Genomic DNA, 72089 nt, shown 5'->3' with positions numbered 1-72089 from the left:
GATAATCATTCAAACTTTCTATAATGGGTTGAATTCGAGTACAAGGAAATTGCTAGATGATGCCGCAGGAGGTATAATAAAGAGTAAAACCCCGAAAAAAGCCCGATAATTAGTAGAAGGTATGGCCATGAATAGTTATCAGTGGAATGTGTGGGAAAGAAAAAAGGTCAGCAGACTTCACAGAATAGATGCAGTCACTTCCTTAGTGGCCCATGTGGAATCATTAAATAAGAAGTTAGATCTTCTAACTTCTAATAGATTGGCGGGCGTTACTACTTGTACAGGTTATGGGGGAGGACATGCTCCAACCGATTGGCCTATTTCTATTGGAGATGCATCTTAAATTGAGTAAGTTGATTGTGTAGGTAATGCCATGAGGAACCAAGGTAACCCATATAGAAATAGTTATAATCCGGGTTGGAAGAACCACCCCAACTTTTCATAGAGTAACAACCAAGGGCAGTAGAAGGCCATAGCACCCCTGAGTTTCCAACAATAATAAGCCCCAACCATAGAGAATTGTGTTTCCAGTTTGGAGACCCGGATGAGCGATTTAGAGAAACCTTTGACAAGATTTGTGCAAACATCAAATAATCAGTTTCAGTGAGTCGAAGCTACACTTCGCAACCACACTGCTTCATTGCACAATCTAGAGAACCAAGTGGGGCAAATTTCGAAGTCTCTATCTGAGAGACCTCAAGGGAGTCTACCTTGCAACACTGAGACTAATCCAAGAGAACAAGTGAAGGCAATGACTTAGAGAAGTGGTCATGAAGTTTAACGTAGACCCTCCTAGTGAGAAGACCAATGTTGAAGTACCCGAGGTTGTAGAGGTTGAGGAGAGAACGAATAAGGAGAAGGAGGTGGCATCTCCACCTTACAAGCCGAGAATTCCTTACTCGAACGGTGAGACATCCGAGGGGCATTATTAAAGACGTGCCTGTCAAAGCCGACAAATATATATTTCCTGTTGACTTAGTGGTGTTGGACATTGATGAGGATGTAGATGTTCCTGTAATACTTGGGAAGCCATTCTTGCGTACTTCCAAGGCATTGATTGACATGGACGGCGGGGAGTTGAGACTGAGGGTTGGAGAGGATAAGCTCACATACCGCATGTCCAAAGCCATGCGGCATTCTCTAGCCTTTGATGATACTCTCTATTTTCTCGACAGTATTGATGAGATAATTGATGAATATGTGCAGGAAATGTTCAATCCAAAGTCGTACGAAGGGTTGCTAGACCAAGATGTGGTTAATAAAGAAGAAATGGCACTTGGTATAGAGGAGAAGGTACCATCTACCCCAGGGATCATGAAGAAGGTGCTTCGGAAGATGAAGCAGGCGAGGAGATGCCACAGGAAATGCCCCAAGGCTGTTGGGGATGTGCGCAAACTGAACAAGTTGGATAAACCTTTGCTAGGTGGTACCAAGCCCGATGACTCCCCCTCTGGCTTCAAGAGGCTTTGCTCATCATGCTTTCATGTTATGGGTAAGAGGGCAACCTTCATCTATGGGCCCCCATGAGGTAAGACAAGGTACATCAAGCTCAGTGACGTTAAACAAGCCCTTCTTGGGAGGCAACCAAAGTTTTTACTGTTTTCCTAGTTCTTAGATTAGAGTTTGCATAAATAAGCATAAGTGTTGGTTTCTTGATTTTTAAAGGCTTTTGCTGTGAATTTTCTTGTGAATTTTTTATGTCATCGTGTGCTTTATTGTGTTTTGGTGAGAATTTTGGTCGTTTGAGCTTATTTTCAGTGTTTTCTCTGTGTAAAGTTGCTTTGTAAGGCAGGCTTTGAGTTTATTTATATGGTCAGAAATTTTCTGTAGAGCCTGCAGTGTTTTCAAAGTGTCTAAAGAAAACACACGCCATTGTAGAATTTCTGCACGGGTGTGCATTCTCGTTCACAGTTCAACCAGAGAGGGCACAGGGGCTTGGACTCACCCCTGTGAATGCCCTTGTAATGGTCCACGCCCATGTGGAATTTCCGTACGGGCGTGCATTTTCCTACAGAGACTTACAAATTTATCCCAAGAAGACACAGGGGCATTGACTTGCCCCTGTGGATGACTCTCCTATAAATGCACTGGCGTGGGTAATTTCCGCAGCCCGTGTAGATCTCTGCAGAGAGTTTCTCCTCTATCCCGAGAAGACATAAGGGCATGAGTCTCCTCCTGTGAACTACCTAGCAAGAATCCACGCCCATGCGTAATTTCCGCACAGGCGTGTGAACCACTTAGAGATTTTTCTCGGTTGGACAGAGAAGCCATAGAGGCGTTTGTCTGCCCCTGTGGGTTAGGCGCACTGGCGTGGGTAATTTTCGCTCACCCGTGCGGTTGTATTGAACGTCAAGAGGTGCGAGTTACTTTGAAAATCTCGTCATTTCTCTTTATTCTCACACTCCTAATTCGTCTGAGAGCACATTTGCACTCTTTCCGGACCTCGTACTGCCATTTTAGAGGAATTTTCACTAGGTTTTCTTGTCGATTCAATGTTTTACAGTTCAACTCATCGATAAGCCCTATTTCCTTCTTTTCTTCATCAATTCTCGATTTTAATCGATGAAACTCCTTAATGTTGATTTGTTTCTGCAATTAGAAGGGTTATGCATTCTTAGAATGAAGTTAGAACCTATTAAACGGTGTATTTTTGCCTTTGTGAGGCGCGATCGTGCGGATTTTAGGCCCCGTGGATCCACACGGGCGTGTGGAAATTCCACACGACTGTGCGGATTTCTGCAGTAATACTTTATGAGATGTTTGATCGATTTTCATTCAAATTTTGTAGTTATGACATCTCGGTTGAAGAAGCAAGCTGATAAACAGCCACGTGAGTCATCCCCTGAGCCAGAAAGCATGAGATTTCCTATTCCCGAGCATCAAGTGCTTTTTGAGCAGTTATCGAGGTTGAGATTTGGACAATCTCACCTCCTAGATACTAGTATACTACGGGATATACTGCAACGCTATGAACTAGCAGATGAGGTCGAGGATCTCGTTTCAGTTGGTTGATGGAGGCAGCTACTATTGATTAAGGAGCCAGCCATTCATGCACTTACTCTTGAGGTTTTATCATCATTTGCGTTAGACAGATCTTATGTGAGATTCGACAGCCTTGACGCCATTCAGTTTAGAGCATTTGGACATCACCATAGGATGAGCATTTCTCAGTTTTTAGTTCGGCTTGGCTTGTACGAGGAGGCATTGACAGACACTGAGGAGTATGCCCAGTTACCTATAGATTATCCTGGAGCATTTCTCACCATAGCATTATGTGGTCAGACCCAGTATGAGCTGGGGGTGTCCAAGGCCACGTGCCTTCCTCGACCTGCTTATCGATATTTGCACGCTATTCTAAGTAGGTCAGTGAATGGCCGTGGTGATAGCACTTGCGTTTTGAGCCAGCAATGGCTATTATACCTGTACTCAATAGTCTAGAGCACACCGATTCATCTAGGGCACATCGTCACAGAGTATATACGACATCAGGGATAGTATGCTAGATTAGGAGTGATTTTCTCGGGCCCCTACATTACGAGACTAGTTATGGGTATGGGTCTCCTGGACGCGACTTGTGGGGTCGAGAAGATGAGTATACTTACCCCCCAGAGCTTGGAGATGATGAGATTGATGGGTATGGTCTGTAGAGTCCAGTCAGGAGTACAAGCTCTGATTACTCCTACCCCAGAGGTAGTAGAGGGAGAGGATGATCTAGCCGAGGATTCCCAGCCTGCCCCCGAGCCTCAGCCGACGGCGATGGAGACTAAGGCACCTCCTGCAGCAGAGGAGCCACCCCCAGTTCACATGTTTTCCCTATCTCGAGCCTATGATCATTTTGAGAGGCTCGAGAGTGTGGTGGGGGTGCTACGGACTGAGATCGCCGACGTTAGGCCGACACAGGCCGCATAGTATACCGAGTTTATGGCGCATTTTGACATTCTCCAGCAGATTTTAGAGCGAGACATTGCCTCATCATATGTTCTGCGGCCGAGGACCCCTCTGGCCCCACCAGCCTCACCATCACCCGATCCAGCAGCATCTTTCGATTATCCTGCAGCAGTAGCAGCAAAGCCGACAACTGGCGACACCGACATTTGATGCATTCTTTATTTTCTTGTTACCTTACTTTATTTTGTATTGTTGTTAGACTTGCACTACTTAGAAATGATTTTCCTTCTGAGTATGTCTTTTATTTTTGTATTTTGTTGTTTCGAATTATATTCATTTCTCTATCTTTTATATACTTGAGCTGTTTATGTTTATTGAGCTTCACTGAACCCCCTTGTGTATGCATTTAGATAGTCTTGTCAGTATGGGAATTGAGAACTAGTCATGGACACGATAATGTGCTTTTGCACTTGGTCATGTGTGCTTCACAACCCGTTGGAACATCACTCCCAAGGATTTAGCTCGATCAAATGCCACACTAGGAGTCAGGGGAGTATTGTTTGATTGCTTCTCTCACATATATTCTTGATTGATATACATTATTAGTGAACTTGCATGGTACATTGGAGGGGGAGTTTCATAGTGCACATGTCTTTTATATTAGTTTTGATTGATATACATGCTCACATAGCCAATGGAGGTTCACCTTAGTTGTAATGATGTATTCTTGTGTTTTAGGAGAATTTTTAACATTGAATGGTCTCATGCTCTAGTTTTTACTTGTATTTCTAGGAATTTTTGCCCGATTGACACTTGTTGCACTACTCGCTTAATAAACTCTTTTGGAAACTCAAGATTGATGTTAAAGGATTAATTATAGTTGTTTCTTTTGTTAATTGTGCAAAAATAAATAAAAAAATAAAAATAAAAAATAAAAAAATGGAAAAAGGAAAAGAAATAAAAATTATTTTTATTGTTTAGTTGTGCTTGTTCGGTGGAAAGAGCTACCACCTATGAAGTATGAAGCTACTCTCATAAGTCGGATACTAGTTATGCCCTAATGAGAGAAAGAGCTATCTCATAGGATGAGCGAAAGCTAACACCGCGGTAGAAAGAGCTACCACCTCAAAAGTGTGAAAGCAACCTTAGCGGCCGCTTTGGAAAGGGCTACCTTAGAGGATGTGTGAAGCTACTACCGTCTTTTTTTAATTTTTGTTACTTTGTGTAGATAAATAAGTCTCTTATACTTAGAACTTTAAGGAGTATACTTTGGGTTGACTTGAGTGAGTTTACACACACTTACACGATTTTGGGTTTACTAACCTTTTTTATTCAAATTTTTAGCTAGAGCATTGATTTTTTCATATTTAGTGTTGGAATTTCCCTTACTTGTAGAATGCTCTATTTGCATGCTTTGGTGCCATGCACTTCCAATATTTCCTTCGTCTATGCTTCAATGTTTTATTTTTCCTTGAGGACAAGCAAAAGCTTAAGTGTGGGGGAGTTTGATAAGTGCTTGTGTGATAAGAATGCAAAGTATTCTTTCCTTGTGAAGCCGAATGTTAAAGAAAGAATCCAATGTAGATCGTGAACGCACCATTTGGAGGAAATCTTGAGAAAGATCAAACGCGAAGACATAAGTTGGGTTCAAGATGCGGGAATGTGTGCCAACCTCCTTGTATTCAAGTTAGCAAAATGATTTGAAGGGGCACAAAGATAGTCACATTCGAGTATCCCAATTTGTGTATTGATAGCAAGAGGTTCACCAATGAGTCCGTTTATTGAAGAAGCAAAATGATCTACGACGTAAACGTGTGCCCGTTAATGTTACGTTGATGAAAACATGGATTCGGGAGTGTTTCTGGCCATACTGTAGCAGGGTGATGTAGCAAAACACTGTAGCAAATTTATGTTGCAAGTTCTGTTCAGTGCCGGCCGAGAAATTGAATTTCAGAGAATCCATACGAGCGTGTGGAAATTACCAACGCCTATGCGAAAAAAATACACAAGGGCGCCCACAGGGCCATGTCGATGCCCGATTCCAGCCCTTTAAAAGCCGATTTTCTGCCCGATTTCAGTAATCTTTTGTCCATAATTTCCCCAACTTTCAAGAGGGAGCGGCTAGGGTTTTGAGAGATATTTACAAGGGTTTTGGAGAAGTTTCACGGCTTCAATATCGTGCTACACTTGGAAGAAGGTTATTGTAGAAGCTTTCGTCGGCACCAATCCAGCGAGATTGTCCTAGGCGGGACAAGGGGACCTTTGGAGGAGACGAGGCCACTCCACAAGACCATCGACATGACTACCGATGGGGTTTTTCTATGGATTACTTGTTTTTACATTCGATTTCATCGTTGATATTAACTATCTCCATGGAGGGCTAACTACCCTACTGGGTACTTGCATTTGTGAACCCTAGGATGTATTTGTTTCATTAAACCTTTTATTATGCTTTCCTTCATTATTGTTTTAATTGAGTTCCAATCTTAAATGTTTATTTGATTGAATGTTCCCTTAGAGTGACACTAGGGTTGAGAATTCACCTTGGTAACCCTTGTAAGTGAGTGAGACACCATGAGAGTTAGACAAAGCTAGATTGGAGAGGGTTGAGAGGGTGAGTCGAGAGGTAGCGAAGCGTCCCCTTTCCCCTTTGACGTGATTTATCCTACCTATATTTCCTTGAGTTATTTGTGTTCATAGTAGAGTGAACGGGCTAAGGGATGACCTTACGCTGGGGCTTAGTTGCAAAGGCAATGGAGTGAAGCGTTGAAGTGATTTTAGCACCTAGGGCTTAAATGTGACTAGGGACCCCTCACATGGACCAAAGGGTTACGTCTACATCTACAAAGAGGGTTTATCACTTGAAATCCCTAGAACTCCATGCAATTCTATACAAGTGTGAGGTGTTGAGATTGTTCGATTTCTTCAAGGAGACATTGTATAGAGTTAGTCATGGTCGACCTCAGATTTGGGACCGTGTATTGAAGGATTTCCATGACTCATTAATGCATTAATTAGGAAGCATAATAGTTTATTCTACACTTGAAACGATTGTCCTAGATGGAACAATATCCAAGTACCCCATTTATATCGATTGCCTTATCTCTCATTTACTTGTACTTCTCTTTCTTGTTTCTTTTATTCTTGTTTATACTACATCTTATCAACACAATCATTGTTCATTTTCACTTGGTTAAGTAGCAATTTAAGTATTCTTATTCCCTACTCCCTCTGGATATGATACCCTACTCACCTGGGATTATTACTTCGATAAACCCGTGCACTTATGGGGGTCCTTGTTAGAAACAACATCATTATAGGGTTTACAAGTCCAAGTAGCTACGGGAGGGGTTTAGCTCTCCATGGAGCAAAATACAATCAATAACAAAATCAAAAGTTAAAATATGCAATCCATGAATAAAATCCCCTTGGTGCTCATGTCAAGCCTAGGGCACACCTCGTCGGATAGGTGCCAACGAAAGCTCCCCCAATAACTCTCTTTTGAAGGAAACACGATGTCAAAGGCCGTAAACCTCTCCAAAAGCCTAGTCAAAGCCTCTCCAAACCCTAGCCGCGGGCGCCTCCAAAGGTGGAGAAAAGATAGCCAAACAATGGAAAAAGGGATTCTGAAATCGGGCTGAAATCACGACATAAATAGGGATGGAATCAGGCATCCACACGGGTGTGTAGAATTTTGACACGCTCGTGTGAATATCTGGAAATCGATTTTCTACGGCCTGTGAACAGTAGCTGCTACAGTGAATTGCTATAGTGATTATTTCCACAACCCTACATGCACAAAAGAACACAAATACACATGTATTAGCGATAAAATCAGAAAAAATTAATGTTCATCTTAACAAAAGAACACTTCGTATTAGTTATACACAAGCACTTATCAATTTTCCAAATTTGGGGCTCATTGTTGTTGTTGGAATCTGGGCGGTGCCATTATCTTGTGTTGTCCTTGATTACTCCATGAAAGATTTGGATGGCTCCTCCAACCCGGATTATAGGTGTTGCTATAAGGATTGCCTTGGTTTCTTATTGTATTACCCACAAAGTCTACTTGTTCCACCAAGGATGTACTACCAATAGACATAGGGCAATCAGATAGAGCATGTCCTCCCCCATACCCAGTACAACTAGTCAAGGCCGCCACTCTAGGAGAAGTTAGAGTATCTAACTTCTTGCTAAATGATTCCACTTGGGGCGCCAATGAAGTAACTGCGTCAACCTCATGAAGTTCGACTACCTTCTTTCTATCCCTTGTGTTCCACTGATAACTGTTTATAACCATTTCCTCAATGAGAAGCCAGGCTTCTTCTGGAGTCTTGCTCCCTAAGGTACCTCCTACTGCAGCATCAAGTAACTGTCATATGCTTCGGTTCAACCCATTATAGAAAGACTGAAGGATCATCCACTCGGGGAACCTATGTTGAGGACATTTCCGCAGGAGCTCCTTGAACCATCCCATGTCTCAAATCGAGACTCCAATTCCATTTGAACAAAAGAAGATATTTCATTCCTAAGCCTTATTGATTTTCCGGGAGGGAAATATCGAGCAAGGAAGGCTTCTACCATCTCCTCCCAAGTAGTGATTGATGCTCTAGGTAATGAATGTAGCCATTGCTTTGCTCTCTCTTTCAAGGAAAATGGGAAAGCCCTCAACTTGATAGCATCATCCATAACTCGATTAATCTTGAGCATGTGGCATACTTCCAAGAAGTTGTCTATGTGATTGTTTGGATCCTCATCGGCCAAACCATTAAATTGTGCAGACTGCTGTAACATTTTGATAAATGTTTGTTTGAGCTCAAAATTCTGAGCTATAGTTGGTGGCCGCACAATGCTAAACTGTATGCCCAAAATTGAGGGTCTAGTATAATCTGAAAGTGTCCTCTCCTGCTCATTCCATTTTGTCATATCTAACCCTTCACCTTCTACCTCAGCTTGATTTGTCTGTACTTGCACAGATTTTTTACCCCTTGTACGATGTGTTCGTTCAAGTTTAGGGTCACCTTCAACCAATGTTGAAGGATTCCCTGGGTCATAACCTAGAGCTGCAACCAAAGAAAGAAAAACAAATCAGAACGATGAAAGAATAAGAAAGTGTGAAATAGAATAAATGATGAATAGCTAAAATAGCAAAGTACAAAGTGTATCAAAAATGCCTATTCCCTTGCAAAGGTGCCGAAAACTTGACAACACCCTTTTGCGTGTGATCTGCAAGTGCACGTGTTTGTCCAAGTAATAATACCCCGGTGAGTGGCCAGTCAAATCGTCAGGTAATAGTGGTCAGAAACACAGAGATTACTATTTAACTAGAGTAAAGATAAATTGATAGTGATGTGAAAACAAATCAATGCAAATAGAAATAAGAAAAGAAGAAAGAGGCGCAAATAAAAGATATGATAGGCAATCGATAATAAATGGTACACCCAGACATTGCTCACCCTAGGACTGTTGCTTCAAGTACAAGACCAATCATTATGTCTCTTAACTGAAGTCTAATGAGTCATAGAAATCCTTAAACAAACGGTCCCAAAACTTAAGATCAACTGTGACTAACCAATACTATGCCCCGGTGGAAAAATCACTAAGTCTCAGCACCTCATACTGTGCTAGGTTGCTTAAAGCTCTAAAGATTCGAAGTGATATACCCTATTCTGTAAAATAGATCTAACCCTTTGGTCCAGACAAAAGGCCCCTAGTTACAATTAAGCCCCAGATACTAAGGATTACTTCAACGCTTTACTCTATTGCTTGCTTAACTAAGCCCTAGTAGAGTTCGTCTCTTAGCACTTCACTCTATTGTGACCGCGAGGAACTCTTGGAACATGGAGATAGAATAAATCACACCTAAGGGGAAAGGGGACATTCTGCTACCTCTTGACTCACCCTCTCAACCCTCCCTAATCTAGCATTGTTTAACCCTCATGGTGTGTCACTCATCCACAAGGATTACTAAAATTGATTCTCAACCCTAGTGGCACTCTAAGGGAAAATCAACTGAACAAGCATTCATGATTGGAACTCAATTAAAACATCAATTAAAGTAAGCGTAATAAAAAGGTCAAAGAAACAATATCATCCTAGGGTTTACAAGTCAAGTAGCCACTATGGGTTTAGCTTTCCATGGAGGACAATACAATCAATAATAAAATCAAAAGTAAAAATATACAATCCATGAATAAAACCACCTTGGTGTTCGTGTCGATGGTCTTGTATAGTGGTCGCGTTTTCTCCAAAGGTCCCGTCGTCAAGCCTAGGGCACACCTCGCTAGATTGGTGCCGATGAAAGCCCCCCTATAACTCTCTTCTGAAGGAAACATGATGTTGAAGGCCGTAAACCTCTCCAAAAGACTAGTTAAAGGCTTTCCAAACCCTAGCCGCGGGCGCCTCCAAAGAGGGAGAAAAGATAGCCAAATGATGGAAAAAAGGATTATAAAATCCGGCTTAAATTGTGACTTAAATAGGGCTGGAATCAGGCATCGACATGGGTGTGTGAAATTTCGACACACCCGTGTGAATCTGCAAAATTTCAATTTCAGTTGCCTATAAACAGTAACTGCTACAGTATATTGCTACAGTGATTTTGCTATAATACATGCTATAATGCTTAGCCAAAATACTCCTGAATCCACACTTTTCATCTAGGAAACATAAACGGGCACACGTCTATGCTGTAGATTGCGTTGCATCTTCAAATAAAAGCACATTTGACGACAATCTTGATAGCTTTGTACAAGTCGGAACACATGAGTATGACTGCCTTTGTGCCCCTCCAATTTTCATATTTCCTTGAACACAACGGAGGTTGGCACACACTCACATGTCTTTGAGCACAACTTGTATCTTCACATTTGTTTACTCCAAGATTCCATCAACCAAAGTACAAATGCAATCTACTTTGGCTTCTTTTTCTATACTTGTCTCCACAACCCTACATACACAAAAGAACACAAATACACATATATTAGCAATAAAATCTGAGAATAGTAATACTCATCGTAAGAAAAGAATACTTTGTATTTATAATAAACAAGCACTTATCAATCAACATTGGTGGGTTCAAGGATGGCCTTAGCTTCCTACCCACATCTTTAAATACAATTCCCAGAATTTTCTAATATACTTAACCAAAATTGATAGATTGATGAAATGATAAATGTTGAGATTAGGAGCTTTATAAATTGTGGTCCACCTCTACTTGTTTCCCACTCCTGAGAGTGATGTCCTTCAAGTGCTAACTCGAGTTATTTTCAATATCACTCGATAGGGGACCCAATGAATGCTCAGAATTTGCCCTAGCAAGCTACCCGACTTTGTCCTCAAGTACATAGATGGAAGGTGACACGTTCGAATATGCGTGTAAACCGCAAGTGCACAGGTGTCGAAGTAATAATACCCCGGTGAGAGGGTAGTCGAATCCACAGGGAATAATGCTTAGAACCACCAAGATTGCTATTTAACTAGAATGAAAATATGTTAAAAGTGATGTGACAACAAACTTATTGCAAATGAAAATAAGAAAAGATATAGGAGGCGCAATTAAAAGATAGGGGAGGCAATCGATGATAAATGGGGTACCCGGATATTGTTTAACCTAGGACAATCATTTCAAGTACAAGAAACCTCTATTATGCTTCCTAATTAATGCAATAGTGAGTCGTGGAAATCCTTAATTGCATAGTCCCAAATCTAAGGTTAACCATGCCTAACTCTATACATGTACGGGAGTAGAAATTGAACAATCTCAACACCTCGCACTCGTATAGAATTGCAATGAGCTCTAGGTATTCCAAGTGATAAACCCTATTCCTATGTATAGACCTAACCCTTTGGTCCAAGTGAAAGATCCCTAGCCACAATTAAGCCCTAGATGCTAAAATCACTTCCACCCTTCACTCCATTGTACTCGTAACTAAGCCCCAGCGGAAAGTCATCCCTTAGCCCATTCACTCTACTATGGCCGCAAAGAACTCTTGGAATGTAGAGGTAGGATAGATCACACCGGAGGGGAAAGGGGACGCTCCACTACCTCTCGACTCACCCTCTCAACCCTCTCAAATCTAGCTTTGTCTAACTCTCATTGTGTGTCACTCACTCACAAGAGTTACCAAGAAGAACTCTCAACCTTAGTGTCACTCAACGGGAGTATTCATACAATCAAGCATACAAGATTGGAACTCACAATAAACATCAATTAATTGAAAGTATAATAAAGAGATTCAATGAAACGAACACATCCTAGGGTTCACAAATACCCAAGTACCCACGAGGGATTTAGCTCTCCATGGAGCAAAATACAATAGATAATGAAATCAAAAGTAAAGAGATGCAATCCATGAATGAAAACCCCCTTGTGTTCGTGTCAAAAGTCTTGTGGATCGGCCGCGTCTTCTTCAAAGGTCCCCTCATTAAACCTAGGGCACACCTCGCCGGATTGGTGCCGATGAAAGCTTCATCAATAGCTCTCTTCCGAAGGAAATGTGGTGTCGAAGGCCGTCAAACATCTCCAAAGCCTTGCCAAAGGCTCTCCAAATCGGGGCTGAATAGCGACTTTTAAAGGGTTGGAATCAAGTATCCACACGGGCATGTGCAATTTCCACACACCGTGTGAATTCTCTGGAATTCTGATTTTCGACCAGTTGTGAACAGTAACTACTATAGCAAATTTCTATAGTAATCTTCTACAGTACTCCACCAAAAACACTCCCGAATCCACTTTTCATCGAGGCAACATAAACGGGCACCCGTTTATGCCATAGATCGTATCGTTTTTTCAATAAACAGGTTCATTGGTGAAGATCTTGTTATCAATACACAAGTCGGGATACACAAATATGACTGCCCTTGTGCCCCTCCAAATCATTGTAATTTCTTGAATACATGGAGGTTGGTACACATTCATGTATCTTTGAGACCAACTTACGTCTTCATGTTTGTTCCTTCCATGATTTCATCAAATAGTGCATTCACGATCTACTTTTGGCTTCTTTTCTTAAAACATAGCTTCACAACCCTACCTGCGCAAAAGAACACAACTACACATGTATTAGCACTTAAACCTGATAAAAGAAATGCTCATTGTAAGGAAAGAACACTTCACATTCTTAACACACAAACACTTATCCGAAGGTTAGACACTCCTTAGTATTGTACCAAGTTCGTCAAACCTGGTGTTTATGTTTTGAAATCTTGCCTCTGTGTTGAGCATAAACTTTGCTAGAACATCTTCAGTAGTGTATTTCTTAACTTGTTGCTAATGGGGTTGAAATTTTGGGGCTTGGGGTTGTGGTGTTCTTGGTTGTTATGAATTGCCTTGGCTTGCTTTCATGGCAATAAAGTTTTCCATCTTTTTCTCAAGTGCATCGATTTTTGCAGCCAATAATCTTTATTGAAAATCCATGGCCTTGTGTAAATAAACAAAACAAAATCAATAAGCTACCAAGAAAAACAAGAAAGAAGGAAAATAAATAAATATCAACAAAATGGTTAAAACACATACACAGACAAATATTTATATAAGGAAAAATAAAAGGTTAGAGCAACAGATTAAAGGTTTTCCTAGTATCCCTTGTGTCCCTGGAAATAATGCCAAAAACTTGATGTGAACACCCACAAGTGCACGGGGTCATCAAGTAATACCATGCTTATGATACAGGGGTCGTATTCCACGGAGCCAAGGATCTACTATTACTTCCATTTTGTCTATTTCCTATCATAACATTTCAAAAGATGAATAGCACTTACAAAAAGAAAAAGAACTAACTAGAATAAAATCTGGACTACTACTACGTACAATTCGCATTCAAGGGAGAATCAAACATAGGAAGGGATGATTTAAAGAACGAATCACCCTGAGTTGTTATAAGGTCCTGAACTTAAGATGAAATGTTGAGATGGTAGTCAAGAGATTCCTAAAGTCGGTAATCCCGAATCCCTCAGTGATTACCCCTAATCCCATACAAGTATTGGCTCAGAATCTCTTCTAATCAAATCCTCCTATGATTGCATTAAGTGTGAGGAAATCTCTAATTAGGATCGATACTCAACAACTAGGTCCAATCCTAATGGTTGGAAGTGGTACCAAATACTTGAGTCCCTTGGTGTATTAGTACATATATCCCTTTCAAACTATGTGAGTCTAATACAAGGGCGCATCCTGCACATCCAAGTACAATCTAGAATCTAAAACATCAAAGAACACATAGCAAGAACCATAAACTACAAGATTGCATAAAAGAAATACAACATCCAACAACACATTAACAAGATGATTATCTAAATTACAAACAAGAAACCCTAGAGATCATCATGTCCAAAACACCAATAAGTTAGTTTCTCATGAAAAAGGAATACTCATACAACTCCAAGCAACATACAAACAAAAAAAGAAGCAAGAACTTCTCCCTTTAGCTTTAGATCCCTTTGGATGATGAAGATCTAGAAAGTTTGTAGAGATCTCCCCTCAAATGATGCTTTGATGCCTTAGATCTTCTCCCAATATTGTCCTATGATGGTTGGCTCCCTTTTGGTAAATCTTTTCATAATAGAACGGCCCCCAAATTCACCAAAGTCCTCCTATCAAAAACCTAGCTACTTTGCCTTTCAAATGCCATCAAAAAGTCTCAAAGAATAGGGGAAAATGACTCTTTATAGTGAAAAATCGCATTTGTCACATGCCTTCACATAACCGTGTGAGCCTCCGACATGCCTGTGTGGCCTGAAAAACTGCCCACGTGACCGCATGGAAATTTTACAAAGTCATGTAAATAGTGCTCTTCATAACAAGGTTGCAATACTCTTCTCTTAACGCTGACAAGGTCCCCTTGCGTATATCCCTCAAGTGCACAGGTTTGTCGAAGTAATAATCTCGGATGAGCGGGTATCGAATCCACAGGGAGTAGGGAATAAAAACACTTAATCCGCTTCTTAGCTATGTGAAAGATCAGTAGTGATAAGTGTGACAATGATTCAATTCTTAAAAGTAAAAATAATAAGTAAGAGAGCACGAGTGAAAGAGGAGGTAACGCAATCAATAAAGATGGGGTACTCGGATAATGCTCCGCCTAGGACAATCATTTCAAGTGCAAGAATCCTCTATTATGCTTCCTAATCAATGCAATGGTGAGTCGTGGAAATCCTTGAATACATAGTCCCAAATCGAAGGTCAACTATGCCTAACTCTATATATGTCCCGGAGGAGAGATTAGATAACCTCTCAATCCCGCGCTCGAATAGAGTTGCAATGAGCTCTAGGGATTCCAAGTGATAAATCTCTTCCTAATGATAGACCTAACCCTTTGGTCCAGGTGGAAGGTCCCTAACCATGATTAAGCCCTAGATACTAAGATCACCTCAACGTTTCACTCCGTTGCACGCAGAACTAAGCCCCAGCGGAGGGTCGTCCCTTAGACCATTCACTCTATTATGGCCGTAAAGAACTCAAGGAACCGAGGTAGAATTTATCACGCTGGAGGGGAAAGGAGACACTCTTGTACCTCTCGACTGACCCTCTTAACCCTCTCCAACCTAGCTTTGTCTAACGCTCGTGGTGTGTCACTCAATCACGAGGTTACCAACAAAAACTCTCAACCCTAGTGTCACTCTAGGGGAAATGTTCATATAATCAAGCATTCAAGGTTGGAACTCACAACAAACATCAATTAATTGAAAGCATAATAAAGAAATTCAATGAAACAAATACATCCTAGGTTCACAAATACCCAAGAACCCACTAGGGGTTTAGCTCTCCATGGAGCTAAGTACAATCAAAGAAATAGAATGTAAAAGCAATGAATCCATAGAGAAACCCCCTCGATAGTCATGTCGATGGTCTTGTGGAAAGCCCTCTACTCGTCATCCAAGGATTCCCTTGTCCGGTATAGGATACGCCTCGACGGAAGCTCCCCTACCAACCTTCTTCCTCAGGAATCACGATGTCAGAGCCGTAGAACCTCTCCAAAACCTTATCCAATACCTCTCCAAACCCTAGCTGAAACCCTCTCTCAAGTTGGGGAAAAGATGGAGAAAAGAATGCTGAAATCGGGGCTGAAATCGGCTTTAAATAGGGCATCCTCACGGTCCTGTGGATTTTTCACACGCCCATGTGGAATTTCCACACGGGCGTGGGTAATTTCCACATGCACATGTAGATTCCCTGTAAATGTGATTTTCGGCCGGCTGTGAACAGTACTGCTTTAGTACTCTTGCTATAGTACTCTGCTATAGTACCTTGCCTAAAATACTTCCCGAGTCCATACTTTCATCGAGGTGACGCAAACGGGCACACGTTCACGTTGTCAATCGCTTTGCTTCTTTAAATGACGAACAAGTTGGTGGAGATCTTGTTCTATGTGCATAAGTCAGAATGCTTGAGTGTGACTACCCTTGTGCCCATCCAAATGGTTGTGCTAACTCAAATACGAGGAGGGTGGCACACACTCTAGTGTCTCACACGCGACCTATGCCTTCGCGTTTGAACCTTAGCAAGATTTTCTCCAAAATCGGTGCATTATGATCCACATTGGTTTCTTTCCTTCGTACTCGGCCTCACAACCCTACCTCCACGAAAGTAACATAAAAACACACATATTAGTGTAAAAAAACTAGAGAAAGGTAATGCTTAACATAAGGAAAGAATGATTCCCATTCATATCGCACAAGCACTTATCAAACTCCCCCACACTCAAGCAAAAATTAAACATTCTGTGTATCAATGAAGAAAATATTGAAAGTGCTTGGCCTTTGGTTCACCAAAGTATACAAAGAGAGCATTCTACAAGTAAGGGAAATTTCAACACTAAATATGAAAGATCGAAGCTCTAGTTAAAAACTTGAATAAAAAAGGACAACAAATCCGAAATCGTGAAAGTGTGTGGATTCACTCAAGTCAACCCAAGGTATACTCCTCAAAGCTCTAAGTATAAGGGACTTATTTATCTACAACAAGAAAGTAACAAAAATTTAAAGATGGTAGTAGCTTCACACATTCTCTAAGGTAGCCTTTTCCCAAGCGGCCGCTAAGGTCCCTTTCACACTTTCGAGGTGGTAGCTCTTTCTACCGGAGTGGTATCTTTCACTCATACTATGAGATAGCTCTTTCTCTCATTAGGGCATAACTAGTATCCGACTTATGAGAGTAGCTTCATACTACATAGGTGGTAGCTCTTTCCACCCAAAATGCAAAACAAACAAGAAAACTATTTTGTTCCTTCTTTTCATCATTCATTTTATTTTATTTTTTTCAGAATTTAACACAAGATACAACTATAACTAGTCCTTTTAACATCAAACATGAGTTTCCAATAGAGTTTAAAGAGTGAGTAGTGCACTGAGTGTAATTCGGGCAAACATTCCTAAGAATTCAAATAAAACTAGACCATGAAGATATTCAATGTTAAAAATTCTCCTAAACTCAAGAATACAATCATTGCAACTAAGGTGAACCGCCATTAGCTATGTGAGTATGTATATCAATCAAGAAGAATAAAAAGGATGTGTGCACTATGAAACTCCCCCACACACTTAAGTTGTACATTGTCCCCAATGTACACATGCAAGCTCACTCATAATGTATATCAATGAAGAATATATGTGGGAGAAGCAATCAAAACAATACTCCCCTGACTCCTAGTGTCGCGTTTGATGGAGCTAAGTCCTTGGGAGTAATGTTCCGACGGGTTGTGAAGCTCACACGGTCAAGTGCTAAAGCACTTTGGCCGTGCCCATGACAAAGTCTCAATTCCCATGATGACAAGACCATCTGCACGCATACATGAGGGGGTTCAGTGAAGCTCAAGAAAACAAAAAAATAACTCGAGTATATATAAAAGATAGACAATGAATAAAACCCGAGATGCAAAATGAAAATAAACTCAGAAGGAGAATCCTTTCTGAGTGAACAATTCTAAAATAAAATGCAAAATAAATAAAATGCAGAAAAATAAAGTCAAATGTCGGTGTCAAGCTCTGTCGGCTCCTCTGCTACTGCTGGTAATGGGGAAACATAAGGTGGATCCACCGGTGCTGGTATAGGAGATGGGGTGAAGGAGATGCCGAGGGAGGCTGAGGAGTCCTCGGTCGCAAGACAAATGAGGAGGCGACGTCTCGCTCTAAGATCTGCTATAATACGTTGAAACATGCCATGAACTCTGTGTATTGAGCGGCTTGCGTGGCCCTGATCTTGGCAATCTCTACTCGAGCCTCAGCCATCTCTGTCCGTATCACTCCCACCGTACTCTTGAGCCTCTCGAAACGATCATGGGCTCAAGATGGTGAAAACATACTTACGGGGGGAGCGTCCTCTGCCGCCGAAGGTGGCTCGGTCTCCATCGGTGCTGACTAAGGCTGTGGAGCAGGCTGGGAAGCCTCGGCATGATCACCCTTACCCTCAGCTATCTCTGGAGCTGGTAGCACCAATGCATAAACCCCTATCAAAACTCTACGGACCATGTCCATCAATCTCAGTTTCTCTAAACTCAGGGGTGCAGGTATACTCATCTTCTCAGCCCCATGAATCGAATCCAAGAGACCCTGTCCAGCACTAATCTCGTAATGTAGGGGCCCGAGAAGATCGCTCCCAGTCTTGCATAATGCCCCTGATGTCTGATGTAATCTGCCATGATGTGTCCTAAGTGAATCGGTACGCGTTGCACCATCAAGTACAAGTATAGAAGCTCCTGCCGGCTCAGAACGCCAGTGCTATCACCACGGTCATTCACCGACCTACTCATGATGGCATGTAAATATCTGTATGCAGGTTGGGAAAGGCACGTAGGCTTGGACACCCCCGTCTCGTACTAACCCTGACCACATAGCACTCTGTAAGCTCTCGCGGGGTCAAGGCTCTAGGACAATCAGTCGGTAACTGAGAGTACTCCTCAGTGTCTGTGAATGCCTCCTCATACAAGCCAAGTAGAATTGAAAACTGAGTGATGCTCAAGCTATGGTGGTGTCCAAGTGCTCTAAACTGAATGGTGTCCAAACTGTCGAAGCTCACGTATGATCTATCAAACTCGAATGATGATAGTACCTCTAGTGCAAATTCTCAGATGGCTGGCTCTCTAATCGTCAATAAATGCCGCCAACCACCTGCTGAAATGAGATCCTCGACCTCATCAGCGAACTCATCTCCCTGCCATAGATCTCTCAGTATACTCGTGTCCAGGAATCGAGTCTGTCTAAACCGGAGTCTCGACAAGCGCTCATAGCGAACCTAATGCTCAGGAATCGTGAAACTCATACCCTCAGGCTCAGGGGATAACTCACACGGCCTCTTATCAGCTTACTTCTTCGACCAAGGTGCCATAATCTGCAAAATTTGAAACGAAATCAATCGAACAAGTTGATAAACTAACGCTGCAAAAATTCACATGGTTGTGTGGAATTTCCGCACGCCCGTGTGGATCCACGGGGCATGAAAACCGCACGGCTGCGCCACAAGAATCCAAAAATACAACTTAAAAATACTTCTAACTTCGTTCTAAACATAAATCACCTTTCTAATTGAAGAAATGAAGCATTATTAACCAGATTCATCTATGAGAAATCATGAATTGATGAAGGAAATCATAAATAGGGCTTACCGACGAGTTAAAATGAAAAAACTACGAATCGGCCGAAAAACCTTGCAACAATCATACCAAATCAGCACTAGGAGGTCGGGGGTTGATGTGAAAGTGCTTCCAAACGAATGGAGGGTATAAAGGGAGAAGAGAAATGACTATTCTTTAAAAAGAACTCGCATCTCTTGGCGTTCTGTACATCCACACGGGCGTGCGGAAATTACCCACGCCCGTGCGTCCCCACAGGGACAAGTGCATGCCCCTGGGCGCTCTCGGGAAAAACTCTCACTGACTCTGAACGCTCTCGCACGGGCGTGCGGAAAATACCCACGCCCGTGCGGCCCGACCAACAGGGGCAGCCACACGCCCCTGTAGCTTCTCTGATAATCTGAGAAAAATCACTAAGTGTTCCACACGCCCTGCGGAAATTCCGCACGGCCGTGGGCATTCACAGGCCCATCTCACAGGGGTGATCGCATGCCCTTGTGGCTTCTCGGGATGGAGAGAACTCCTCTGCAGAGTTACGCACGAGCGTGTGGAAATTACCCACGCCCATACAAGTTTTGCAAGGTCGCCCACAGGGGCGAGTTCACGCCCCTGTGCGCTCTGGGGATAATTTGACAAACTCTGCATGAAATCACACACCCGTGCGGAAATTACCTATGGGCGTGCAATATTCGCATGGTCGTTCACAGGGGTAGGCGCATGCCCCTGTGCCTTCTCTGGATGAGCTCACAATACAAAAACAAGGGCTTGCGGAAATTCCACACACCCGTGCGTTTTCACTGGATTCCTTAGAAAAACCTGCAGGCTCTGCAGAACGTTTCTGAACATGTTTACAAACTCAAAGCCTGCCCTAGTATGCAAGTTTTACCAATGAAAAACATGGAATAAAGCTCAAATGACATAAGTTCACCAATTCCACATGAACACACACGATGAATACTCAAAGCGCACAAGAAAATCTCAGCACAAGCATATAAAAATCAAGACACCAAGACTTAACAAATTATTCATGCAAACGAACTAAACTAAAAGATAAGAAAATAGTAAACACTTGGGTTGCCTCCCAAACACGCTTGTTTAACGTCACTAAGCTTGACGTACCTTGTCTTACCTCACGGGGGTTCATAGATGAAGGTTGCCCTCTTACCCATTACTTGAAAGCATGATGTGCAATGTCTCTTGAGGATAAAGGGTGAATTATCAGGCTTCGGACCACCTAGCGATGGTTCATCCAACTCCTTCGGTTTACGGGCGTCTCCAATAGCCTTGGAGTGTTTCCGGTGGCGTCTCCTAGCCCTCTTCATTTTCCGGAGCACCTTCTTCAAGATCCACGGGGTAGATGGTACTTCTTCTGTCGAACCAAGCATCATTACTTCTTCATAATCCTCCTCTTGGTCGAACAAACCTTCATATGGGTCCGGATTGAACATTTCCTGCATGTATTCATCAACAATCTCATTAGTAGTGTCTAGAAAGTATAAAGTATCATCGAAATCAAGAGAATGCCGCATGGCTTCAGCAAGTCGGTATGTGAGCTTGTCATCTCCAACCCTCAAAGTTAGCTCTCCGCCGTCCATGTCAATCAATGCCTTGGAAATCCGCAAGAACGGTCTCCCAAGTATCAAAGGTATATCCACATCCTCATCGACGTCTAGCACTACAAAGTCAACTGAAAAAATGTACTTGTCCCCCTTAACAAGCACGTCTTCAATGATGCCTCTCGGATGTCTCATTGTTCGGTGCGCTAGTTGCAAAGTCATCCGAGTAGGCCTAGGCTCGCCCAAGCCTAGCTTTTGAAAGAAGGTGTATGCCATAACGTTGATACTGGCCCCTGAGTCCACCAATGCCATTTCCTCACCAAGATTCCCAATATTACACGGAATGATGAAGCTTCCAGGGTCTTTCTTCTTGTTCGGCATGTTCTTTTGCAATACCGCTGAGCATGAAGCATCTAAAATCACTGAAGCACTTTCCTCCAACTCCCTCTTGTTAGTCAACAAGTCTTTCAAGAACTTCGCATACTTAGGCATTTGGGCCAATGCCTCAACAAAAGGAATATTGATGTGGAGTTGCTTGACCAAACTCAGGAACTTCTTGTACTGTTCATCCCCTTGGTCATTTTTCAATCTAGAGGGATAAGGGATTCTTGGCTTGAAAGGTGGGGGTGCCACCTCTTTCTCTTTGCTTGTTCCCTCTTCTATCTCTATAACCTCGGGTGCGTGTTCTTTTGGCTTCTCACTCGAAAGCCTACCTTCAATCTCACGACCAGTTATCAAAGTGATCGCCTTCACGTGCTCTCTAGGGTTGGTCTCTGTATTGCTCGGTAAGCTTCCATGTGGCCTTTCAGAGAGAGACTTCGCAATTTGCCCCACCTGATTTTCAAGGTTATGCAAAGAGGCTGTGTGGTTGGAAAGTGTAGCCTTGACTGATTCAAACCTTGTATCTGCAGATTGCATAAATCTAGTCAAGTGCTTCTCTAAGTCTTTCATTCGGGTTTCCAAACCTGAGACTCTGTTTTCCACCTGAGGGGCTTATTGTTGTTGTTGGAAACCCGGTGGCCCCATGGCCTTTTGTGGACCCTGATTACTCCATGAGAAATTGGGATGATTCTTCCAACCCGGATTGTAGGTATTGCTATATGGGTTTCCTTGAGGTCTCATCCCATTACCTACAAAATCAATGTTCTCCACCGAAGAAACATTACCGATAGAGATCGGGCAATCAGAGGGAGCATGTCCTCCACCACACCCGGTGCAATTAGTCATGGCCGCCACTCTGTTTGAAATTAGAAGATCTAACTTCTTACTCAAATATTCCACTTGAGCCGCCAATGAAGTTACCACATCTATTTCATGGAGACCGGCCACTTTTTTCTTCTCCCTAGCAATCCATTGGTAGCTGTTTAACCCCATTTCTTCAATTAACTGACGGGCCTCATCGGCGGTCTTGCTACCTAAGGTACCTCCTGCTGTCGCATCCAAGAGTTGCCTTGTACTCGGGTTCAAACCATTATAAAATGTCTGAACAATCATCCACTCCGGGAATCCGTTTTGCGGGCACTTTCTCAGGAGCTCCTTGAACCTTTCCCATGTCTCGAATAGAGACTCCAATTCCAACTGAACAAAGGATGAGATCTCATTCCTAAGCTTTGCTGATTTTCTGGAGGGAAATAACGGGCCAGAAAAGCTTCTACCATCTCCTCCCACGTGGTAATTGACGCTCTAGGTAATGAGTGTAGCCACTGCTTCGCTCTCCCCTTTAGGGAAAATGGGAAGGCTCGCAACTTGATTGCATCATCCGTCACCCCGTTTATCTTCAGCATATCACACACCTCAAGAAAGCTCTCTATATGACTGTTTTGATCTTCATCAGCCAAACCATTGAATTGTGCGGATTGCTGCAACATGTGGATGAATATAGGCTTTAGTTCGAAGTTCTGAGCTGTAATCAGGGGACGCATAATACTCGACTGTGTCCCCAACACTGAAGGTCTGTCATAATCGGATAATGTTCACTGTTACTCATTCTGTTATGATATGTTTTCAGATTCTTCCACTTCCAAATCAGCTAAATTAGACTGTTCTTGCACAGGCTCTTTCCCTTTTCTTCTAAGTGTATGTTCAAGCTCAGGATCTCCTTCAATCAATATTGAGGGATTCCCTCGGGTCATAACCTGGAGCTACACCCAAAAAGAAAGAAAAATAAATCAGAACGATGATAGAATAAGAAAATATGAAATAGAATGTATGGTGAAATAGCTAAGAAGACAAAGTGCAAAGTATCTCTAAACGCCTACTCCCCGGCAGCGGCACCAAAAACTTGACAAGGTCCCCTTGCGTATATCCCGTAAGTGCACGGGTTTGTCGAAGTAATAATCCCGGATGAGTGGGTATCGAATCCACAGTGAGTAGGGAATAAAAACACTTAATCCGCTTCTTAGTTATGTGAAAGATCAGTAGTGATAAGCGTGACAATGATTCAATTCTCAAAAGTAAAAACAACAAGTAAGAGCGCACGAGTGAAAGAGGAGGTAAGGCAATCGATAAAGATGGGGTACTCGGATAATGCTCCGCCTAGGACAATCGTTTCAAGTGCAAGAACCCTCTATTATGCTTCCTAATAAAAGCAATGGTGAGTCGTGGAAATCCTTGAATACATAGTCCCAAATCTAAGGTCAACTATGCCTAACTCTATATATGTCCCGGAGGAGAGATTAGATAACCTCTCAATCCCGCGCTCGAATAGAGTTGCAATGAGCTCTAGGGATTCCAAGTGATAAATCTCTTCCTAATTATATACCTAACCCTTTGGTCCAGGTGAATGGTCCCTAACCACGATTAAACCCTAGATACTAAGATCACCTCAACGCTTCACTCCGTTAGACCATTCACTCTATTATGGCAGCAAAGAACTCAAGGAACGGAGGTAGAATCTATCACGCCGGAGGGGAAAGGGGACACTTCTGTACCCCTCAACTCACCCTCTCAACCCTCTCCAACCTAGTTTGTTTAACATTCGTGGTGTGTCACTCACTCACAAGGTTAAAAAAAGAACTCTCAACCGTAATGTCACTCTAGGGAAAATGTTCATACAATCAAGCATTCAAGGTTGGAACTCACAACAAACATCAATTAATTGAAAGCATAATAAAGAGATTCAATGAAACAAATACATCCTAGGTTCACAAATACCCAAGTACCCACTAGGGGTTTAGCTCTCTATGGAGATATGTACAATCAAAAAAATAGAATGTAAAACCAATGAATCCATAGAGAAACACCCTCGATAGTCGTGTCGATGATCTTGTGGAAAGTCCTCTACTCGTCGTGCAAGGATTCCCTGGTCCAGTATAGGATACGCCTCGACGGAAGCTCCCCTACCAACATTCTTCCTCAGGAATCACGATGTCGGAGCCGTAGAACCTCTGTAAAACCTTAGCCAATACCTCTCAAAATCCTAGTCGAAATCCTCTCTCAAGTTGGGGAAAAGATGGAGAAAAGAATGCTGAAATCGGGGCTGAAATCATCTTTAAATTGGGCTGGAATCGGGCATCCACACGGTCTTGTGGATTTTTCACACGCCCATGTGGAATTTCCACACGGGCGTGGGTAATTTCCACACACCCGTGTGGATTCTCTGGAATTTTGATTTTCAGCCGGCTATGAACAGTGCTTCTTCAGTAGTCTTACTACAATACTCTGCTACAGTACCTGGTCTAAAATACTTCCCGAGTCCATACTTTCATCGAGGTGACGCAAACAGACACACGTTCACGTCGTGGATCGCTTTGCTTCTTTAAATGATGAACAAGTTGGTGGAGATCTTGTTCTATGTGCATAAGTCAGATTGCTTGAGTGTGACTGCCCTTGTGCCCCTCCAAATGGTTGTGCTAACTCAAATACGAGACATGTCTTGTGCCCTTGACTCACACACGTTCTTGTGCCCTTGACTCACCCACTCTAGCATCCCACACCCGACCTATGTCTTCGTGTTTGAACCTTAGCAAGATTTCCTCCAAAATCAGTGCATTATGATCCACATTGTTTTCTTTCCTTCATACTCGGCCTCACAACCCTACCGGCACGAAAGTAACATAAAAACACACATATTAGTGTAAAAACCTGAGAAATGTAATGCTCAACATAAGGAAAGAATGCTTCGCATTCATATCGCACAAGCACTTATCGGACGCCACATAGACTGGCACACATCCACATGGTGGGTTATAAGGCTTCTTGTCATCTGACCATTTTGGGAAGATTCTTGAATACTTCACACAAGTCAGTACATAGGAATGCGACTGCCTTTGTACCATTTCAACTCATAATTTTTCTTGAGTTCTCTTAGAAGTTGGCACACATTCACGTATGCATGAGCTCATCTTGTTGTTGATCCTTATGTTGTACAAAAACTTCCAAAGGTGTCTCCATAACCTATCTTTGCTTCCCTTTCTTCTTTGAAGACCTGCACAACTTATTTACCCAAAGGAACACCAAATACACTTTATGAGACACAGACCACAAAAAAAATAATACTCAATCCATGTTAAACATATAGAGAAATATGTACTTAAGCACTTATCAGTAAGCCTAAAAATAGGATACTTTGGAGTTGAGAGTTCTCCTCCCACAATCTTCCGGAGTGAATTTTCAAGTAATTCCATACTCTTTACAATCATAGGGAATAGCTTTTTTGAGAAATAGCATTTCTATTATGTTGGGATTATGGGCAATCACTTTGCAAGAAAGGTTGTCTACTTATTGAATTATTGTTAATTCATATTGAGATTTCATAGAGTGCAATGCAATCATGAGTTGTTTGTATCAACACTATACATGATTAGTTACAATTTACCATTCGAAGAGCGGGGTAATATATCTTAGGATTTCTCTTGGTTCAAATAGGATTGCTAACTAACAACCTTTATCATGGACTAATTAAATCTTAGAGGGATTCTATGGCTGAGCATCTAGTTTCCATTTGCTAATTTGATTGATTCTACTTTCGTATTCGTGATTTCTGTTTTTAATCTTTTATTCATGTTCACACATCACAACTTTTAGTAGGCTCATTTTCAAAGTAAGGATTAGTAATAGCACTATCGATCTTATCCTGTAGATTGATACCTTACACTTGAGCACACTTTACTCCTTGATTGGCGCGTTGACACACCTCTTGCGTGCGGGTACCGTAAGTGCACAGGTGTCAAAGTAATAAAGTACCCAATACGTCAAGTAGTCTAATCGATAGGGAATGGAAGTATTAGTAGTAACCACTTCTCAGTTATCTAGTTAGAATCAAGATTTTGGTGAAATGAACTCAATCACAAGAATATGAATGTCTGCAGCAAGCAAAGGAAAAGTAGAAGTGAGGGAAGTCTCACTCAATGAAGATGAGGTACCCTGGCAATGCTCCCCCTAGGATATAACATGAAGTGCAAGACTTACAATGTGTTTCTAAACTGAGTTAAACAAGTTAAAGTAATCCATGAACAATCAGTCCCTACCTCCAAGCCATCAATAATACTTCCCTACGAGGTCCCGGTGGAGAAATCGCTTAATCTCAACACCTCACAGCATATATGACCATAATAGACTATAGGGGTTCCTAAGAGTACATCCGATTCCTTAGGATAGACCTAACCTTACTTCTAGGTGAAAGATCCCTAACCCCCTACAAGGTCCTAGCAAGGAAATCTCTCAATCTCCAGCCTTACACCAAATATGGTTGCATAAAGCTTAGGGAATACGGAGATAGGACACACTAATCAAAGGGGAAAGGAGACACTTTACTATCTTATGACTCACCCTCTTAACCCTCTTCAATCTTGGAGTTCTAACAATAATGGAAACCTCTCTCTCACCAAGGCAACCAATCATGCAATACAAATCAACCACAAGAATTAATATGACATGCAAGCAATGAGGAAAAAAGATTGAAACTCAATTAAACTCAGATTTAATATAAAACATAAAGTAAGTCAATACAAAGATAAGATCCTAGGGTTCTGATAAGTGTTTGAGTAGACATATTTTTTCGATATGTTTTACATGCATTGAGTATCATTTTTACCATGGTTTATGTCTCATATAGTGTATTGTTGTTCTTTTGTGCAATTAGGTTGTGAATGCCTTGATGGGAGAAAAAGAAGCAAAGATAGGCTATAAAGACATATTTTGGGAGTTCTTGTTCAATCCAAGGATCAAGACACAAGAGGAGCTCAAGAACATGGAGGTGTGTGCCAACTTCCAAGAAGATTCATGCCAATTTGCTATTTGGAAGGGCACAAAGGCAGTCACATCTCCATGCTCCAACTTTTTCTAAAGAATGCAAGACCTTTCAACAGATGAGTCAAAGAAGAAAAGTCTTATACCCTACCACATGGGAGTGTGCCTGACCATGTGGCCTTAAGAGAAGAGTGTTTAAAACACTGTTCACCTTACCGCGTGGAAATTCCTGCAACTCATGCGGGTGCGTGAAGGCACATGACAACCGCAATTTATGACTATAAATAGGCCGTTTACCATATTCTTTGGGAGATTTTTGGTGAGCATTCATAGAGGAAAGTGGCTATGGTTTCTAGAGGAGGTCTTTGGCGAGATTGGGGGCTGCTCTTCACCAACTTTGATCGATCTTTCTTCTGTCATAGCATCAAGGGGGCCTTCGGCAACCTAGCTTCAGAGAACGATTCTTCAAGACGTTGCGTGACCCATCAAGGCCATCATCACGAATTCAAGGGGGTTTTCTCTATGGTTTACATTGCTACTCATTGTATTAATCTTTGTTTTGTAACTTGCTCTATGGAGGGCTAAACCCTAGTAGGTATTTAGGCATGTGAACCCTAGGATCTTATCTTTTGTATTGATTTTCTTTATGTTTTCTATTAAATCCGAGTTGAGTTGAATTTTAATCTTGTGTTCCCATGGCTTACAAGTTTTATTGGTCCTTGTAGTTGATTATCTATTAATGATTTGTTGCCTTGATGGGAGAGGTCTCCATTAGAGTTAGAACTCCAAGGTTAAAGAGGCCTGAGAGGGTGAGTGATGAGATAGTGGATTGCCCCCTTTCCCTTCTGATGAGTGTTTCCTATCTCCATATTCCCTAGACTCTATGCAACCATATTTGTTGTGAGGCATGAGATGGAGAGTTTTCTCCCCCGGGACCTTGTATGGGGTGAGGGATTTTCACCTAGAAGTAGCGTTACATCTATCCTTAGGAATCAGTTTTACTCTTAGGTATCCCTAGAGCTTATTTTGGTCATATAGGGGTGTGAGGTGTTGAGATTGAGTGATTTCCCCACTGGTACTTTGTAAGGGACTAGTACCAGTGGCTTGGAAGTTAGGGCTGGTTGTTCTTCGATTACCTCCACTCATTAAACTCAGTTTAGAAGCATTTAGCAAGTCTTGAGATTCATTTTAGAGCCTAAGGGGAGCATTGCCCGGGTACCATGTTGATTAGATAACTAAGAATTTGTTACTACTAATACTTCCGTTCCATGTTGATTCGACTACCCACTCACTGGGTATTTTATTACTTCAACACCTGTGCACTTATGGTACACACACGCAATTCAGACGTTTTAGGTTCACATGCCCAAATAATTACTAGTGTTTAGCCCTCCATTTGGCAAATTACAAAGCAAATAATAATGCAATGTAAATCAATGAAACCATGAAATAAAACCCCCTTGAATTTGTGATGATGGCCTAGATGGGTCACTCATTGTCTTGAAAGGATCTCTCTCCAAAGCGAGGTCACTGAAGGCTCCCTTGATGTTATGATGAAGAAAATAGATCTATTAAAGTTGATGAAGAATGCCCCCCAAATTCGCCAAAGACCTCTCAAAATCCTACCCTCTTTGCTTTTCAAACGCTAGCAAAAAGTCTCTCAAGAATAGGGAAAAGGGCTATTTATAGTCAAAAACCGTGTCTGTCACATGCCTCCACGTGACTGTGTGAGCTAGAAAACCGCCCATATGACCGTGTGGAAATTTTACACTGGCGCATGAACAGTGTTTTTACTACGGTAGTTCTACAGTGACATACTACGTTATTTTGCTATGGTACTCTTCATGATCAAGGCTCCAACATTCTTAACTTGAGGCCACATGGACGGGCACATGTCCATGTGGTAAGTTATGAGGTTTCTTGTCATCTAACCATCAGTAAGAAGATTCTAGAATTGTGTAGTAAATTGCCATAAATCTCCTGCAAGAATGGTGGGGTGGCTGCCCAATAGGCCCAAGAAGATGATGATCCTTTCTTTTGCCCTAAAACTCCTTTTAAAACCTCACTCGAGATGGCTTCATGGCCCTGTTCATGACTATGAAGGAACTCATAAGAGCCTCAGGATTTATGGCAAAATTTCGTGAAGTGTTACAATGAAGTACTACAGTGAACTACAGAATCATCAGCCGGCTTATAGGGGCATCTTCATGACTGTCAGGTTCCCATCAATAAACCCAAGACTTAACAAATTCTTCATCCTGTTATGCTACGATGCTTGCTACAGTGCCGCTATAGTGCCTGATGCCCTAAAACGCAATTTTTTGTGTAGATTTCTTCCCAAATGCATTCTTAGGTTCACCTAGGCTAAGCTTGTAACACAAATAAAAATGATAAAATCACACAAAGGGCATCGAATCATCACAGAATACACTAATAATATAGAAGTTATACACATAAAATACATAAATTTAGGCGTTTATCAAACCTCAACATACCTATGCTTTTTCTTGCCCTCATACAAACAAACATGAAGAACAAGGGCAAGAAGATAAATGGCTAAATGTACGACATCAAGCTCAAAAGTAAAGAACTCAATAAGAAGAAATGAAAAGAGATCAAGAGAGTGAGTTGTTCTATAAGTAACCAAGTAAAGATAGTCTAGTTTTTACCTAAGGTGGTCCCTCATCCTCCACATCTTGGATTACCCCATGATATCTATTCACCCCACAAAAGATAATAACTGGTGTTAGAAATGCTAAAGACACCTCCAATAATCAGTCAAGAGTCCTCCGGCTCCTAACTAAAACTCTATCCTTTAAGTGACTATAAAATAGGTTCCAGGAGATCAATAGAGATATTTTATTTTATTATATATATATAAATATACTTTTTTTTCAAGTCTGACTAACGTAGACTACACAAATCTTTCTGGAGGATGCACATGTTGATTAGGTACAAGAGCTACCCAACTTACTCAATTACATGTTTACATAGACGCATTCGTGCTTTACTAGCATAGGAATAATGTCATTGATTACTTTTTCTTCTCTTTTTTTCTCTTTTTTTTTGTATATACATTCTCTATCTCATGTCTCTTTGTTTATAAACCTGCTATGAAGACTTCACATAAGGCTAAAGAGAACAATAAAGGAACCAAAAGCTCTTATAAGAAAATTGAAAGTAGAATTCAACATTCTAATGGCAATATCAAAGTGATGTGTTGTCAAGAGTGTATAAGGTGGAAGTTTTCATGACAAAGCATGAAGGTATACTAGAGATAAAAGAAGACTTCCATAAAATCATAAATAAAGATACGGCTCACATCTATCATTCTCTCAAGCTAGGAAGTTCTTAACCTATATCATAACTACCATAAGTAAGTCAAGCACGCATAAGTATGAAATAGCCCATCCCACACCTAGAATAGTACATTGCCCTCAATGTACATGAAACAATAATACATGGTGAAAAATATGAATTATTTACAAGGAGATGAAGTAAAGAAACTTCATTATTTTTTAGGTGAGAATTAGACAACGCATGCATGAGTACGGGGTAAGTTCAATCGTCTGTGGGTCATGAGAGTGAAGAACCTTTCATAATAGTCCTACAAAGATCAACAAGCATATCTCATCTCACCATTTCATAAGTAGGGAGAAAACACAAACAAAACAACTAAGTTAAACAAAAATACGAAAAAAATGACTCTTTGGAAGTTCTCTTCTCAATAAAAAACAAGATGTCCAAATCTCTATATTGTAAGTGTTGTTGGCAATTGCCAAGGATGCTACAAGTGTCAAACAAGTTCAAGGAAAGTACCATTCAAAAGTTACTATCGAACAGACTTTAAAGATGATACACCCCTTGCGTGAGTGTATAACAAGTGCACAGGTCATCAAAGTAATAAAATACCCCGGTGAGTGGGTAGTTGAATTTACAAGGAATAGATGTTTAGAAACAAGAAGTATTGGTATTTAGCTAGAGTGAAAACCAATTTATGGTGTTGATTAAAATATCAATGTAAATAAATGTGAAAGAGAAAAGAGAAAGCAAGAGGAATAAAGAGAGATAATCGATGGTAAAATGGCACACTCGGACAATACTCAACGTAGGACTATTGTTTCAAGTGCAAGACTAATATTATGCCTCCAAATTGAAGTTTAATGAGTCATGGAGATCTAAAGATACACGGTCCCAAACCTAAGGTCAACCGTGACTAGCCCTCTACACTATGCCCTGGCGGAAAGGGATACTCTCAACACCTTACACTATGTGGGACTGCTTGAAGCTCTAGGAATTCCAAGTGATAAACCCTATTCCCAACCTAGATCTAACCCTTTGGTCCAAGCGGAAGACCCCTAATCATGATTAAGCCCACACACTAAGGATTACTCAACACTTCACCCTATTGCTTGCACAACTAAGCCCTAGTGGAGTTCATCTTTTAGCACTTCACTCTATCATGATAGCAAAGAACTCTTGGAACATGGAGGTAGGAGAAATCACGTTGGAGGGGAAAAGGAAAATTTTGCTACCTCTTGACTAACCCTCTCAACCCTCTTCAACCTTGCTAAGTCTAACCCTAATGAAGTTGTCAACCTTTTAAAGCTTTACCTAGATGGATTCTCAACCCTAGTGTCACTCTAAGGGAAAATCAAATAAAAAAAAAACACACAAGATTGAAACTCAATTAAAACATCAATTAAAGGAAACATAATAGAAGTCAATGAAACAAAATCATCCTAGGGTTTAGAAGTCCAAGCACCCACTAGGGGTTTAGCTCTACAAGGAGCAATACAAAGTTAAAGATGAAATCAAAATATGTGTAAGAAATCCATAGAGATAACCCCCTTGTCATTCATGTCCATAGTCTTCAAGAGCCCCTTGTCTTCTTCAAAGACTCCATCATCAAGCCTAGGGCACACCCCGCCGAATCCAAGCCATCGGAGGCTTCCTCAATAACTCTCCTCTAAAGGAAATTAATGTTGAATGCTGTAGGAATGCTCCAAAATCCCAGCAAAAATCTCTCCAAACCCTAGGCACGCTCTCCCCAAAAGATAGGAAAAAGGTAAGAAGAAGATCCCCAAATTAAACTCTAAAAGCGGTGTTTAAAACGCTGAAATCAGGCATCCACATGCCCCTGTGGAAATTCCACACAGGTGTGTGGATTTCTATGCTTTGATTTTCTTGCGCGCTGTGAATAGTAACTGCTACAGTAATTTTGATATAGTAATTTGCTACAGCACTTTTACTATGAAGCTCCCGACTTGAATTTCTTCATCAAGGCTGCCTGATTGGGTAAACATCCATGTGGTAGATCATGTCACATCTTGCTTTCCAACACATTGATGAAGCTCTTGATAATGTTACACAAGTTGGAACAAATGAGTGTGACCGCCTTTGTGCCCCTCCACTTTATGTATTCACTTGAACATTTTGGAGGTTGGCACACACTCACATGTCTATGAGTACAACTTGTGCCTTGATCCTTGTTCGATACAAGAGTTTCCTCAAAAATTGCATCCATGATCTATTTTTGCTCTCTTTCTTCCAAACTTTTTTCCACAATCCTAAATGCACAAAAGAACACAAATACACACAAATGAGCCATAAATCTGATAAAAGTGATGCCCAATGTAAAAAAAGTATACTTCATAATAGTTACACACAAGCACTTATCAAACTCCCCCACACTTAAGCTTTTGCTTTTCCTTAAGCAAAAATAAAATGTTAAAACTTCGAAGAGGAAAAATTGAAAGTGCTTGGCCTTAGGGTCACCAAAAGTATACAAAAGAGGCATTTTAGAAGCAAGGAAAATCCAAACATTAAATAAGAGAGATCATAGCTCTAGCTAAAAACTTAAATCAAAAAGAACAACATACCCGATATTGTGTAAGTGTGTGTAAACTCACTCAAGTGAAGACAACATGTTCTCCTCAAAGTTCTTATTAAATTGGACTTATTAATGCACAAAGAGAGAAGGTAGTAGCTTCGCACATCCTCTAAGGAAACGCTTTCCTCGACGACCACCAAGGTGGCTTTCACACTTTCTAGGTGGTAGCTCTTTCTACCTGGGTAGTAGCTTTCACTCATCCTATTAGATAGCTCTTTCTCTCATTAGGGCATAACTAGTATCTGACTTATGAGAGTAGCTTCATACTTCATAGGTGGTAGCTCTTTCCACCCTAATGCACAAGCAAAACAACTTAATTTTTTTCACAACTTTAAACAAAACCAATGCTAAAGTAGTACCTTAAGTGATGAACTTGAGTTTCCATAAGGTTTAATGAATGAGCAGTGCAACAAGAGATAATCGGCCAAAAATTTCCTAAAATTCAAGTAAAACTAGAGCGTGATAGTATTCAATGGTAAAAATTCTTCGAAACTTAAGAATACAATAGTTGCAACTAAGGTGAACCGCCATTGGCTACATGTGTTAGGTAATATCGCAAAAATCGAAACAACATTAAAAGGGCATGCGAAAACAATAATATATTTGCGATATATATTCTAATTGTTCTAATGAGCACCGTAATTTAATTAAAAGGTCCTAGAAAATTACCTCTTAATGATTTTCTTTCTTTTGATGCGCTGAACTTATCTCTCGGATTGTCGTAGATCTCCTAGCGCCGAACGAAAGTTCCACGCCTCTAGATCACACGCCGGAATTAAGAGACAATCTCCTCTTCTTCTCCAAATAGCGGCTAGTGTTAGAGAGGAAGAGAGAGCTAGGGGATTTTCTCACTAGAGAATTAATTGAGTTGAGTCTATAGTTGGAGAGGAGTCATATTTATAGAAACTTCATAAAACATGATAAACATTATTCAATTATGAGTTCTATTCGAAATATGAACCTTCATAATATGATAAACATCATTCAATTATGAAGTCCTATTCAAAATATGAACCTTCATAATATGATAAACATTACCATAGAAGTTCTATTAGAAATATGAGTCCTAATCTAACTAAAACCACTTTTATCTTTGAGTCCTCATAATTTTGATTATCCATTCGACTCCATCGAATTTAAATCAAAATTTAAACTTAAGATAAAAAACCTAGGCTAATTTACAATTTCACTCATCCCATGAAATAAAATTATAAATTGACAATTTTACCCCTGTACTCAAAACGAGATTGATTCTATATCCCTTTAAGCGTGACTCCCTAGGTTCGTTCCGATTGGCAATGGGAGGATACCAAAGGACGTGGGTGACACCTAGCCAGCTCCGTGGCCCCACGTCGTAGCCCAATTGAACACGAATGAATAGATCATTACGAACCTTTCCGATTATGATTACCATATGTGTATAAACCTTTCGTTCTTATATCCCAACCGAGTGAGAGCCATGGTAATTGTCAAACTCACTGAACTGGATCACATGCAAATAACTATAGTAGGGTGAGATTACCAAACTACCCTTCGTGTCCCACACGATTAGTTTGACTGCCTTGGCCAAGGTCTTCTAATCTCACATACTTATAGTCGCATAGGATACTGACTCATTTACTTCCGAGAGAACGAATTCCTTTTTGGTGATCACTCACAACTGCTACCTGCCTGACATAGTCGCACTTCGAGGTCGGCCATACCAAAAGGTGAACTGAGCCTAACAACTCTAGTAACAGACTAGACGTCACAAGTACATTGTGATCATGATACCTCAGGTCTAAGGTCCACTCATTTGATCATAACCAACAATTCCAATCATTGACTGTCAAAGAGTAAAACCCATGTGATTGGATTGTTGCGAGTCATGTTCGAATACACCAATTCCCAATGATGCATTTATGGCATATGCTCCCACTATTCCATAGTGTTCAACTAGCACTCTTTGTCAAAGTATATGTCATACAAATCCTTATGAACCTTTAATGCCCAATTAAAGGTTCTCCGATTTGCGAACTATTTAAGTGTATAAGTACCAAACCCTTCTAGTGCTCTCCTCTTTATTCCACAAAGAGTAGAAGTTTTAACTTAATACACATGGACTATAATATTCAAAACTAATTATAATGCCATCACAAGATTTATATGAATATGAAAATAAATGCCTACTAAATAAGAATGTATAATACAAATGAAATGCCCTAATACAAGTATCCTCGTTGGCATTCGAGGGCATAATCCTAACAATCTCCCACTTGTGCTCAATGCCAACCAATATGGTATCTTACACCCATCTTCTCAAGATGTCGATCTAGCACGGCTTGTGATAGTGGCTTGGTGAGTGGGTCAGCTAAGTTATCTGCTGAGGCTATTTTCTGCATGGCTATGTCGCCTCTTCCAATGATCTCTCGAATGATGTGGTACCGCCGTTCAATATGTTTGGATTTGCTGTGAGACCTTGGTTCCTTGGCTTGTGCTATTGCTCCATTGTTGTCACAATAAAGTGATAATGGGAGCTTCACACTTGGAACTACATGAAGTTTTGTTAAGAACTTCTTAATCCAAACAGCTTCTTTCGCAGCCTCCAGGCGACCACATATTCGACCTCGTGGTGGAGTCTGCAGTGGTGCCTTTGCTTTGAACTCTTCCGACTCATCGCTCCACCATTGAGAGTGAATACAAACCCCTCAAGTGGATTTCGATCATCAACATCGACTCGAAGTCCGAATCTGTAACCATCCACTCTTAACTCTCCATTTCCATAAATCACAAGCATATCTTTAGTCCTTCTCAAGTACTTTAGAATACACTTCACAGCTATCCAATGCTCTTTTCCCCAGGGTTAGCCTCGAACCGACTTACAATGCCGACAGTAGCATGCAATATCCGGTCTTGTACACGAGATGGCATACATCGGACTACCCAGGCAGGAGGCATAGGGTATCATACTCATCTCTTTTTCTTTCCTCCTCATCCCGAGGACTCATAGACTTGGAGAGATGAACTCCATGCCTCACGTGTAGAAGTCCTTTCTTAGAGTTTTTCCATCCCGAATCGCTTCAAGACTTTCTCTAAGTAAAGGGGCTTGGGAAAGCCCCATCTTTCTATTCACTCTATCCCGGTAGATGCGAATTCCAAGGACATATGTGGCTTCTCCCAAGTCTTTCATGGAGAATGTGCTTGAAAGCCAAGATTTGACTGAAGTTAACATACCTATATCATTCCCAATGAGCAGAATATCATCTACATACAATACCAAGAATGATATCTTGCTACCACTAACCTTCTTATAGACACACGGTTCATCTTCATTCTTTATGAAGCCAAATGTTTTAACAACTTCATCAAAACGAAGATTCCAACTGCGAGAGGCCTGTTTAAGTCCATAAATAGACCTATTAAGCTTACACACCTTATGAGAGTCAGCCTCAGATACAAAACCCTTGGGCTGTTCCATGTAGATTTCCTCCTCGAGGTATCCATTTAGGAACGCAGTCTTGACATCCAACTGCCAAATCTCGTAATCTAGGTATGTGGCTATCGCAAGCAAAATTCTGATGGATTTGATCATAGCTACTGGAGAAAAGGTTTCCTCATAGTCAATACCCTCCTTTTGACTATACCCTTTCGCCACTAGTCTGGCCTTATTGGTTCGAATACATCGAATCCATCTTTGCTTGCATAGCAAGTTGCCACATTGCAGAGTCCACATCCATCATTGCTTGATCATAAGTAGAAGGATCATCTCCATAGTTCCCTTCTGCTACCGCATACAAATTATGCTCTCTTTGTAGTAGATAACCATATCTCTCTTGTGGTCGAGGTACTCTACTAGATCGTCACAATAGTGGTTGTGTCACAATAGGTTCAGTTCGTTGTTCTTGAACAACAGATTCCTCAGGTGTTTTGTTTTGTTCACTCAGAACAATCAATCTACCCGCTCCACCTTCTCGAATGAAATCGTCTTCCAAGAAGTGGGCTTGTAAAGCTACAATAATTCGTTGATCATCATACAGGTAGAAGAGGTATCCCATCGAATCCTCTGGGTAACCAACAAAACGCCCTTTTAAGGATCTCACCTCTAGCTTTTCAACTTTAGTCTTCTTGACATAGGCTGGGCATCCCCAAATTTTAATGTGTTTAAAACTTGGTTTCCTTCCCTTCCACATTTCATGCGGGGTCTTAGGGATGGACTTAGAGGGACATCTGTTCAAGATGTGTGCAGCAGTGAGAAGCGCATGACCCCACAAAGAAATAGGAAAGTCTGTGTAGCTAAGCATACAACGAACCATGTCCAACAAGGTTCGATTTCTATGCTCAGCTACCCCATTTAGTTGAGGAGTCGCTGGTGGTGTTAATTGTGAAACTATCCCATGTTCCTTTAAGAACAATTCAAACTCGGTGTTCATATACTCACCACCACGATCTGATTGCAGTGTCTTTATACAATGACCAGTTTGATTTTCCACTAAAGCGTTATACTTTCTAAACATGTCAAGTGCCTCTGACTTGTTCTTCATTAAGTATACATAACCATACCTAGAATGGTCATCGGTAAAAGTTATGAAATAATGGAAACCTCCGCGAGCCATCTCATTGATCGGCCCACAAACATCGGTGTGTACTAAATCTAAAACTTGTGATGCCCTATCAGGATGTCCAATGAAAAAGGATTTGGTCATTTTGCCAAAAAGACAAGACTCACATGTCGGATAGGGATTGAATCCCAATGGACCTATGAGGCCATCTTTCTCCAACTTGTTAATCCTTTGTTCTCCAACATGACCTAATCTTAAATGCCACACAAGTTTTTGATTTATCTCATGCATACCATGTCTTTTAGTGATAGCATTCACAACACATTTATTCTGAACATTTAAATAATACAATTCATTTACTAAAGAGGCATCGCCAACTAATTTATTTCCAACATAAATATTACAATTAGTTTCACCAAATTTAAAGACATATCCTTTTCTGACTAAAACTGCAACAGAAATAATGTTCTTTAATCCTTTTGGTAATACTAAACAATCCTCTAAAACTAAAATTTGTCCAGAATATAAAGGAATAGAAGTAGATCCTATGTGAGTTGCTGCAACACTATGTCCACTTCCCACGTTGATCATCACCTCTTGTTCACCCAGCTTCCTTCTTCTTTCCAGATCCTGATTCATAATACAAATATGAGCACTAGCTCCTGAATCAAGAATCCAAGAAGTAGAAAATATAGAAATTGAACAATTTGTTTCAAAAACAAATCGTTTCATACCTGTAGCGCCTGCTTACTTTTAAGTCATGGGCAATCCCCGCTTCCAATGACCGGCCTCGCCACAATGGAAACACTTGCCCCGCTTGCTTAGAGCTCTCACCCAGACGAACCGCAGGAGCCTTACCCTTTTTCTTACCCACCCTCCCATCGCTTTGGGAGCCAAAGCCTTCCGCTTGCCCATCTTTTTCTTCTTGGGCTTTGAGGGCCTAGAAGTAGAGATAGTTAAAGCAACAGCATCCTTCTCTTTAGTCTTCATTTGAGACTATGTACTTACTAGCTTGTTAAGAAGACCAGCCAGTGTGTACTCAATCTCATTCATGTTAAAATTAATAATAAACTGAGAGAAGGAGTCGGGAAGAGATCAGAAGATGAGATCAACCCCGAAGGTTGTAGTCCATGGAAAAGTCAAGAGCTTCCAACCTCTCAATCATAGAGATCATTTTGAGGACATGCTCTCCAACTTCTCCACCCTCACTCATCTTTGCCCTAAAGAGCTCTCTCGATATTTCATACCGAGCAGCCCGACTATGCTCTCCATAGATCTCCTGCAAGTGCAACAGTACCGATCTCGCATCACTCATCTTTTCATGAGAGCTTTGCAGATCAATGCTCATGGAGGCTAACATATAGCTACTCACTCGCAAGTCGTCCTCAAGCCATTTTAGATATACGTCTTGTTCTTCCTTACTTGCCTCGGGTGGAGGTTCGGTAGGAATATTGGCCTCAAGAATGTACCCGATTCGCTCTAAATTGAGGACTATCCTCAAATTCCTTAGCCAATCTACATAATTGGGCCCGGTAAGGTCATTTTTCTCAAGCAAAATATTAAGTGGGTTATGAGTCATATCGAGAAATAAATTGCAAGAAAATAAATACCAGATTATTAGTTTATTTATATTATACTCAAGTTATATTAAGGTCTTTAAATAAAACTTGGCTCCCACTACATCTTTCAAAATCTACACTCCCACTATAGAAATCGGAAATCCTCGTTGGTAGGATCTCGTAGTGAGTGATTGTGTTCTTTATTAAATCTAGTGGAGCTCAACCCATACAAAGTATAATTGCACCACCGTAGTTAATGAAGTGGCGTCCGATGCCAACCTATTCCATAGGTAGTCCAATCAATTTTGGCTCATAGTTTACCAAGCCTCAACCCATACAGCTTTAATTGGCCCGTAAACTATCCGAGTCAAGCCCACCAACTTCGTCAATCTAACAATTGAATTCCACCCCTCAACCCATACAAGATAATTGGGGAGGAATTTGTTTCGATCGACGGCATCCAATGCACTAAAGGCTCTTAAAAATCATAAGCTGAATACAAGACCCCTCGCATGTGGGAAGATATCATGCACCCTTATAACTCTAATAACCCAAAGCTTGGTGGAGAGCCAGGACATCCCATGCCCTTCAACTCAGTGTTATTCTTTTGGGAGAATTGTTTACAAGTTATTAATTGGGTCTCACAAATTACATTAATCATGCATGTATAAATTAGACATACATTCACATTCAACCCATCACTTGCATACGATCATGAACATCTACGATTAACCTAATTTAATAGATTAATCTAAAATAAAATCCTAAACTATTACATGGCTTTGCGCTCCATACAAAAGGACTTTATGCCGGGCTTCTTGCTCCACGTATTCTCGGACTCTTGTGTCACTTTATGTTTTGTCTAAAATTTACAAATATGTATCCTAGATACAATCTACTTTTGCAAAAATTAAAGAAAATAACATTGGACACAACATGGCCCAAATACATAAGTAAAAAATAAATAAATATAAAAGCCCTAAAGTTCATGATCGTATGCTATCCATTCATTCAACACATCAAATAAAAATAAAAATAAATCAATCATAAATTACATTGGTGTGGATTCCACTTTATTTAAAATAAAATAAATAAACAAATAATAATAATAACAAATAAAATAATATAAATACTAAATAAATAAGTAAATAAATAAAAAAATAAAATAAAATTGACGTGGCCCACGCACTGCGCAGTGCTCGCCCTGCGCAGCACAGCGCGGCAATTGCGTGGGCCCACCCAATTATTATTATTATTATTATTTTAATTATTTATTTATATTATATATATATATATATATATTTTAAACAAATCAATCTTCTACAGTGCCATCAGTACTGTACAACACAACTTTTGATTTATTTAATATATGTATATTTCAATATTATTATTATTATTATTATTATTATTATTTATATAAAATTTTAAATAAATTATGAAACCCTAACTCAAAATAAAAATTATGCATAAAATCTAATTTTATCATGAATCTTTAATTTTATATAATAATCAAATAATGATCACCAATGCAATTTTATGATTTTTAAACCTAATGCTCATTAAAACAAATAACCTCGCTCTGATACCACTGTTAGGTAATATCGCAAAAATCAAACAACATTAAAAGGGCATGTGGAAGCAATAATATATTTGCGATATATATTCTAATTGTTGTAATGAGCACCGTAATTTAATTAAAAGGTCCTAGAAAATTACCTCTTAATGATTTTCTTTCTTTTGATGGGCTGAACTTATCTCTCGGATTGTCGTAGATCTCCTAGCGCCCGAACGAAAGTTCCACGCCCCTAGATCACACGCCGAATTAAGAGACAATCTCCTCTTCTTCTCCAAATAGCGGCTAGGGGTTAGAGAGGAAGAGAGAGCTAGGGGATTTTCTCACTAGAGAATTAATTGAGTTGAGTCTATAGTTGGAGAGGAGTCATATTTATAGAAACTTCATAAAAACATGATAAACATTATTCAATTATGAGTTCTATTCGAAAATATGAACCTTCATAATATGATAAACATCATTCAATTATGAAGTCCTATTCAAAAATATGAACCTTCATAATATGATAAACATTACCATAGAAGTTCTATTAGAAATATGAGTCCTAATCTAACTAAAACCACTTTTTATCTTTTTAGTCCTCATAATTTTTGATTATCCATTCGACTCCATCGAATTTAAATCAAAAATTTAAACTTAAGATAAAAAAACCCCTAGGCTAATTTACAATTTCACTCATCCCATGAAGTAAAATTATAAGTTGACAATTTTACCCCTGTACTCAAAACGAGATTGATTCTTTATCCCTTTAAGCGTGACTCCTTAGGTTCGTTCCAATTGGCAATGGGAGGATACCAAAGGACGTGGGTGACACCTAGCCAGCTCCGTGGCCCCACGTCGTAGCCCAATTGAACACGAATGAATAGATCATTACGAACCTTTCCGATTATGATTACCATATGTGTATAAACCTTTCGTTCTTATATCCCAACCGAGTGAGAGCCATGGTAATTGTCAAACTCACTCGAACTCGATCACATGCAAATAACTATAGTAGGGTGAGATTACCAAACTACCCTTCGTGTCCCACACGATTAGTTTGATCGCCTTGGCTAAGGTCTTCTAATCTCACATACTTATAGTCGCATAGGATACTCGACTCGCTTTACTCCGAGAGAACGAATTCCTTTTTGGTGATCACTCACAATCGCTACCGCTCGACATAGTCGCACTCGAGGTCGACCCATACCAAAAAGGTGAACCGAGCCCTAACAACTCTAGTAACGGACTAGACGTCACAAGTACATTGTGATCATGATACCTCGTGTCTAAGGTCCACTCATATGATCATAACCAACAATCCCAATCATTGACTGTCAAAGAGTAAAAGCCATGTGATTGGATTGCTGCGAGTCATGTTCGAATACACCAATTCCCAATGATGCATTTATAGCATATGCTCCCACTATTCCATAGTGTTCAACTAGCACTCTTTGTCAAAGTAAATGTCATACAAATCCTTATGAACCTTTAATGCCCAATTAAAAGTTCTCCGATTTGCGAACTATTTAAGTGTATAAGTACCAAACCCTTCTAGTGCTCTCCTCTTTATTCCACAAAGAGTAGAAGTTTTAACTTAATACACATGGACTATAATATTCAAAACTAATTATAATGCCATCACAAGATTTATATGAATATCAAAATAAATGCCTACTAAATAAGAATGTATAATACAAATGAAATGCCCTAATACAAGTATCCTCGTTGGCATTCGAGGGCATAATCCTAACAACATGAACATGAACAATGAATGCATTCGTATAGAATGTGTGTAATGTGAACTTCCCCTCACACTAAAGATGTACATTGCCCTCAATGTATGCATGCAAGCACAATAAAGAATAAAACAAGTAAAACATGTGTGTGAAGATGAGCAATTGATAAAATACTCCTCTGAACTCCTAATGTTGTGTTTGATAGAGCTATTTTCATTGAGAGTTGAGTTTCAACAGTCAGTGGAGTACACACGGCCATATGGAATGCCATATGACTATGCCAATGACTATTCCTCAATTTCAAGACTTGCAAGACCATCTGCATGAATACATAAGGGGATTCAATAAAGCTCAACAAAACACAATAGAACTGAGTCTATAAAATTATATAAATAAAATACAACTCGATACAACTGAAAAGCCATAAGATAAACTCAGAAGAAAATCCTTTTTGAATGGTAGAAGTCCAAAATGAAATACTAAAATAAAGTAACAAAAGCATAAAGAAACAGAAAAATAAAGATGCCTCAAGCATCGGTGTCATCGACTGCTTGTGCTACTGTTTCTGTAGGTGATGGTGGTGTTGCTGGTGATGACACTCGCAGTCTCATAACAAACTGCGAGGTTATGCCTGACTCAAGTATCTACGGAAGTGTTTGAGACACGACATCACCTTAGCATGGTTCGCAACCTGTATCACACAAACCTCAGCTAGATTGGTCTATAGTACCCCTACATCACTCTCGAGCCTCTCAAAATGATCATGGGCTCGAGATGGAGAAAAGATACGCACTAGAGGTGGCTCCTGTGCTGCAGGGGGTGTCTCAGTCTCCATTTGCTACTATTGTGGCAAAGGAACAGGTTGAGAACCATCTACATCATCACCCTCATCCGCAGTCATCTCTTGGGGGGCATGATCATCACATAGGTGCTTGGTTCATATTTGCGCACTATACCCATCAATCTCATGTCTCTAGGCCGAGGGGTGATGGAACAATCATCTTCTCAGTCTCTCTGATCGCAAATGATGAGTTTAGTAATGTACAAGCTCGAGAGCAACACTCCCACTTTGGCATACTAGCCTTGGTAACGTAGATACTCGACCATAATGTGTCCCAGATGGAGTGACTCATTCTATACCATGGAATATAAGTATAGCAGCTCTTGTCGACTAAGAACTCCTGTTTTGTCACCACGACCATTCACTGATCAGCTGAGAATGACGTAGATATATCGATATTGATAAGTGTCTAAATGAATGTATTTTAGTATATGTATTTTATATAGTTAGCATGAATTTTTATAAGGATTGATGCCCATTTTGTGCTTAACAATGTATTATTTGCTTTGTAGGGCATGGAAAATCCATGGAAGACACTAAGACATGATTTGGGCGGAAAAAGAGAAGAAAACCTGGTCGTGGTACTGTAGTGTATACTATAGCTAGAGTACTATAGCAATGAACCGTAGCAAGATCAATGTAGCAACACTGTAGCACCTGATGATTTTCGAGGCAGGAATTGATCCAGGCCATAAGGCCTCAATGTTGCATGGGATTGACGCCAGGATGAACGTTGTAGCAAGAGAAGATGTGGTTTTCGCTTGATTCATACTGCCTCAATGAGGCCATCATAGACCCCGTCATTAGCCATATATGGACCATCTTATTGACCCAGTATGGACGGATTTTGGGGAGTTTGGAGTCTCATTTTTTAGCCTCGTACGGCCTCCACTTAGGGGGTATGCTTAGGGGGGTATAAGAGAGCATTTGGAGGGTTTTCTTAAAAACTTTTTGGGCAGCCAACACTTGGGGGGAAGAAGGAGGAGAATGAAGACATCTTTAGAGAGCTTTGCTTGAGGCTTGGAGGTGATCAAGGGCTTGAACTTCTAGGAGAGAGCTTCATCATCAAGGGAGGGGGAGCATACGGCATTCATTGGGCTAGAAGAAGCATCATTCGGCTGGCATTGCTCTTCTTCATCATCATTCGGACTAGGGAGCGCCACTTATGAATTTGTTTCTTGTTTTTATTGAGTTTGTTATACTTGTTTGTATGATGGCACACTAGACCCCCAAGTCCACCAGATGTAGATGAACCTTGGGTGTTCATCATGTATTTTGGATGCTATACATTTATTTGAAATGCGTTGGGTTGCTTTATGTCTTGGCTCATTGCTCTTCATGTCTACAACTATAAAATGGAGAGATCCTTAGTTCTTTGTCTAGTTGTACATGTAGATGTGACCTACTCGCATGTACTAGACCATTAATGAGCTAGAAGGGGCGTTCTTTGATCGACATGTCATGAAATTAGATGTCGGTAGCCCCTCTGAATCTTAAGGATAGACTTATGGTAAGTGTGTCCTTATAGTGGGATTCCCCTAAAACTAATCCAATCATAGGAATGTGATTAGGGAGATATCTCTATTGACATTCGCTTGGGATTAGGGTTTAATCGTCGGGAAATTGGGATTTGACTAATCTTGAGATCCTTCGATATAAATCACCCATGACTTGCTTTTACTATGCATCCATATATGATAATAACCCCTAAAGGGGATCCTCATCCATAGGCCTCTATATCTCATTGTTGCTCTTGTGATCTCCTGTGTTGATTGTGCTATTTATTCATTCAAGTTGTTTATATTGTTGCACTTGTTAGAGTAGTAAAAGATGCTTAAATTGTAAGGTTAGATAATAGGTGATGGAGGAGTAATAGAAGCTTCTTAGCCCGGTCGAATATGACCCCTGTGTAACTCAAAGGGTACTACATGGCGATCCCGTACACTTGCACGAGAGCAATCAAGTTTTGGCGCCATTGCTAGGGAGATTAAGGAATTGTAGGAAACTTCTAGCTTATTGCTCTAACCATTTCTCTTTTCTTTTATTTCTTCTTTTCATTTGTTTTATTTCTTCTTAAGCTTAAATTTTTACATCTTTCTTGACTTTGGAAGGTACAGTGCATGACACGAGCGAATCCATCTAACCTAATCACACCGGGTAGTGAAATTGAAAGGACCTTGCATCAAAGATTAAGAGATGTGGCTGAAGGCTCAAGTGAATGAAATATTGGAATTGAGGATAGAGAATCCATAATCATGGCTGAGGATGACGTACCTTATCCAAATATGAAATGCCATAGTTCACAGGTGAAGAATTCAGTGTTCAAGCACCATCTATCGCCATAAACAATTTTGAAATCAAGGCCAGCACCATTGGCATGATATAGAACTCAGTCCAATTTAATGGTCTTGCGAATGAAGATGGTCATGATCATCTTTCCCATTTTCTCCAAATATGTTCTACTTTCAAGATGAACGGGGTGACAGATAATGCGATCCGGCTATGACTATTCCCATTCAGTTTGAGAGATGGACCATACCGGTGGCTCACATCCTTACCACCAGGATTGATCAAAACATGGAAAGACATGGTTGAAAAATTTTTGGGAAGATACTTTCCTCCTAGCAAAGTGGTGAAGCTAAGGCAAGAAATTTTAGCGTTTAAGCAAGGAGAGTCAGAAACATTATTTGAAGCATATGAGAGATTCAAAGACCTCCTTCGAAGATGCCCCCATCATGGCTTTGCTTCTTGAATGTGGGTTCAGATGATCTACAACGGGTTAAAGTATGCAACTCATCAATTAATTGATGCCGCAGTGGGTGGATCTCTTAGCAACAAGTACCCCGATGAAGGCGAGCAACTCCTTGAATCAATGGCAAGCAATGAGTCTCATTGGGCCTCAAGAGGTGCACCACAAAAAGGGGCCGAAATTTATGAAGATAGTACCAATGATGCTCTTGCCGCAAAGGTTGATGTGTTGTCTTGAAAGCTAGACATGCTCATGCCTCGAAGTCAGACTCAGTTATGAGTTGTAGCACTTGTGGTGGAGGGCATGGTGTCTCCTAATGTCCCATTTCTAGCTCCTCCATCGCCCCAATTGACAATGTTGATTATATTGGGGGACAACGGCCACATGGAAACCCTTACAGCTTAACTAATAATCAGGGGTGGAAATACCACCCAAACATTTCATGGAATCAGGAGTAACAACAAAAATCTGCACCACCTCCACAAGGTTCCCAAGTGCAACAACCAATATTAGAGAAAAGATTCACTACTGATGATGTGCTCACCAAGTTCATGATTAACACTAAGTCAAGGTTTAATAACATAACCAGTAGTATTGATACTCAGTTCAGTAAGGTGAATGCTCAGCTTGCTCAACATGCTGGACAGTTCAATGAGATAGGCTCCATTTTGCGTTATCTTCAAGCTTCGGTACAGTCCTTTGAGCACCAAGTGGGGCAGCTTGCTAAAGCAAAATCTAAGTGACCTTCAGGCAGTCTTCCTAGGAACACTAAGGAGAACCCAAAGAGAGCAATTGAAGGCCATTGCCCTTAGAAGTGGGAGACAGGTTGAGACAAGGGTCGAAGTTAACCCAAGTGTCAAGGAAACTAGGGTAGCCAAAGCGGAAGACCCCAACATAGTTGAGAAAGTTACTTAGAAAGGCAAGCAAGGTGAAAACAAAGAAATTCCACCAAGGGGTTCATCAAAGCCATATGAATAAAAACATCCAATTCTCTTATCCGGCCAGATTGAAGCAAGATAAGGAGGATGCTTAATTCAAAAAATTTATCAATATCTTCAAGCAACTCCACATAAACATCCCGATAATGGAAGCTTTAACTCAAATGCCCAAGTATGCCAAGTTTTTAAAAGAACTACTTACAAACAAGAGGAAACTTGAAGAAGAGGGCACAATTGCACTCACGGGGAATTATTCAGCCATTTTGGAGAAGAAGCTCACACAAAAATTGAAAAACTCGGGAAGCTTTATAATCCCATGTGTACTTGAGGGTGGAGTTCAAGAAAATGCCTTAGCAGACTCAGGAGCGAGCATCAATGTTATGCCTTATACCATGTATTTGATGCTTGGTGTAGATGAACTTAGACCCATGAGAATGATTTTGCGATTGATGGATCGATCAATAAGAAGCCTCGTGGGATTATGGAGGATGTGATTGTCCGGGTCGACAAATTTGTGTTCCCGGTGGATTTTGTCATCATAGATATTGATGAAGACATGGAGACCCCATTGATTCTTGGTCGGCCATTCCTTACTACCTCCGGTGCCCTAATTGACCTTGAATGAGGAAAATTAATATTAACGGTTGGAGAGGAAGAAGCAGTATACACTCTACCGGCGGCCATGAAACACTCATTATACCATGATGACATGCTTTATTTTATTGATGAAACTGAACTTTTAATTTTTGATTGTGTGCAAGAGGTGCTATCATTGAACCCATTGGATGAGTACTTGGGAGAGCTAGGAAATGAAGATCAAGAAAAACCTCACCCTCCTCTTCCAAGTTCTAATTTGAAGAAGCCAAAGGAGAAGGTTATGTGTACCAATGCGAAAGAAAAAGAGAAAAAAGATTCAATGTTGAAAAAAATTTGGAGGGACGTACGTGGAAGGAAGAAGATAGGTATCACTCATTCTCATCCAACACCTCAAGAAAAGAAGGTACAATCTTCACCTCCCTTTACTCATGAAAAATTTGAAATTCATTCATTGATGTCGTTGAATTTACCGGGAAGAAACAACAATTCAAAGATGACCGGGGGCAATTTCAAACTATTTGGACCCACATGAGGTAATTAACAATGTATGTCAAGCTTGTGACGTTAAACAAGTGCTTCTTGGGAGGCAACCCAAGCATTTGGGGGTTTAATTTCATGTTTTTATGTTCTTTGTGTTCATGATTAGCATGTAAGTGTTCTTTTTGTATTTTCTTGAAAGTTTTGAATTTGAATAAGTCCATGCTCTGATTACTTTGTATATTATTATCATCGTCTATGTGGTTGTTTACTTGTGTTCATCGATGCAAAACACTTGTTTTGGCTATCATTTCATACATTAGATCAAAATTTTGAACCATTATTTCATGTTGGAAATGTTTTTCGAACACTTTCTAGCCATGCCCATGTGTTTGGAAAAATATTTGAATCTTTAAAACATGATTTCAAGGGCATACGGCCTCAATGAGGAGCTCATTGAGGCCGTTTGCCCCAAACATTGAAAAAAGCCTAGGGCATGCGGCCACAATGAGGATGAGCTCCTCATTGAGGCTGTCTGCCCCATCCAGTGAGAATGCAGTAGGGCTTATGACCTCAATGAGGAGCTTATTGAGGCCGTCTGCCCTAAACCGATAGATTGCACTAGGGCATACGACCTCATTGAGCTCCTCATTGAGGCCGTATGGAGTCGAATTAATCATGCCAAACTTGCCACCTTACTCTCTCTTCACTACTCTTCTTCTCCAACTGAGCTCCAACCTTCATTATCCATCAAACCATGGCCAGATCTCACCATTTATTGCTCTAATTCATCTCCTAATCTTTTGAGAAGTCAATCTAGTGGTTTTCTCCAAGCTGCACTCAAGTTTTCTTAAGCTTTTGTTGGTAAGAATCTTGATGACTTAACTTTATGTTCTTCTTTTCTTCTTGATTTCTTGAGCCTATGTGTGGATTGATTCAAGTTTTTAGCTTGTATTGTGTGGTATGAGCATCATGGTTAGGAATTTTCATGAATTTATGTATTGATTCAAGTTTTCACCATTTAATGCTCTAATTCACCTCCTATTCTATTGTGTTTCTCAAGGTTTTCCCTATTTTCATGCCACAACCTACATTCTCTTGGATTCCTTTAAGCCTTATATGATTTATTCTTGATGTAGGAATGCCAAACATTAAGAAATTTGCCTCCAAACTTCCAAGAAGCATAATGCCAACTCTGAAGAACCACACTTTAAGCTTGCTCATCATAATGCAAAGTATGAAGTTTTGAAGACCTAACTTTTTGAGCATATTTCACCACATAGAATGAGGTATTTTGGAAACACTTGCGATGGATGAACAAGTCAAGAAATTACTTTTACATGGTTGTTGGCAAATTTTATTGAAATCAAAGCTCCTACCTATTGCCAACTAACCTTGGAGGTTTTGAGCACTTTCGAAGCACACCAAGACCACCACATCAACAACGTCGCGATGACTAGTTTGACATTTGAGCATGGACTGTTGCTTTATTTTTGTAGTTTGTTATTTTTCTTTACTTTTCTTTCATGTGTGTTTGTTTGATTTTAATAAGTTGGGGAGGGGATGCCCTACCAACCTTGTGTATGACCTTCTTTATTTTATCTAGTTTGTGTATTTGACTACTCCCTAGTATTTAAATTTTTGCAATCTGAAATCTTGTTTGGAATGATGATGGCCCTTTATGCCTTGCAGGGCATTAAGGGAGCTTGGTGAGCCTCTCCACATTTCATGGAAGCCGGACCCGACATGAAAAGCTTGCAACACCTTTTGTTCGGGTCACATCTCGCCTCATGCACAAGATTAACCGGGGAAGTTCGTTTTCACCTTCCTCCATTTTTTTCATTGTATATATTACTATGCTTTTCATGATTAGTTATAATGGGAACAATGTACAACACTGGGTGTGGGGATGGGTGTATTTCATGTATTAGGGTCATTATTTGGATGCTAGTGTTACCTATGATGGCTTGTTTATTATTGTAAGACTCTTCTAGCATGGTTTAATGATTGATGTGAGTTACATGCTTTTTGTGCTCTATTGAATCCTATTTCACATGTAGTATTTTCTTGTGCACTGAATCTTGTGTTGATGCCCCGAGAATAGCCAACATGACTACTCTAACTCTCTTGTATGCTTCACACACAACTTTGAGAACTTGGCCTTAGAACACTAAATTATATTTTTCAATGAACTCTGAAGAACTTCTAAGTCTTGTTGAGCTAGCCCTAGTTTTGTGGAATTTAGTGTAGTCTAAAGACATGATCTAGGGTAAATGAAAAGAAAAAAAAAAGAAAAAAATGAGTCTATGTCAGTATTCCTCTGCTAATGAAGCATGAATGCGTCTATGTAGACTATAATCGAGTAGTTGGGTGGCTCTTGTGCCTAACCAGCATGTGCACCCTCCAGAAAGATTTTTTGATGCAGTCTACATTAGTCCGACTCAAAAATAAAATGATGAAAAATAAAATAAAATAAAATGAAAATAAAAACCCTAGTGATCTTATTGACTACCTACTAGAGGTTCAAAGAAGAAAGAGTGAGTTAGTTCAAGTTATTGAATTAGAAGGATCTTACCTATTCATTGAAGTAGCACTTAACACTATAAAACTTAGTATTCTTTGTCTGTGGAGTGACTAGCATCTGGAGCTGTACTGATCAAAGTCAGTAGGCTGGACCAGATCAGGGCAAATGAGATACAAGGTTCACACACATGGCACATGCATATAAGAGGTGAGATAGGATCTTTCTATTGTGCTTACTGTTTGTAACTCATTATCTGTATATCATTTTCCAGTGCTTGTAGATTCTTATATTTATTTGAGCCAGAGGTGATACATTTAGCCACTTATCATTATTTTTGTTTTTCATGATTTGTTTGCATGGGGACAAGCAAACACTTAGGTGTGGGGATTTTTGATAAGTGTCTAAATGTATATATTTTAGTATATGTATTTTATACTATTAGCATGTATTATTATAAGGATTGATGGCCGTTTTGTGCTTAATCACATATTATTTGCTTTGCAGGGCACAGAAAAGCCATGGAAGACATGAAGATACGATTTGGGCTAAAAAAGGGAAGAAAACCAGGTCATGGTACTGCAGTATATTCACTGTAGCAGATCACTATAGACAGAGTACTGTAGCAGTACATAGTAGCAAGATCACTGCAGCGACTACTGTAGCACATGGATGATTTTCGAGGCAGGAATTGATCCAAGCCATACGTTCTAAATGTTGCCCGGGATTGACCCCGGGATTAACACTGTAGCAAGAGAAGATGTGGTTTTTCTTGATTCATACTGCCTTAATGAGGTCATCATAGACCCTATATGGACCCCTCATTGACCCTGTATGGACAACTTTTCGGGAGTTTGGAGTCTCATTTTTGAGCCTCGTATGGCCTCCACTTGGGGGAAATGCTTTGGGGTGGTAGAAGAGATCATTTTGATGGTTTTCTTAAGGACGTTTTGGGTAGAAAACACTTGGGAGAAAGAAGGAGGAGAATGAAGACATCTTTAGAGAGCTTTGCTTCAGTCTTGGAGGTGATCAAGGGCTTGAACTTCAAGGAGAGAGCTTCATCATCAAAGGAGAAGGAGCATTCGGCATTCATTGGGCTAGAGGAAGCGTCATTCGGCTAGCGTTGCACTTCTTCATTATCATTCGGACTAGGGAGTGCCACTTAGGCATTTCTTTCTTGTTTTTATTGAGTTTGTTATACTTGTTTGTATGATGGCACACTAGATCTCCAAGGCCACCGCATGTAGCTGAAACTTGGGGGGTTCATCATGTATTTTGGATGCTATGCTTTTATTTGAAATGCATTTGGTTGATTTATGTCTTGGCTTATTGTTCTTCATGTCTAGAACTGTAAAATGGAGAGATCCTTAGTTCTTTGTTGATTTGTACATGTAGATGTGACCTACTCGTATGTACTAGATCATTAATGAGCTAGAAGGGGTGTTCTTGCATTGACAAGCTGAGAAATTGGATGTCGGTAGCCCCTCCGAAACTTAAGGATAGACTTAGCGTAAGTGTGTCCTTATAGCGGGATTTCACTACACCTATCGTGATCGTAGGAATGTGATTAGGGAGAGATCTCCATTGACATTCGTATGGGATTAGGGTTCAATTGTCGAGAAATTGGGATTGAACTAATCTTGAGATCCATCATTATAAATCACCCGTGTCTTGCTTTTACTGTGTGATAAGTGCTTGTGTGATATGAATGCGAAGCATTCTTTCCTTATGTTGAGCATTACTTTTCTCGGGTTTTTTTACATTAATATGTGTGTTTTTATGTTACTTTTATGCAGGTAGGGTTGTGAAACCAATTATGAAGGAAAGAAGCCAATGTGGATCACAATGCACCGATTTTGGAGGAAATCTTGCTAAGGTTCAAACGCAAAGATATAAGTCGGGTGCGAGATGCTAGAGTGTGTGCCAACCTCCCCGTATTTGGGTTTGCACAAGCATTTGGATGGGCACAAGGGCAGTCACACTCAAGCATTCCGACTTATGCACATAGAATAAGATCTCCATCAACTTATCCGTCATTGAAGAAGCAAAGCGATCCACAGCATAAACGTGTGCCCGTTTATGTCACCTCGATGGAAAGTGGATTCGGGAGTATTTTTTTTGGCATAGTACTGTAGTAGGTAATGTAGCAATCACTGTAACAGTACTGTTCACAGCCGGCCGAAAATGACACTTTCCGAGAATCCACACGGGCTTGTGGAAATTACCCACGCCCGTGTGGAAATTCCGCACGGGCGCTTGTACCGTCCACGCCCGTGGAGTCACCCGATTCCAGCCCTATTTAAAGCCGATTCAGCCTCGATTTTGGTATTCTTTTCTCCATCTTTTCCCCAACTTGAGAGAGGGCTTCGGCTAGGGTTTTGAGGGGTATTGGCTAGGGTTTTGGAGAGGTTCTACAGCTGTGACATCGCGCGTCATTTGGAAGAAGGTTATTGGGAGAGCTTTCGTCAGCAACGATCCGGCGAGGTGTATCCTAGAGTCATTGTGAACCCTAGGATGTATTCGTTTCATTGAACTTCTTTATTATGCATTCAATAAATTGATGTTTATTGTGATGTCCAACCTTGAATGCTTGATTGTATGAACATTTCCCCTAGAGTGACACTAGGGTTGAGTGTTCTTGTTGGTAACCTTGTGAGTGAGTGACACACCACGAGCGTTAGACAAAGATAGGTTGGAGAGGGTTGAGAGGGTGAGTCGAGAGGTATAGGAGCGTCCCCTTTCCCCTCCGATGTGATAGATTCTACCTCCGTTACTCGAGTTCTTTGCGGTCATAATAGAGTGAATGGTCTAAGGGATGAATCTCGGCTGGGGCTTAGTTGCGTGTGCAACGTAGTGAAGCGTTGAGGGGATCTTAGTATCTAGGGCTTAATTGTTGTTAGGGACCTTCCGCCTGGACCAAAGGGTTAGCTCTATAATTAGGAAGAGATTTATCACCTGGAATCCCTAGAGCTCATTGCAACTTTATTCGAGTGCGAGGTTGAGAGGTTATTTAATCTCTTCTCCGCGACATGAATAGAGTTAGGCATAGTTGACCTTAGATTTGGGGCTATGTATGTAAGGATTTCCACGACTCACCATTGCATTGATTAGGAAGCATAATAGTGAGTTCTTGCACTTGAAGCGATTATCCTAGGTGAAGCATCATCCGAGTACCCCATCTTTACCGATTACCTTACCTCATCTTTACTTTTGCTCTCTTACTTGTTGCTTTTAATTATTGAGAATTGAATCATTATCACACTTATCATTGTTGATACTCCACATAGCTAAGAATCGAATTAAGTGTCTTTACTCCCTACTCCCTGTGGATTCGACCCCGTTCACCCAGGATTATTACTTCGACAAACCTGTGCACTTGCGGGATATACACAAGGGGAACTTGTCAAGTTTTTAGCGCCGTTGCAGGGGAGCTAGGCATTTAGAGATAATTTGCACTTTGTTTTCTTAGTTATTTACCCTTCATTCTATTTCACATCTCTTCTCTATCACCGTTTTGATTTATCCTAAAAAAAAAAAAAATTATTTCACACTTTCTTATTCTTTCATCATTCTCATTTGTTTTTCTTTTGTCATGTCTTATTTTTTTCTTGCAAGGATTTTAAATGATGATTGACCCAGTCATTGCTCTATATTTGCAGGTCGAAGCTCTCAGTAAAAAAGTTGATAGAATTGTTACTTCAAGACAACAAAACATTCCATGTTACAACGCATATCATCCAATTGAAGTGGGCTACTCAAACGTGTTATGGGATAATGGTGAACAACATTGGGAGGCACCTCAAGAGGAATGTCAAACGGGTGAGATACTCGGAGAGGATGCATTTCAGTTACAAAGAGTATTAGCTAACTTTATTGAAGCATCCGAAGTCTGCGTCCAAAATATGGAGACCACACGAAGATGTCATGAAGCCTCCTATAAAAACCTTGAGCATCAACTAGGAGGGATACTTGAGACACTCTCCAGGGAACAACAATTATTTGAGCAAGCAAGTCAAGTTCCTTATAAAGAAGGTGTGGTAGTGATTGACAATGAAGAAGTGGGGCGGAACGAGTATGATGTTGTCGAGATTGAGAGGATACAAGAAGAACCGTTTATTCAATGTGATAATTGTTTGAGTGGATAGTATGTTTGTGAGCAAGAAATGGTGTGAGAAAAGTTGGTGAAAACATATTGCTTTCAAGTTGAAATGGAAGAAGATGCAAATCCTAAGGTAATGGAGCAAGCATCTCTCTTTGGGCTTAACCAACTCATAAATTGCAAGAAAGAGATTTTGTGTTTGGAAGAAGATGTGGGTAGGAGATTGAAGCCATCCAATGACCCACCTGTACTAAGCTTGGACAATTCCCAACCCAAATTGTTTCCATGGAGGCCAAAGGTAAGATGGTTGGACTCTCCAACAAATATTCCACCCCGGAAAGCAAATTTTTGGTTTAAGGGAAGTAGCTATGCAATGTCTAGTCGGTAGGAACATACTCTTTTCAAGCCTCCATAAGGTAAAGAAGAGGTATGTCAAGCTTAGTGACGTAAAACAAGCGCTTCTTGGGAGGCAACCCAAGCAATTACTGTTTTCCTAGTTTTTAGTTTAGTGTTTGCATGAATAAGAGCTTGAGTGTTGGTGTTTTGAATCTTATATGACATTGCTATGCTTTTCTTGTGGACCGTTGGTCTTATCTTGTGCTTTCATGTGTTTTGGTGAAGTTTTGGTCATTTGAGCTATTTCACATGTTTTTCACTGGTAAAACTTACATATTACGGCAGGCTCTGAGTGTGTAAACATGGTAAAAATTTTCTGCAGAGCCTGCAGAATTTTCTAAGGCATCCAGAGAAAACACACGGGCGTGTGGAATTTCCGCACGCCCGTGGATTTGCACTGCGAGCTCATCCAGAGAAGACACAGTGGCGTGCGGCTGCCCCTGTGAACGACCATGTGACTGTCACACGCCCGTGGGTAATTTCCGCACAGGCGTGTGAATTCCTCTAGAGTTGGGCGGTTTATCCTGAGAGCACACAGGGGCGTGGACTCGCCCCTGTGGGCGACCTTGTGAACCACACACGGACGTGGATAATTTTCGCATGCCCGTGCGAATCTCTGCAGAGGATCTCTCCATCCCGAGAAGACACAGGGGCATGCGTTTGCCCCTGTGAGTTGGGCCTCTGAATGTCCACGCCCGTGTGGAATTTTCGCACGGGCGTGGGTCTTAGAGAATTTTCTCGGTTGCATGGAGAGTCCACAGGGGCGTGCGTCTGCCCCTGTGGATCGGGCACACGGGCGTGGGTAATTTCCACATGCCCGTGTGGATTTACAGATATGCTAGAACCGCAGGTTTTCTTTAAAATCTTTTCGGGTTTCTTCATCTTTTCACCCTCATACGTTTTGAGAACATATCCTTGCTCTCTCCTGACCTCTCACCGTCATTTTAGAGGGTTGTTAATTGAGTTTTCCGGCCGTTTTCTAGTCTTTCATTCTCATTTTGTCGGTAAGCTTCTCTTTCTCTTTTTTTTGCCAATCTTCATTTATTTTGCAGCACTAGCGTCATCTTCACCAGCAACGGAAACAGATGTACTAGCTATTGACACCGACACTTGAGGCGTCTTTACCTTCTTTGTTCTTATTTTTCGCATTTTATTTTCTGCATTTTATTTTGGATTTGTATACTCAGAAAGGATTTTCCTTCTGAGTTTATTTTCATTTTGTTGTCTCGAGTTGTATTCATTGCTCTATCTTTTGTATACTCGAGTTGTTTTTGTTTTATTAAGCTTCACTGAACCCCCTCATGTATGCGTGCAGATGGTCTTGTCATCATGGGAATTGAGACTTTCTCATGGGCACGGCCAAGGTGCTTCGGCACTTGCCCGTGTGAGCTTCACAACCAGTCGAAACATTACACCCAAGGACTTAGCTCCATCAAACGCAACACTAGGAGTCAGGGGAGTATTGTTTTGATTGCTTCTCCAACATATATTCTTCATTGATATACATTATGAGTGAGCTTGCATGTGTACATTGAGGACAATGTACAACTTAAGTGTGGGATGGAGTTTCATAGTGCACACATCGTTTCTATTGTTCTTGATTGTTATATGCTCACATAGCCAATGGCGGTTCACCTTAGTTGCAAGCATTGTATTCTTGAGTTTAGGAGAATTTCGAACATTGAATGTTTTCATGCTCTAGTTCTTGATTGAATTTCTAGGAATTTTTACCCGATTTATGCTTGTTACACTACTCACTCTTTAAACTCCACTGGAAACTCAAGTTTGATGTTAAAGGGACTAGTTATAGTTGTTTCTTGTGCAAATTCTGAAAAAAAAAATGATGAAAATGAAAAAAAGAAACAAAATAGTTTTATTGTGCTTGTTGGGTGGAAAGAGCTACCACCTATGAAGTATGAAGCTACTCTCATAAGTCGGATACTAGCTATGCCCTAATGAGAGAAAGAGCTATCTCATAGGATGAGTGAAAGCTACCACTCCGGTAGAAAGAGCTACCACCTCGAAAGTGTGAAAACCACCTTAGCGGCCGCTTTGGAAAGGGCTACCTTAGAGGATGTGTGAAGCTACTACCATCTTTGAAATTGTTATCACTTTTGTAGATAAATATGTCCCTTGTACTTAGAATTTTGAGGAGTATACCTTGGGTTGTTTTGAGTGAGTTCACACACGTACATGATTTCGGGTTTGTTGTCCTTTTTTATTCAAGTTTTTAGCTAGAGCTTTGATTTTTTGTTTTTAATGTTGAAATTTCCCTTACTTGTAAAATGCTCTCTTTGTATACTTTGCTGAACATAAGGCCAAGCACTTTCAATATTTTCTTCATTGATGCACAGAATGTTTAATTTTTGCTTGAGGACAAGCAAAAGCTTAAGTGTGGGAGAGTTTGATAAGTGCTTATGTGATATGAATGCGAAGCATTCTTTCCTTATGTTGAGCATTACTTTTCTCGGGTTTTTACATTAATATGTGTGTTTTTATGTTACTTTTATGCAAGTAGGGTTGTGAAACCAATTATGAAGGAAAGAAGCCAATGTGGATCACAATGCACCGATTTTGGAGGAAATCTTGCTAAGGTTCAAACGCGAAGATATAAGTCGGGTGCGAGATGCTAGAGTGTGTGCCAACCTCCCCGTATTTGAGTTTGCACAAGCATTTGGATGGGCACAAGGGGAGTCACACTCAAGCATTCCGACTTATACACATAGAAGAAGATCTCCATCAACTTATCCATCATTGAAGAAGCAAAGCGATCCACAGCATAAACATGTGCCCGTTTATGTCACCTCGATGAAAAGTGGATTCGGGAGTATTTTTTGGCAGAGTACTGTAGTAGGTATTGTAGCAATCACTGTAGCATAAACGTGTGCCCTATTTAATGCCGATTCAGCCCCGATTTTGGTATTCTTTTCTCCATCTTTTCCCCACCTTAAGAGAGGGCTTCGGCTAGGGTTTTGAGGGGTATTGGCTATGGTTTTGAAGAGGTTCTACGGCTGTGATATCGCACGTTGTTTGGAAGAAGGTTATTGGGAGAGCTTTCGTCGGCAACGATCCGGCGAGGTGTATCCTAGGCCGGACAAAGGATCCCTTTCGACGAGTAGAGGACTCTCCACAAGACCATCGAAACGACCATCGAGGGGGTTTCTTTATGGATTCATTACTTTTACATTCGATATCTTTGATTGTACTTAGCTCCATGGAGAACTAAACCCCTAGTGGGTACTTGGGTGATTGTGAACCCTAGGATGTATTCGTTTCATTGAACTTCGTTATTATGCTTTCAATAAATTGATGTTTATTGTGAGCTCCAACCTTGAATGCTTGATTGTATGAACATTTCCCCTAGAGTGACACTAGGGTTGAGAGTTCTTGTTGGTAACCTTGTGAGTGAGTGACACACCACGAGCGTTAGACAAAGCTAGGTTGGAGAGGGGTGAGAGGGTGAGTCGAGAGGTACAGGAGCGTGCCCTTTCCCCTCCGACGTGATAGATTCTACCTCCGTTCCTCGAGTTCTTTGCGGTCATAATAGAGTGAATGGTCTAAGGGATGAATCTCCGCTGGGGCTTAGTTGCACGTGTAATGCAGTGAAGCGTTGAGTGGATCTTAGTATTTAGGGCTTAATTGTGGTTAGGGACTTTCCTCCTGGACCAAAGGGTTAGGTCTATAATTAGGAAGAGATTTATCACCTGGAATCCCTAGAGCTCATTGCAACTTTATTCGAGTGCGAGGTTGAGAGGTTATTTAATCTCTTCTCCGGGACATGAATAGAGTTAGGCATAGTTGACCTTAGATTTGGGGCTATGTATGTAAGGATTTCCACGACTCACCATTGCATTGATTAGGAAGCATAATAGAGAGTTCTTGCACTTGAAGCGACTATCCTAGGTGAAGCATCATCCGAGTACCCCATCTTTATCGATTGCCTTACCTCATCCTTACTTTTGCTCTCTTACTTGTTGCTTTTAATTGTTGAGAATTGAATCATTATCACACTTATCATTGTTGATACTCCATATAGCTAAGAATCGAATTAAGTGTCTTTACTCCCTACTCCCTGTGGATTCGACCCCGCTCACTCGGGATTATTACTTCGACAAACCCGTGAACTTGCGGGATATACGCAAAGGGAACTTGTCACATCCATATATCATGATGACCCCTCAAGGGGATCCTCATCCCTAGGCCTCTGGATGTCATGTTGCTCTTGTGATCTCTTGTGTTGACTGTACTATTTATTCTTGCAAGTTGTTTATATTATTGCACTTGTTAGAGTAGTAAAAGATGCTTAAATTGTAAGGTTAGATAAAAGGTGATGAAGGAGCAATAGAAGCTCCTTAGCCCTATGGAATACGACCCCTGTGTCACTCACAGGATATTACTTGGTGATCCCATATACTTGCGGTCGAGCAATCAGATATGCAGGTCAAGACAGGCATGTGGAATTGGAAATCCAAGGCTCGTAATGACCCTGGCCACACAGCATTCTGTACGTTTACTGAGGTATCAAACTTCCCAATAGACAGTCGATAACTGCTCGTACTCCACAGTATAAATGTAGGCCTCGTTATATAAACTAAGGCGCGCAGAAAACTGTGTCACGCTCATGCAATGATACTGTTCAAAAGCATGAAAGTAGATGAAATAGATGCTCATAAAACTACTGTAAGATCTGTCAAACTTAAAAGAAGCAAGCATCACCAGTGTCAACATGCGAATAGATGGCTCTCTGATAGATAGTAGACATTACCAAATACACACCGACAATAGCTCATCCACCTCCTGGGCCATCTCATCTCCCAACTGAATCTCTCTCAAAGCACTGAAATCATGGAATCTCAACTGTCATTTTGGTCATTTTGTATCCTTGAAGGGTAAGGAATTCTTGGTTTGTAGGGTGGGGGTGCCACCTCTGTCTCCTTAGCTCTCTCCTCAATCTCCACTTCTTTGGGTTACTCAACTATTAACTTTTTAGTAGGAAACTTACTCTCAACTTCACGACCACTTCTCAAAGTGAACGCCTTCACGTGTTCTCTTGGATTTGTCTCCATGTTGCTAGGCAAACTCCCTTGAAGTCTTTTTGAAAGTGACTTCGCAATTTGACCCACTTGGTTCTCCAAATTATGCAAGGATGCGGTGTGGTTGGGAAGTGTGGCTTCTACCAATTGAAATCTTGTGTCTGAAGATAAGTGTCTAAATGTATGTATTTTAGTATATGGATTTCATACTTCTAGCATGTATTTTTGTAAGAATGGATACCAGTTTTGTGCTTAATTGCCTATTATTTGCATTGTAGGGCATGAAAGAGCCATGGAGGACACAAAGATATGATTTGGGCAAAACAGAGAAGAAAAACCAAGCTGCGGTACTATAGCGTATTTGCTGTGTCAGATACTGTAGCAACGGCACTGCAGCAAGATTATTGTAGCAATCACTGTAGCAACAGGATGATTTTCGAATCAAGAATTGATCCAAGCCATACGGACTCAATGAGGCCACAATTGACCCCAGGATGAATACTGTAGCAAGAGAAGAATGGGTTTTGCTTGGTTCATACGGCCTCAATGAGGCCACCGGTGACCCCCTCATAGACCCTCTAATTGACATCCTCATTAACCCGATATGGCATGTTTTTGTGGAGTTTTTGGTCTCTTTTTGGAGGACACACAGCATCTATATGGGGGAACCACTTGGGAGGTCTAAGGGGGTATTGGGTGAACTTATTGGAGGATCTTTTGATAGCCGACACTTAGGGAGAAAGGAAAGAACAAACACATCTTTGTCGAGTTTTGCTTGAGGCTTGGAGGTGATCAAGGGCTTGAACTTCAAGGAGAAAGCTTCACCATCAAGGGAGGAGAAGCATTCGGCACAAATTTGGCTAGAGCTAGTGTCATTCGGCGGGCATTGCTCATTTAAGCTATACCTCATCAATCTAGAACGTGTTCTTACTCAGTGCGACGAAACAAATCTCATATTAAGTTGGGAGAAATGTCGTTTCATGGTTCAAGAAGGGATAGTCTTGGGTCACAAAATTTCCAAAGAATGAATCGAGGCAGACAAAGCAAAAATTTCTGTAATAGAGAAATTACCTCTCCCAACTTTAGTAAAAGCCATCAGGAGTTTTCTTGGGCATGCAGGTTTTTACAGAAAATTCATAAGGGACTTCGCCAAAATTGCTAGACCTTTAACGAAACTATTGGAAAAAGATGTCACATTCAAGTTTGATGATGATTGTATGAAAGCTTTTACTACGCTCAAGGAAAAGCTAACTCAAGAACCAATAATGATAGCTCCTGATTGGGATTCCCCATTGGAACTGATGTGTGATGCAAGTGATTTTGCAGTAGGTGCAGTCCTTGGGCAGTGAAGAGACAAACACTTTCATCCCATATATTTTGCAAGCAAAACATTGGCAGAAGCTTAGGAGAATTACACCACAACAGAAAGGAGTTTCTTGCCGTGGTCTTTGCATTTGATAAATTCCGATCTTATCTAGTTCTTTCCAAGGCAGTGGTTTATACTGATCATTCAGGTTTGCGTTACCTACATAGTATGTCGGATGTCAAACCACGTTTGATTAGATGGGTCCTCTTACTTTAGGAGTTTGATCTTGAAATCAAGGACAAGAGAAGGGTGGAGAATCTTGCAGCAGATCATTTATCCCATTTGGAGAATCCTAATTGCGAAACTTTGAGAGAGAAAGATATTAATGATTTGTTTCCTGAAGAGCACTTGTATAATATTCCGATAGTGGAAGAGATCAAGTCACCTTGGTTTGTTGACTTTGCGAACTACTTAGTTGGTGGTGTCATCCCTAAATGGTTCACGCATCAACAACGGAAGAAATTTTTTTCAGACCTTAAGCACTACCTGTGGGAAGACCCCTACCTTTTCAAACTTTGTTCAGACTATGTTCTTCAGAGATGTGTATCACAGATGGCGGGTCTAAGTATCTTGAAACACTGTCATTCAGGACCAACTGGGGTCCATTACAATGTAAATCGAACAGCAAAGAAGATTCTTGATTCAGGTTTCTATTGGCCGTTATTATTTCAAGACACCAGAAGTTTATACAATCATGTGATAGATGTCAGAGGGTGGGTAACATTTCTCGCCAGGATGAGATGACCGATAATTGGAATCAAGCTTGTGAAGTTTTTGACGTGTGGGGGATTGACTTCAATGGGACATTCCCAAGCTCACATGGTTACAAGTTTATTCTTGTGGCAGTCGATTACGTGTCTAAATGGGTGGAAGCTCAGGCCCTACAAACATGCGACGCAAGGGCAGTGGCAAAATTCTTAAAGAAACTTTTCTCCAGGTTTGAAACACCACGGACAATCATCAGTGATCGAGGCACTCACTTTTGCAATGCTCAGTTTGCAAAAATTCTAAAGCATTACAATGTTTACCACAAACTAGCAATGCCATAATATCCATAAACTAGCGGGCAAGTGGAAGTTTCAAATTGGGATTTAAAAAGAATCTTGGAGAAAAATGTTGCTCAGAATAGAAGAGACTGGGCAGAACACTTGGATGACGCTCTCTGGGCATACAGAACTGCATATAAGACTCCTATTAGTACCACTCCATATAGATTAGTATATGGAAAAGCCTGCCACTTACTTGTTGAACTTGAACACAAAGCTTATTGGGCTATTAAATTTCTAAATCTTGATTCCACTCTTGCAGGTGAGAAGAGGAAGCTTCAACTGAACGAATTGGATGAATGGCGCGCCATGGCATACAAAAATTCCAAACTCAACAAAGAAAGGGTAAAGGAGTCTTATGATAAGCATATCGAGCACCCTAAAAAATTTCAAGTGGGGGACCAAGTTTTACTATTCAACTCAAGGCTAAAACTATTCCCAGGAAAGCTTAAGTCACATTGGTCGGGTCCATATACGGTCACTCAAGTTTCCCCACATGGAGCAGTTGAAGTAACCCACCCCGAAAAATGCATTTTTAATGTGAATTTACAAAGGTTGAAGCTATATTTTAACAACAACGATTCAAAGACAACCGGGGGTAATCTCAAATTATTCGAATCCCCGTGAGGTAAGTGACAAGGTATGTCAGGCTCGTGACACTAAACAAGCGCTTCTTGGGAGGCAACCTAAGTATTCAGGGGTTTATTTTCATGTTTTCCTGTTCTTTGTATTGATGTTAATGTTCTTTTCATATTTTCTTAGGGTTTTGAATTTGAATAAGTTCATGCTCCATGCTTTTTGCATTATTCTTATCATCTAGGCTTGTAGTTTATTTTTTTTCCTTGTTGATGAACACCTGTTTTGGCTATTATTTCATGCATTAGATTGAAGTTTTGTACCATTATTTCATGTTGGAGATGATTTAGAACCACTTGTGCCATGCCCATTCTCTTGAAGAAGTGTTAAAAGCCTTAAAAATAAATTCAGGGGGCATACGGCCTCAATGAGGACCTCATTGAGGCCGTCTGCCCCATCTAGAGGGAAAAGCCTAGGGCATACGGCCTTAATGAGGACCTCATTGAGGCCGTTTGCCCCATCCAAAGAAAAATAACTAGGGCATATGGCCTCAATGAGGCCCTCATTGAGGCTATATGTAGTCGGATCCGTCCTTGTGTTTCATACCACCTTTTCTCTCTCTTCATTCTTCTTCTTCTTCCATCGATTTTCTTTCTTATTTCTCCATCAAACCTTGGCCAAATCTTCTCCTTTCTTGTTCTATATCATCTCCTAATCTCTTTAAGAAGTAGATCTAGTGGTTTGACAATGACCCTTGCGTATGTCCCGCAAGTGCACGGGTTTGTCGAAATAATAAAATCCCAGGTGAGTGGGTATCATATCCACAGGGAGTAGGGAGTAAAAAAAATACTTAAATTATTTCTTAACTAGCAAATTATGACTAGTGATTTGTTTAACAAGATGTAATGCACACAAAAGTAAGAGAGAGAGAGAGAGAGAGAGAGAGAGAGAGAGAGAGCAAGTAAAGGAGAGATAAGACAATCGATATAAATGGAGTACTCGGATATTGATCCACCTAGGACAATCATTTCAAGTGCAAAAACCCTCTAATATGCTTTCCTAACTAATGTATTAATGAGTCGTGGAGATCCTTTAATACATGGTCCCAAATATAAGGTCAACCATGCTTAACCCTATACATGTCCCGGAGGAAAAATTGAACAATCTCTCAACCTCGCACTCGAATAGAATTGCAATGAGTTCTAGGGATTCCAAGTGATAAATCCTCTTCCTATATTTAGACTTAACTCTTTGGTCTAGGCAGAAAGTCCCTAGTCACAATTAAGCCCTAGATGCTAAAATCACTTCAACGCTTCACTCCGTTGCACTCGCAACTAAGACCCAGAGGAAGGTTATCCCTTAGCCCATTCACTCTACTATGACCGCAAAGAGCTCAAGGAATTGGAGGTAGAATAAATCACAATGGAGGGGAAAGCGGACTCTCCGCTATCTCTCGACTCACCTTCTCAACCCTCTCCAATCTAGCTTTGTCTAACTCTCATGGTGTGTCACTCACTCACAAGGGTTACCAACAAGAACTCTCAACCATAGTGTCACTCTAAGGAGTATTCATACAATCAAAACATTCAAGATTGGAACTCAATAAAAACATCAATTAATGGAAGCATAATAAAAAGGTTTAAAGAAACAATTACATCATAGGGTTCACAATCCAAGTATCCACTAGGGGGTTTAGCTCTCCATGGAGCTAATTACAATCAATGAAATCGAATGTAAAAACAAAGAATCCATAGAAAACCTCCTCGATGGTCTTGACGATGGTCTTGTGGAGAGTCCTCTACTCATCCAAGGGTCCCTTTGTCCGGCCTAGGATATACCTCGCCGGATCGGTGCTGACAAAAGCTCTCCCACTAACCTTCTTCCAAATGGAGCGTGATGTAGGAGCCGTAAAACCTCTCCCAATCCCTAGCCAATACCTCTCAAAACCGTAACCACACCCCTCTCTCAAGTTGGGGAAAAGATGGAGAAAAGAAATATGAAATCAGGACTAAAATCGGCCTTAAATAGGGCTGGAATAGGGAATCCACATGCCCATGTGAATATTTCACATGGCCCGTATGGAATTAACACACGGGCGTGTGGAATTTCCACACCTCCATGTGTCTTCTCTGGATAACTCCTTCTTCGGCATGCGTGAACAGTATCTGCTACAATATTTTGATACATTGTTACTACAGTGCTTGATACATCACTGGTCCGAAGCACTCCCAAAACCATACTTTCATCGAGGTAACATAAATGGATTCTGGCATCTTGAACCCGACTTATGTCTTTGTATTTGAACCTTCTGAAGATTTCCTCCAAATGGTGCACTCATGATCTACATTGGCTTTTTTCTATAAGATTCGGCTTTACAACCGTATATGCATGAAAGTAACATAGATACACACATATTAGCGTTCAAACCAGATAAAAGTAATGCTCATCATAAGGAAAGAACACTTCGTGTTTGACACGTGTCCGAATATGTGTGTAAACCGCAAGTGCATGGGTGTCGAAGTAATAATTACCCCGGTGAGTGGGTAGTCGAATCCACAGGGAACAAGGCTACTAGTACTAACTTCTTCTCTGCTTTCTAACCTAATGATAAATGGAAAGGTGTGGTGATCTAATGTGTGAAGAAGTGAATACCGGAGACGAATATGCAAGGGTTAAATGGATGGAGATCTCAGTCAGTAAAAGTGGGCTATTCAGGTAATGCTCCCCCTAGGATTCAGGTATTAGGTACCGAATAAGCAAAATGTTTCTATGATGAGTAAGTTAAGTTATGGAAATCCAAATATAATCGGATCCGGCCTCCCGATCACCGATACTAGTCCCCTACGAGGTCCCGGTGGAGAAATCGCTCAATCTCAACACCTCACACCACATATGACTGCAAAGCACTCTAGGGATTCCAAGAGTTGTATCCGATTCCTAAAGATTGATCCAACCCTAATTCCGGGATAAGGATCCTAACCCCCTACAAGGTCCCGGCGGAGAAATCTCTCAATCTCATGCCTCACACCAAATATGGTTGCATAGAGCTTAAGGAACGGAGATAGAATACACTCAATCGGAAGGGAGATGGGACACTCCACTATCTCATGACTCACCCTCTCAACCCTCTTTAACCTTGAAGTTCTAACTCTAATGGAGACCTCTCTCACATCAAAGTAACAAATCATGCAAATCCAATGAACCACAAGGATTAATTAAACAAGCAAGCAATGAGAATACAAGATTAAAACTTAATCAAACTCGGATTAAATAGAAACACTAAGCAAATCCATAAAAGATGAGAATCCTAGGGTTCACAAGCCCAAATACCCTCTAGGGTTTTAGCTCTCCATGGAGCAACATACAAAACACACCATCAATGAATGAAAGTACATTAAAACCATAGAAATAAACCCTCTTATATATGAACTGATGGCCTTGATGGAGAGCTTCGACGTCTTGAAGGATCCACTCCGAAGCTAGGTTCACCGGTGGCTTCCTTGATGCTATGATGGAGGAGGAATCGATCAAAGTTGGTGACGAAGCACCTCCAAAGCCGAAAAGACCTCCTCTCCAACCCTAACCGTCTCACCCCTCAAGAGCCGCACAAAAGATGAGAAAGAATAGGGCAAAACGGCTATTTATAGGCCTTAGATCGCGCCTGTCACGTGCCCTCACGCGCCCGTGTGGATTTTCCACGCGCCCGCGTGGGCTGCAGAAATTTTCACGCGGGCGCGTGGAATTTCCACGCGGGCGCGTGAACAGTAATTTTGATATAGTACTGCTACAGTAATTTTGCTGCGGTACTTTTCACAAAACGCGGTCCAATAACTCTTATCTTGAGGCCACATGTCCGGGCACACGTCCATATGGTAGGCTATAAAACTTTTCTTCATCGATGTATCTTTGAGAGGTCTTGTAATCTTCACAAAGAGAAGAAACATGAAGATGTGGCTACCTTTGTACCCTTCCAACTAGTGAATTGACTTGAATCTTCTTGGAAGTTGGCACACATCTCCACGTTTATAAACTCCTCTCGTGTCTTGGTCCTTGAATTGAACAAGAACTCCCAACATTATGTCTTTATAGCCCATCTTTGCTTCCTTTTTACTCTTCAAGGCATTCACAACCTATATGCATAAAAGAACACCAAATACACAATATGAGACATAAACCATAGTAAAAATGATGCTCAATGCATGTAAAACATATATAAAAATATGTCTACTCAAGCATTTATCAGTGTTCTTATCACACAAGCACTTTTCATGGTTTTATCCATGATTTAATCAAGTGTTCTCTAGTTTTGTCGGTAAGAACTTTGACGACCTAGTTTTATTTTCTTCATTTTGTCTTGCTTTCTTGGGATTGTTTGTGGAACTTTTCATGTATTCTGTTTCTCTTGTGTGGAATGAACATCATGGTTGTGGAGTATCTTGATTTTATGTACAAAAGTTTCAAATTTCATGATGTGGGAGAGTTCTTGCAAGTTGAATAGTGTCCATATGGCCTCCATACGGCCGTATGGACCCTATTTACTTGATGTTTTCATGTGTATTGCCTTTTTCCTGCCACATTTTGTATTCTCTTGAATTCCTTTAAGCCTTATATAATTTATTCTTTATGTAGGAATGCCGAACATCAAAAACTCGCCTCCAAATTACCTAGAAACAATTATCACACCCCCGATGAATCTCGTTTCTCTAGTGCTCTTCACAATGCAAGATATAAAATTTTGAAGACCAAACCTTTTGGCACTTTTCATCACATTGAGTGGAGTATTTTAGAGGGACTTGGGTTGGATGAACAAGTGAAGGAATTATTATCTCATAATGGTTGGGCGAACTTATTCTCAATAGATCATCCTACTTTCGGCGATCTTACGTCGGAGGTGTTGAGTGCCTTTGAGGCAAAGCAAGATGAAATGACCATTATCACTAGAATACAAGGTGCCATTCAATTCCAAGCATTTGGAAAGTCTCATGAAATGAATAATATGGAGTTTGCAAAATACTTGGGCCTTTGTGATGATGAGTTCATTCGTATATCGTTGCTTAATTGACTCCACATCGATTATCCATCACGCATGAGTGCGAGCCAGTATTAGACTTCCCTAGCACCTAGTGACACCAAGAACACTCAGAAAGGTACTTGTTTGGTGAACCCCGTGCACATATACATTCATGCTCCTATTACACATTCTATTGGGGGTCAGAAGGACAGTACTGGTGTTATTACACAGTCTGATTTATTCACCATGTATGGCATTCTTGAGCATCACTCCATCCATCTTGGCCACCTTATAGTCGAAGCATTAATTCATCAGGGTCAGTGTGTTCGCTTGGGAACTATATTTGCAGGACCCTACATCAACAAGTTGATTCGCGGTATGAACTTGTTAGACCGCACTCAAGGTATGACTATAGTCAGGAATGTGGCACCTCTTGGAGCACCCATCTTACCGGCAATTGGGTTATTAGAGAAGAAAGGTGGCACATATAGACTCGCTCAACACTTGACGACAGGAGAATCCAGTCAGCGTGAACCAGATGATTCAGAGTCCGAGTCCGATGGTTCACCTACTCATGACACTCATGTCACTTCATTTCCATCAGACTTCGACTCTCGTTTCAAGACTATAGAGGATGACATTCATGCTATACGTCATGAGCAGTGCGAGATGCGTGGTCAGATCTACCAGATTCTAGATGGTCAGGGCCAGCTCTCAGAGCACTTCAATCAGTTTGTTATCTCCACACGTGGATCATCCTCACAAACTACCACTACATCCTGTTCCATTGCATCATCGTCTGCAGCCTTTGACAATCTGTTCCACTTTTGAGCATGGACACTTTTTTTATTTCTGTAGTTTATTTGTGTTGCTTTACTTTTTGCATGTGTGTTTGTTTGATTCTAATAAGTTGGGAAGGGGATGCACTACCAACATTGTGTCTGACCATCTTTACTTTATCTAGTTTGTGTGTTTGACTACTCCCTAGTTTCTAGTTTGGGCATTAATATTTTTCATTTTCAATGATGATGTCCCTTTATACCTTGCAGGGAATTAAGGGAGATTGGTGAGCCTCTCCACATTCCATGGAAGCCGGACTCGACATGTATCGCTCGCCATACCTTATAATCGGGTCGCATCTCGCCATTTACACAAGATGAACCGGGGAAGTTCATTTTCACCCTCCACTTTTGTTTTCATTGCTTATTCTACCATGCTTTTCATGATTAGTGTACATTGGGGACAATGTACAACACTAGGTGTAGGGATGGGTGTATCTTATGTATTACGGTTATTTTTTCTATGCTAGTGTACACATGATGGCTTGTTCATTATTATAAGACTCTTCTACTTGGTTGTTTGCTCACCCGAAAGTGTATGGGGTCGTCAATTAATATCTTGAGCGAGGGCCCAATGATCATATTCCACGGGGCTAAGGAGCTCCTATTACTCCTCCATCACTTACTTTCTAACCTTACAACTTAAGCATGGTCTACTACTCTAATACTTGTGAGAATGCAAATAAATCACAAATATAATAATTCCACAGCAAGAAAGGAGATTACAAGAGTAATGATGATATAAATAGGCCTAGGGATGAGGATCCCCATGAGGGGTCATCATGATATATGGATGCATAAGAATAATATAGCAAGGATGATTTACACCGGCGGATCTCAACATTAATTTAACCCTAATTTCTCATGTGTCAAACCCTAATCCCACATAAATGATGACAAGGATCTCTCCCTAATCACATTCCTACAATCGGATTAAGAGTAGGGAGATCACGCGATAAGGATACACTTAACCTAAGTTTATCCTCATGGTTCGGAGGGGCTACCGACATCCAATTTCTTGGTATGTTGGTCAAACAATACCCCTTTTAGCTCAATAAAGATCTAATACACGTGAGTAGGTCAGGTCTACATGTACAACTCAATAAAGAACTAAGAATTTCTCCAACCAGTAGTTCTAGGCATGAAGAATAATGATCCAACTCATAAATCACACCAATGCATTCCAAATAAAAGTATAGCATCCAAAATACATGATGAACCCCCAAGGTTCACCTACATACGGTGGCTTTGGGGGTCTAGTGTGCCATCATACAAACAAGTATATGAAACTCAAGAAAAACAAGAAATAAATGCATAAATAGCACTGCCTAGTCCGAATGATGATGAAGAGGACAATGTCGGCCGAATAACGCTTCCTCTAGCCCAAAGAATGCCGAATGCTCCTCCTCCTTTGATGATGAAACTCTCCCCTTGAAATCCAAGCTCTTGATCACCTCCAAGCCTCAAGCCAAGCTCCACCAAGATGATGTCTTCATTTCTTCTCCTCTCCCCTCAGGGTTGGTTGCCAAAAAGTTTCTTTGAAAAGCCTCCCAAATCCTCTCTTATACTCCCAAGTATACTCCCTACAAATTAGCCTGTATGCCCTTCAAAATGATACACAAAATTCCCACAAATGCTTTCCATACCGGGTCCATACTGCCTCAATGAGGTGGTCCATATTGGGTCAATGAAGGAGTCCATACTGCTTCAATGAGGGGGTCATTAAGGCAGTATGAACTAGGCAAACTCCATTCTAGCTCTCATGATAGTATCCATACTGGGTCAATGAGCTCCTCATTGACCCAGTATGCCTTCAAACAAGTTCTTTTTCTTCTCTAGCTAAAGTATCTATCCCGGGGTCAATTTAGGGAAGCATTGAGACCGTATGGCTCAGATCAGTTCCTAACTCGAAAACTCTCCAGGCGCTATAGTGGTAGCAACAGTGATCTTGCTACAGTATCCTGCTGCATCACTCCAACTACAGTAATTGACTACAATGAATATGCTACAGTACCATAACCTGGTTTTCTTCTCTTTTTCGCCCAAATCATATCTTCGAGTCCTCCATGGCTTTTTCATTTCCTGTGAAGCAAATAATACCCGATTAAGCATGAAACGGGCATCAATTCTTATAAAAATACATGCTAAAGTTAACAAATATATATACTAAAATACGTATATTTAGGCACTTATCAAATATCCCCACACCTAAGCGTTTGCTTGTCCCCAAGCAAACAAATCATGAAAAACGAAGAGAATGATAAGTGGCTAAATGTATTACCTCAGGCTCGAAAAAATATAATAATCTACAAGCATTGGAAAATGATATATAGATAATGAGTTACAAACATTAAGCACAACAAAAAGATCTTGTCTCACCTCCTATATGTCAGTGCCATGTGTGTGAACTTGTATTTAATCTACCCTAACCTTGTCTAGCCTACTGACTTCGATCAAAACAGCTCTAGATGCTAATCACTCCACAAACAAAGAATACTAAGTCTTAGAATGCTAAGTGCTACTCCATTGAACAAGTAAGATCCTTCTACTTCATGAACTTGAACTAACTCCCATTTTCTTTCTGAGAAACTCTAGTAGGAAGACAAAAGGATCACTAGGGTTTTTATTTTAATTTCATTTCATTTTTTTTTCAAGTCCGACTAACATAGACTGCACTAAAAAAGAAAAATCATTTCTAGAGGGTGCACATGCTGGTTAGGCACAAGAGCTACCCAACTACTCAATTACAGTCTACATAGACGCATTCATGCTTCATTAGCATAAGAATACTGACATAGACTCATTTTTCATTTTCTCTTTTCATTTTTCTTTTATTTTTTTACATTTTCCTTTTTCACAATCACCCTAGATCATGTCTTCAGACTACTCTTCATGCCACAAAAGTAGGGCTAGCTAAACAAGACTAAGAAGTTCTTAAGAGTCATTGAAAGAAGGAACTTAGAATTCTAAGGCCAAGTACTTAAAGTTGTGTGTTAAACATACAAGAGAGTTAAGTAGTCATGTTGGCTATTCCCAGGGCATCAACACAAGATTCAGTGCACATGAAAATACTAGAGGTGACACAGGATTCAATAGAGTACAACAACAAATATGTAACTCATA

At 40.6% G+C, this 72089-nt stretch overlaps 3 non-coding genes across 3 annotated transcripts; 2 read left to right on the top strand and 1 right to left on the bottom strand.

Moving 5' to 3' along the window:
- Positions 1 to 8318: 8318 nt before the first annotated feature.
- LOC120279693 lies at positions 8319 to 8424 on the top strand. The gene has a single exon (XR_005541999.1). It is a non-coding gene; the product is annotated as a small nucleolar RNA R71 (small nucleolar RNA).
- Positions 8425 to 22511: 14087 nt separating this feature from the next.
- On the top strand, positions 22512 to 22618 carry LOC120279759. The gene has a single exon (XR_005542062.1). It is a non-coding gene; the product is annotated as a small nucleolar RNA R71 (small nucleolar RNA).
- A 23335-nt stretch (positions 22619 to 45953) lies between these two features.
- On the bottom strand, positions 45954 to 46060 carry LOC120279725. The gene has a single exon (XR_005542029.1). It is a non-coding gene; the product is annotated as a small nucleolar RNA R71 (small nucleolar RNA).
- Between the last annotated feature and the right edge of the window lie 26029 nt (positions 46061 to 72089).

This window comes from Dioscorea cayenensis, chromosome 16, assembly GCF_009730915.1.
Source record: "Dioscorea cayenensis subsp. rotundata cultivar TDr96_F1 chromosome 16, TDr96_F1_v2_PseudoChromosome.rev07_lg8_w22 25.fasta, whole genome shotgun sequence".
In the NCBI taxonomy this organism is placed as follows: Eukaryota; Viridiplantae; Streptophyta; class Magnoliopsida; order Dioscoreales; family Dioscoreaceae; genus Dioscorea; species Dioscorea cayenensis.
This window is presented reverse-complemented; position numbering and strand designations above follow the sequence as displayed.